The following is a 72,089-nucleotide window of genomic DNA, read 5'->3' on the forward strand; positions in this document are numbered from 1 at the left end:
TTTGCTTAGAAACAAATTTGGGCTGCAAGTTGTTGCTTAAAGATGTGAGGCATGTTCCCGACATTCGCCTCAATTTGATCTCTACTAAGAACCTAGATGATGAAGGCTACAACAACAAATTTGGTGATGGAATATGGAAGCTCACAAAGGGTTCCTTGGTAGTGGCTAAGTGTAAGAAGACTGATACACTTTATTCGATGCAAGGAAAAATTTGTAAAGGTGTTGTCAATGCACTTCAAGATGATACTTCTACCGAATTGTGGCACAAGCGGCTTGGCCATATGAGTGAAAAGGGGCTGCAAGTTTTGTTCAAGAAAGACCTTCTACCCGGTTTGAAAGGTACACATCTCAAAACTTGTGTTCATTGTTTGGCGGGTAAACAACATAGAGTTTCTTTTCATAAAAATGTTGCTTCTAGAAAAGAAAATGTTTTGGAGTTGATTCATTCAGATGTTTGTGGTCCTTTAAAAGTTAGAACACATAGTGGTGCACTTTATTTTGTTACTTTCATTGATGATTATTCAAGGAAAGTTTGGGCTTTTCTACTAAAAATTAAAGATCAAGTTCTATAAGTATTTAAGCATTTTCAGGCCATGGTTGAAAGAGAAACAGGGTAGAAATTGAAGTGCATCCGATCAGACAATGGTGGTGAATACATTGGGCCATTTGATGAGTATTGTCGCAGCCAAGGCATTCGGTACCAAAAGACAGTTAAGAAGACTCCTCAACAAAATGGAGTTGCCGAGAGGATGAACTGCACCATTGTAGAAAGAACAAGATGTTTGCTTTCACAAGCTAAATTGCCAAGATCCTTTTAGGGTGAGGCATTGAAGACAGCGGTTGACGTGATCAATTTGTCTCCTTCCTATCCTTTGAATGGTGATGTTCCAGAAAGAGTTTGGACCGGTAAAGATGTATCTTATGAGCACTTGAGAGTGTTTGGTTGCCGAGCTTTTGTTCACATTCCAAAAGATGAGAGGTCCAAGCTTGATAGTAAGTCAAGACAATGTATTTTTCTTGGCTATGGGCGTGATAAATTCGGGTATAGATTGTGGGATCCGGTCGACAAGAAAGTCATTCGAAGCCGTGATGTTGTGTTTCTTGAAGACCAAACAATTGAAGACTTTGGCAAAGGTGATCAACTAGAGCAAAAAACTAGTGATCTCATTGACATAGATCCATCTCCTTCATCTTCAGTTGATGATGAAAACGGGAGAGATGTGCAGCCACCTATTGAAGAAGTGGAGGATGATGCTAATCCTAATGAAGTTAAGCCAGAAATTGAGGAAGAGCATCCAACTCAAGAACCGCCACCACAACTTGAGTTAAGAAAATCTACAAGGGACCGACAATTTTCAAGAAAGTATCCTCCCAATGAATTTGTGTTGATTTCTGATCAAGGGGAGCTAGAGAGCTACCAAGAAGCAATTGAGCATGGAAAGAAAGATGATTGGAAAAAGGCAATGGAAGAGGAATTGAATTCCTTGCATGAAAATCACACTTATGATTTAGTGAAGTTGCCTAAGGGGAGGAAAATTTTGAAAAATAAGTGGGTCTTCAAATTGAAGAATGATAGCAAGAATCTGAGGAACAAAGCACGTCTTATTGTGAAAGGCTTTGGGCAAAAGAAAGGTATTGACTTTGATGAAATTTTCTTGCCAGTTGTAAAGATGTCTTCTATTTGGGTTGTACTTGGCATGGCTGCAAGTATGAACCTTGAAATTGAGCAACTTGATGTGAAGACCGCATTTTTTCATGGTGATCTTGAAGAAGAAATTTACATGGAGCAACCGGAAGGCTTTGTGGAAAAAGGGAAAGAGAAATTTGTTTGCAGATTGAAGAAAAGTTTGTATGGTCTTAAGCAAGCCCCGCGGCAATGGTACAAAAAATTTGACTCTTTCATGATGAATAATGGTTTTTCTAAAACCACTTTGGACCATTGTGTGTTTGTGAAAAAATTTTCGGATGGTAAATTTATTATTCTTTTGCTTTATGTTGATGACATGTTAATTGTGGGTCAAGATTCGACCATGATAAACAGGTTGAAATTGGAGTTGAGCAAGTCTTTTGCTATCAAAGATTTGGAACCGGCAAAGCAAATTCTTGGTATGAAAATTGTTCGTGATCGCAAAGAGGGGCTAATTTGGTTGTCTCAAGAAAGCTACATTGAGAAAGTTCTTGAGAGGTTCAACATGAATAAAGTAAAGCCGGTTGGTTGTCCACTTGCGGGTCACTTCAAACTTAGTTCGAATCAATGTCCTACAAGTGAGAAAGACAAAGAAGAGATGTTGAAAGTTCCTTATGCTTCAGCAGTTGGTTCTTTGATGTACGCCATGGTTTGTACAAGGCCGGATATTGCTCACGTCGTTGGTGTGGTGAGTCGGTTTCTCTCTAATCCGGGTAAAGAACATTGGGCAGCGGTAAAATAGATTCTAAGATATCTTCAAGGGACTTCGAAGGTGTGTTTGTGTTTTGGGGATGGTAAGCCGATGCTTGATGGGCTCACGGATTCTGACATGGCCGGTGATGTTGATTCTAGGAAATCTACTTCGGGGTATTTGATGACTTTTGCAGGGGGAGCTGTGGCATGGCAATCTAAATTACAAAAATGTGTTGCTCTCTCAACTACCGAAGCTGAATTTATTACTATTACGGAAGCTTGCAAAGAAGAGTTATGGCTGAAATTTTTTTTGCAAGAATTGGGTTTGAAGCAAGAAAGGTATGTACTTTATTGTGATAGTCAAAGTGCTATTCACTTGAGCAAAAATTCTACTTTTCATTCGAGATCGAAACACATTGATGTGAGATACCATTGGATTCGTGATGTGTTAGATTCGAAATTGTTGCAACTCGAAAAGGTTCACACGGATGATAATATTTCGGATATGTTAACTAAGACTTTGTTGAGGAACAAATATTTGAAGTGTCGAACTTTGGCGGGCATGGTTGATTTCTCCATCTAAGTCGGTCGGGGGAGAATTGGAGCCTAAAATTGAGGCATTTCCAATGTTATCCCCATATGTTAATGTAATTTGAATCTTCCTTATGTTTTTTGCGTTTGTACACAATTGGGTAATTCTTGAAGATCTCATCTTCGACTTTCACAAGAAAAACACAATATGTTCTGCTGTGTTTTGTTTTCAAAATTTATTTTCTGAAAAAAGAAAGAAAAAAGAAACTAGTTTAGTGAAAAATAAAGAAAAAAAATTACAATTCAGTGGTATCTTTTCAAAATAATTATTAAGACTTTAGTTATTAAAGTTTGTAATTTCAAAAGCTGGTCTGATATATATATATATATATATGTATTTTTTTAAAAACTAAAATTGAACTATAATCACCCAAAATATTTGGTTATTTTCAAAAGCTATTTTTGCACCCCAAGAAAAAAAATGAAAATGATATTTTTTAAATTATTTTTACACCAAACTATTTTTTAGTGTGTTTCAAAAAAACATATTTTGAAAATGAAACTAAACAAAATGTTTATTAAAGTTTAAACGACACATATAATTTGTGAGTAATTATAAGTATTCAAATTTTATTGATAAAATTTTAAAGGTGTCCACTATAGTTAGAGTTCTCACCATAATTTTTTTAAAGAAAAAGTTAGGTTGTCATCTTCATTGGTTTAGGTGTGAGTTTGGTCCATTTGTCCACTACTTAGATTGTTTTCATCAATGTATATTTGTTGTAAGATTTATATAAAATTGGTTGTTTAACATTTGAATAATATAACACATCTATTTATATTTGTAGTAGTTCATTCATTTCCTCCTGTGTCCACCTATTCCTCTCTCTACAGCTAGATAAAAGAATGACAAACTATTATGAGTTTGTTGGTTAGGTGCCCTAATATTGTAGAGAACAATGTATTATATATTAACTCTTGTGAATGTTTAAATATTTCTCAATGAGTCTAAAATATAGAAACTAAATACAAAATCAAATGCAAAATATAAATGGATGGATATGATTCTTGAGAAGTGGACTCCTATTGACACTATAAATAGTAATATTAATATTTCAAGATACGTGACACTTTCTTGATCAATCAGGAATTAAGAGAATTTACCAAGTTAGCGGTCTTGCATGGTGGAATATGAAAGACAAGGTGGAAGAAGTTAAAGCACATGTGAAGAATATGATGGACAAAGTGACTTAGTAGAAGACATGGAGGATATGTGGCATTGTGGAAATGAAGATGGAAGAGTGGGTAGTTTCAGGTGGTTATTGGGTAGTTATTGCTAGAAGTTTTTTTTTTTTTTAAATAGCCATTGATGGCTACATTTACAAGGGAATAGATCCAAACACCATTTTTTTATTTTATATTTTTTCATTCCAGTTCTTTATTGTTAGGTTTTATTCTTGGCAACTCCGTTTGACAAAACTCCTTTCAGTTGTATTTATTTTCGCACTTTTATTTTAGTGAGGCTATGAGTGTTTAGATGCGAATCCAACCCGAATTGTGCCTTTCAGAGAAGTTTGTGATGCTAATGCTTTCAAGATTTCCACTTCGCTGATTATGACGGGGATCGAGCTACCTGGTCAGCTCGCGGGGGTCCAGGGGGTAGCGCCACGGCGGGGTCGAGGGGCAGCGCCCCCGAAGCGAAATGCAAAAATGCATTCCAAGTTTCCTGTCCGCTCGAGCGGACATTACCCCGCTCGAGCGGAGAATCCCTGATTCCAGAAGTTTTGGTCGCCTGTAAAAGTACTGAGCTGTGTGATTTCGCACTCGAGCGGGTTCTCTAGCGCTCGAGCGGGCCTCTGTTTTGTCACACGCATATTTTGCTAAAGACGCTCGAGCGGGTTGTTGGGCGCTCGAGCGGAGATCGCGGGACAGATTCTATAAATTCGCGTGTTGGGTCAGATTTTAGGATTACTACTCCAGATCTTCTTTTTGGGTTCTAGGGTTTATATCTGGGGATATTTTGTGAGTTTTCTTTGATGTTTTGATTGAGTATTCAACTCATGTTTTAAAGAGTATACATCAAAGGTTTTGTTTGTTCTACAAAAGAGAGAGTTGTTCTTTGGTAGATTTTGAAGAATTCGAGCCTGAAGTTTTGGTGGATTCCGGGGTGGCTCATTGTAAAGACAATTCCGAGGTGAATACGGGTTGGAAGAGGAACATAGAGGTTGGTTCAATTAGGCATAGATTCGCTAGGTAATTGAGAGTATACCTGTGTAATTCCTTTAAATCTTCTTAGTGGATTGTTTTGTGGCTGTTGCCCGTGGTTTTTTAATTACAGTTGGAGGTCTCCAATTGTGGTTTTTTCCACGTTAAAATCGTTGTGTTGATTTGTCTTGACTGTTTGATTGGGATTGTTATATACTGCTTAAAATTGTTACATAATCACAAATCAATATCTAGGGGGAATTTCTAGATTTTTTAATTGGTATCAGAGCAGGTCGTTCTATTTTTTTTAAAAAAAAATCTTTTAGAACGAGATCTTGTTTGATTTGTGATAATGGATACAATTCGTGAAGGAAATTCTATGGTTCGACCACCCTTACTTGACGGATCCAATTATTCTTTTTGGAAAGCTCGGATGAGATCTTTTTTAAAATCTATTGATGAAAAAGTTTGGCAATCCGTCATGAATGAGTGGACCGAACCAACAATTATTATTGATGGAGTAACTTTCTCCAAACCAATTGATAAGTGGGACACAACTGATTACCAAAATAGTAGCTGGAATAGTAAAACTATCAATTCTCTCTTTTGCGCTGTCACACCTGAAGAGTTTAGTCGTATTTGCAATTGTGAAGTCGCAAAAGAGGCTTGGGATATCTTACAAACTATTCATGAGGGCACTCCTTCGGTTAAACACTCAAAACTTCAAAGGCTCACGTCTAGTTTCGAAAACTTTTCAATAAAAGATAATGAGACCTTTGATGAATTTTATGCGAAGTTGAGTGACATTGTAAATTCTAGCTTCAATTTAGGTGAAAAAATACTAGAATCCAAAGTTGTGGAAAAATTTTTGAGATCCTTGCCTGATCAGTTCCAACCAAAAGTTACGGCTATTGAGGAGGCTCAAGATGTTGACAACCTCAAGCTGGATCAATTGGTTGGAAATCTCCAAACTTATGAGGCACATAGGAATTTCAAAAAGAAACAAAAAGATATTGCTTTTAGTAGTGCTCATAGAGTTCGAAAGGATTCTGATGAGGATTGTGATATAGATTCCAAGATTACGGCTGCTTTTGTTAAACAATTTAAAAAATCTTTTTTAAAAAAGAATCCTAATCTTTTGGAATCTACTCATACTCATAAATCTAAAGGCAAAGGCAAACTCAAAATTAATTCTATAGCCAAGAAAGAGAAAGGAAAGATACAAGGGAACTCTGAAAGACTCCAATGCTATGAATGCCAAGGATTTGGCCACTTTGTTCAAGAATGCCCCACTCGGTTGAGGAAGAAGAAAGCCCTCGCTATCACTTGGGATGATGAATCAGAATCTGATAAAGATGAAAGTGACAATGAAGATCAAGGTGAAGAGGGACATAAACAATTTCTTGCTTTCATGGCGGTTTCCGAAGCTGAAGGACAAACAGATTCTTCGAAGAGGTCAGTTGAGAATATCATTGATGGTGAATCCTCAGAGAGTGATCATGAAGAGCTTGAGCAAGCTTATGAAAAGTTGTATAAGGAGTCTCTTAACTTATTCAAATTGAATGACAAACTCACAAAGAAACTCAAAGCATGTGAAAGTGAGAATGTCAAACTTAAGGAGGAGATTTTCGAGGCCAGGATTAATGCCATCAAGATTTCTAATGATCGACAAGCTCTTTGTGCAAAACTCTTGACTTGTGAGACAGAAAGGAATGAGCTGCTGCAAACCCATGCCATGCATGAAGAAAAGATTGAATCTCTCGAGATGTCACAAGTTGCTTTGGAAGAACTAATGATCAAGAAAGAGGAAGAGCTCAAGTATGCTATGGCTACCATTGGTCTTTGGAACAAAGGATCAAAGACTTTGGAGGATATCATTGGGTCTCAACAAATGAGTTGTGACAAGAGTGGCATTGGCTTTGGTGGTAAGAAAGAACAAAAACAGAGTGCTTCAACATCTCATGATACAAGAACTCAAGGAAAGGGAGAACAAAAAATTCAACATAAGGATGGACTTCTTAAACTTCCTAGAGTTAGTAAGGTAAAAGAAAAGAAGGTACACCCTGGACACCCTGTTTTTATTTGTCATCATTGTGGTATGCATGGTCATATTCGCCCTTACTGTTATAAGTTGCATGGGAGAGTGTCTCAAAAGGGTAGAAATTCGAATACTTTTTGGGTTAGGAAACTACCTTACATGTCCAGGCAGAATACCAAGATTCATGAGGGTGTTCACAATGCCACGACATTTACCAAGACCGCTAGACCTAATTTTGTTAAGATCAAAAAGATTTGGGTGAGAAAACTTGACTTGTGTTAATTTTTTTATTTGGTTTAGTTGTTGGGTTTCTGTGTGTTTTTTTTTAGAAAAAAAAAATGTGTGCATGTTCGGTTTTTGTCTTGCTTTGGTTAAGAAAAATAAATAAAAAAAGAAATAAATAAATATATGGTTTTGCAAGCTTGAAATTTTTGAGTGGTCCTTGGTGCATATTGGATTTGATGAGAATATCCATTACATGTTAATATATGTGTGCTTTCAGTGGTCATTACTCGTTTTGGAGTGTATGTTTTTTGATTAGTATGTCTCATTCTGTACACACTCTTGGATTAGCAAATTTTGGAGTCTTCCGCCTTAGTGATTATTTTTTTTCTATGAACTTCTGGCATTGTATCTTTTGCTTTTCTAGAGGAATTGACCTATACTAGCATATCTTGGGTAATGTTGAGTCTCTTAACCACCTACCATCCTTTTGCATCTCCATGGCTTTCCCCTTAATTCTTTTCAGTCTAGCCATGAGGAAAAGGCTACCTCAGAGTCACTAACTAAGCCATCCTTATTATATCCATGCTTCTCTAGTTCGGTTTCCATACTCTTGAGCATGTCAACCACCAATGATTGTGCAAAAGAAAAAGAAAAAGAAAAAGAAAGAAAAGAAGACAAAATATGCAAAAGAAAGAAAAAAATGTGCAAAAAAAGGAAAGAAAAAAAAAGGAAAAGATTCATTGATTGAGGGGGAGCCTTCGCCTTTACTCACCAAATACCCCTTGATTCCTAGTGGTTTGACTTTCCTTTGTCGTGCTTAGATTCTCTTGTCGGAGGTCCAACTTTCAGATCACTAGTAGGATTGAATTTAGTGTTTGTCGAACTCCAAGAGTCACACACACACTTTTATCATGGGATCTATGCTTTTCACAAAATGCATCACTTTCTTTCATAAGGAATTTTCTACAGACTGTGCACATTGTGTTTACTAGTAATTGTGCTTCTTAGATAATCTTGTGTGTTTTAAGGTACAAATCTGAAATTCCTTGCTTGCTCCACCATATTTTTTTGTCGTTTTCTTCTTGTTCACTGTTTTCAGTGTTTGTGGTTGCTTTTAGGGAGGGGGAGTTTGATTCATCTTGATTTGGGTTGCTAAGGGAGTTTGGTTTTTCATTGCAAGAGTTGTTTAGCATGAACACTTTGATATGTTTGGTAAGGGAGATTGGCTATATGTTTTGTATGTTGCTATGCACTATTTGCCCTTCTTTTATGTTTCTGGTATTTACATCGTCATATCATTGCTTGTGTGGTTTATGATCTTGCTTTTGTTGTTTAAGAGTTGTTTTTCATGAGTCTTAGTTTTCATCTATTCATGTTTTCCATCTCATGTTTCAAGATAATCGTGTCATATGTCTATTACTTTTTCATATACTCTTGTGGGACTAATAGTTGTTTTGGAGATTGTGGCACTAGTAACTGTTTTGCAGATCAAGACCTTGAGAAAGAAGTTGGCTTTTGTTAGCTGTAATGGGTTGGGGTGTTTAGGATTTTATTTGTTAGGTGTGTTTTGTCACGGTATTGCCAAAGGGGGAGATTGTTAGGTTTTATTCTTGGCAACCCCGTTTGACAAAACTCCTTTCAGTTGTATTTATTTTCGCACTTTTATTTCAGTGAGGCTATGAGTGTTTAGATGCGAATCCAACTCGAATTGTGCCTTTCAGAGAAGTTTGTGATGCTAATACTTTCAAGATTGCCACTTCGCTGATTATGATGGGGATCGAGCTACCCGGTCAGCTCGCGGGGGTCCAGGGGGCAGCACCACGGCGGGGTCGAGGGGTAGCGCCCCCGAAGCAAAATGCAAAAATGCATTCCAAGTTTCCTGTCCGCTCGAGCGGACATTACCTCGCTCGAGCGGAGAATCCCTGGTTCCAGAAGTTTTGGTCGCCTGTAAAAGTACTGAGCTGTGTGATTTCGCGCTTGAGTAAGTTCTCTAGCGCTCGAGCGGGCCTCTGTTTTGTCACACGCATATTTTGCTAAAGACGCTCGAGCGGGTTGTTGGGCGCTCGAGCGGAGATTGCAGGACAGATTCTATAAATTTGCGTGTTGGGTCAGATTTTAGGATTACTACACCAGATCTTCTTTTTGGGTTCTAGGGTTTATATCTGGGGATATTTTGTGAGTTTTCTTTGATATTTTGATTGAGTATTCAACTCATGTTTTAAAGAGTATACATCAAAGGTTTTGTTTGTTCTACAGAAGAGAGAGTTGTTTTTCGGTGGATTCTGAAGAATTCGAGCCTGAAGCTTTGGTGGATTCCGGGGTGGCTCATTGTAAAGACAATTCCGATGTGAAGATGGGTTGGAAGAGGCACATAGAGGTTGGTTCAATTAGGCATGGATTCGCTAGGTAATTGAGAGTATACCTGTGTAATTCCTTTAAATCTTCTTAGTGGATTGTTTTGTGGCTATTGCCCATGGTTTTTTAATTACAGTTGGAGGTCTCCAATTGTGGTTTTTTTCAAGTTAAAATCGTTGTGTTGATTTGTCTTGATTGTTTGATTGTGATTGTTATATACTGCTTAAAATTGTTACATAATCACAAATCAATATCTAGGGGGAATTTCTAGATTTTTCATTTATTTTCCCACACTGCATTTCAATTTCTTAGGAATAGTTCTAAGTTAGTCTGTTCGTTACTATAATCCCCTTCGAAACTGTGAAAGTGTGAAGGTACTATTGTAAATATTTGTTTACTTGATGCAATTTATGTTCTGATCTTTCCCTCCTCCTTTTACTTTTTGATTAATTCTTCTGAGTTATTTTTTCTCCTATAACAAGCCACTAGTAAAAGTCTTTTCCATTGAGGCTAAAAGAACTTCGAAGCAATTGTCTGACTAAATGGTTGGCATTTACTATTTCTGTAAGAACTTTAGTGATCCTTATTGGTACACTCTAATTACATTTCTAACTTTCGAAAGCTAAAAAAGCCAACAGCCCCACAAACAAGTTTTGTAAAATTTTGTCAATTCATATGTTTTCTGTATCCAACTTATATTTGATTTATGTGTTCTTAATATTACTGAATATTTTTTAATTGAATACATACCTGTGAGGAGAAATGCAATAAATTAACAAATCGGAAATAAGAAAATAAAGTTCTTAGAATTATTTTGCAAGGACAATGGTAAGGAAACAAATTTGGGAGTGTATTTAAAGGAAAGCAAGACACAAACAAGTTTTGTAAAATTTTGTCAATTCATATGTTTTCTGTATCCAACTTATTTTTGATTTATGTGTTCTTAATATTACTGAATATTTTTTAATTGAATACATACATGTGAGGAGAAATGCAATAAATTAACAAATCGGAAATAAGAAAATGAAGTTCTTAGAATTATTTTGCAAGGACAATGGTAAGGAAACAAATTTGGGAGTGTATTTAAAGGAAAGCAAGAAAAGGAGTTTGTTTAGAGCATAGGTTTAGCCAAATCCATACTCAACCCAAGGGGTTGTGGCATTGTGGTAAGGCCTTGGGGTTTAAGCCCCAAGGTCACAAGTTTAATTCCCCCCTTGGGCCAATCTCCTGAGCGAAGCACTGTTGATTAGGAGGTTAGACCTCAAGGATGCCTAATCAGCTACTTGGTGTGGGTTTAATGCTCTCCCGCTATGCGAGTCCTGACTTAATCGAAGCTTGCCTTGGGAGGTCGGGACAAGCTTCCAGGTTATAGTCTCTTACTCGGAACAGACAACAGGACACCCTGGTGATCTCCTCATGGGGCGCTCCCTTGGACCTGCGGGAGAGCAGGGAGGATTTCCCTGCAAAAAAAAAAAAAAAAAAAAAAAAAAATCCATACTCTTTAAGTTTTGTATTAGATGGAAAGTGCAACTAGTAATGCACACGTAGAGTCTTCACATGTCCACAAAACCCATTGGAGTTTTATCTTATTGTTTTTGTTGGTTTCATATTAATACAAGCAAAATGTCCAATATGCTTACAGTGAAAACACCGGAGAAAAATGAAAAAAAAAACAAAAGAAACCTAAGCAATAATCAACGACAAGAATAAATTCGTTTCCATTTTTTAATTAACAATAGTTTGATAAAATTTATTCCAAAAAATATATATGAAAACCATAATTTTTTTTAATTACTTTTTTTTCTCACCATACTAGTTTTCCACTGGAGAGAAATATAAAACATATTTTGAAAATGAAGCCAAACCACTAATTTTGCGAGAAAATTCCATTTTATAAACTCCCTATTTATTTTTTTTCTTCTTTTATGCGTGTGTGTCTCTGAAATACAATACCATGATAATTGTGTAAATGATATTCCAAGCTATACCTACTCCACTATATGTTTAATTATTATTAGCAAAATAAATTATGAGTCAAGCTAACGATTGTCACTGAGGTGGGAAAATTGTTTTTTTGTTTTCTTTTTAATTAAATGTGAATCCTTAAGTAATTTACACATTTCTGAAAACTTTTATATTTTTTAAAATATTTTATTTTTTATATTCCCATCTAATTTTCTCATAATGAGTTTGTCAATACTCATGACAGCTATCTGAATAGTTAATTTTCGAAACACTTTCAAAAACTTTAAAATATATTTTTTTAACTCATTACCCTACAATTTTCTCACAACGAGTCATCAATACTAATAGCAGCCCATTGGGCAACTAAATAAATTTCAGTTAAATAATTACAATAATAATATAATAATATGGGGTGTGTTTTGTAGAAGATTTTCAGAAATTAGGAATGAGAATATATTAATGTCAAATATGAAGGTTGTGTTTTAGGATTAGAACCAACAAGGGGGGCTGGTGAGCATAAATTAGAATAAAATATTAAAAGGTTTATGATAACTATAAATAAATCGAAATAAACAAATAAAATAAAAAAATAAAAATATGTGATGGTGGTAGTTTTTCGCATGCTAAAGTGGTATTCGAACGTGCCTAGGCAGAAAAATAAAATAAAATATAAACGTTATTTTCAAATCACGCTTCAAGGTAAACGTGTCTTAATAATTTAATTATGGTGTGGGTATATATTATTTTAGTTTGGATTTTTGTGAGGGAATCGGACGAATTGCGACGACCCAATCAAGGGTCAGGATGACTTCTCAGCCATGCCAACTAGGACCCGCTTTTTATTAAAAAATTATTGAGGATTTTGTTAATAAGCTTAGAAAATTATATAGAAATATAAAATTTTAAGGACACGTGACCATAAGTTTGAATTTAAAATTTTTGAATAACTATTTTAAATTTTATTATTTTTGTCTAAAAACACAACAACAATTTAAAAGATTATATTACTTTTATGTATTTATTTGTCCATTTACCTATTCATGTATCCATTTATATGCACTTTTATGACAAATTTTTTAACGATGAAATTTTTTCTATTGACTTAACTTTGTTCTTATAATCAAAACAAATCAATAATTCGATCATATATACCCATAGAACAGTTTTTTCACAAGTTTTTTAGTGCTTTAAGCTTGTCACACTTATGTAGAAATATAAATTTTAAGGACACTTGACCATAAATTTGAATTTAAAATTTTTGAATAACTATTTCAAATTTTATTATTTTTGTCTAAAAACACAACAACAATTTAAAAGATGATATTACTTTTATGTATTTATTTGTCCATTTACCTATTTATGTATCCATTTATGTGCACTTTTATGACAAATTTTTCAACGATGACAAATTTTTTAATGACTTAACTTTGTTCTTATAATCAAAACAAATCAATAATTAGATCATATATACCCATAAAACAGTTTTTTCACAAATTTTTTAATGCTTTAAGCTTGTCACACTTATATAGAAATATAAATTTTAAGGACACTTGACCATAAATTTGAATTTAAAATTTTGGAATAACTATTTCAAATTTTATTATTTTTGTCTAAAAACACAACAACAATTTAAAAGATGATATTACTTTTATGTATTTATTTGTCCATTTACCTATTTATGTATCCATTTATGTGCACTTTTATGACAAATTTTTTAATGACTTAACTTTGTTCTTATAATCAAAACAAATCAATAATTAGATCATAAATACCCATAAAACAGTTTTCTCACAAGTTTTTTAATGCTTTAAAGCTTGTCACACTTCAGTTAGACTCCATTATTATACTATAAAAGTATGATATGATATTATCTATGTGATATTTTTGGTTAATAAACAAAAAATATTAGTGTTGTTTGTAAAAATAAAAAATAAAAAATTCCAAATTAATGATAAAATTTATGAATTTTAATAATCAAAGTACTATATTTTAACATCAATTTTTAACTTTAAAAAAAAAATACCACTAAAATTGAGTATGTTAGACCTCTAATTTTTAGTAACTGGTTTTCTTCCGGTTCGTAATCGGATTTGAGGGTACTATTGGACTCATGAGAGTCTATCACGGATTTCGTTTTGATAATCTGAATTGTTCAATGTGTAGAACTTATCGAGTATTAATGCCTGAAAAAATACATTAATTAGATATCGATAGCTACGTGATTAAATCTGTTTTGTATAAAAAAAATTGACGGTGAAAAAATAAACGGTTAATAAAAATCTGATCTGATGAGATAACTATCGATATTCAATTAACTTAAATTTTTACAAATATATAATATCCAATAAATATTACACATCAAACAATTCAATTTATTAAAACGGAATCTATAATAGAACTCCCCCAGTCTAATAGTTCTCCCAGATCAAACCACGAAGAGAAAAAAAGTCCAGTCTAATTTTTAACTATCTAGTAATCGAGTATGTCAGACCTGTAAATTTTTTTCCCTGTGTAATTTGATTAGAAATATTAGGTAGATAATGTGCAATGGGAGTCCGAATGATTAAGCCTTTTATTTATATTATTTTATTATGCATTTGGAAGTATGTATTTGTTTGTGGGTGTAAGTTGTTTTCTTTTTTATTATTATTATTATATTTTATTAACATATTTTAATAAGTATATACGTGGATTAACTAAGGGTTGAGCTTAAGGCAGGTAGCTAACTAACTAGAGAGTAGAGTGGGCAAGAGTGCCGATTATTTGAAATATAACAGCCTCCACGACGCGAGTATTTGGTTCAATTTTGTGGCTGCGCTGTTTCTCGGAAGCTCGTTGAGTCCTCGTCCAGATTTTTTTGCATCAGCTTTTGTAAACTAAAGTGACGTATACTGGTAAAAGCTTGCGAGTAATGTCATGTAAATATTTATCTCTTAGAAAAGAAAATTTAAACATAAAATTTATGGCTGTATTAAATTAATATTTATTTATTTTGAAAAAAATAATTTAATTAATTTATTTTTAAATTTGTATATATTAAAATTGGGATATTTTTTTTAAGGTCCCTGATATTATGATTTTATAGTAGAAATGACATCAAATATTTTTATGATGTCTAAGGTCCCTCAACATCAATCCAGAGAAAATTGGTCAAGAGAAATTCTGGGACTTCCCTAAACTTCCCATTGTAAATTTCTCTGCCCTTTTTTTTTTTGAACATAAGAATTCTCCTATCTCAACTCACTTTCTTGCTTCTCAAAGGTGAGGAAGAAAGGCAACAGTACAATATTATATACATACTTTCCATTATCAAATCCTTGCTAAGGTTTCCTATGTCCTCAAACATTGATAGCCTGCTCTCAGCAACAAGTTACAAAATTCTCTGGTTTGGTTGGTCAAAATTTTCTTTGGGTTGTTGGACTAAATTTTCTCTGGGTTGAACCTAGAGAAATTTGAATTTTCTCTGGGTTGATGTGTATCTAAGAACCAGTTTGTGTGTATACTTTTAAAAAAAATCAAATTATTCATTTTATTTTTTCCTTTTGTTATTTATTTGTTTAGTTTATGATATGAAAATTTCCCTGATCTGTAACTCTTCTCAGCAATCTGGTTTTCATATTCCAAGTTTAGATGCAGTTTTGAAATTGGTGGAGGAGAAATATATTAAAACATATAGAATTAGTGAACCTAGTTTCTCTGTGGTGAAGCTGATGAAAGATGTCTGTGAATGCTTCTTGGCAGAAGGCACCAATTGTACTGATGATGGACAAGTAAGATCCACAAATTTAACATCATCTCTTGCTATATCTAAGAAATTAAATTCAGAGAAAATTGGTCCAGAGATATTTCTCTCAAGAGAAATTCTGGAAATTTCTCTAGACTTCGGAATTCTGGAAATTCAAATTTTTTTTGAAAATTCTGGAAACCCACATCAGTCTTCGGAAATGATTGTGCAGAAGATATTTGCAAGTCTGAATTCAGCTGCAACAACCGATTCTTGTAATAATAATCACAAAACTGCTCTGGGATTCCTAGACAAGTGTGAATGTGATATGCCCGGTAAAAGGGCGTAAGGTCAAACTTCAGAACAAAATCTTCATTAATTTCTTCAACATCTAAAGTATATGTAAAATCTTCAGACCCTGAATAACTTTGTTCCTCAATTTTCCTCTGATGAGCTAGCATGTCCTCATCCCTCTGACGCTGCAATGCAGCATATCCTATTGTTGTTTGTCCAATATCTTTTGCAGTGTTCCTAATGAGAACTAACCATTCATTAATGAAGCATGTGGCTCGTAAACCCTAGACGAAAGACAACAATGCAGGTGGGTGGGTTTATAGATCCATGAAATCAGGTTGAGAGATCTAGAAAGTACAGAGAAAAAAAAAAAAGGAAGAGAAAGAGATTGGGAGGTTCTGCTAGAGAGAGAAGAATCGGGCAATGAGGTTTTGAGGAAGAAGATCAAACCTAGTCAAATTTCTCTGATCTATGTTTAGGGACCTTAGACATCAAAAAATAATTTTGTGGATCTCTTTCATTACGAAAAGTGGGAGAGGGACCTTAAACCAATTTTCCCATTAAAATTTTGGATGAAATATTATAAACATCATATTTATCATTTATTATTATTTTTAAAACATAGTAAAACATATGGTGGCAATTATCAAATTAATTGATTTTTTTTTTGGGTGTAAATAATCTACACAAGAGTATATAAGATAATGAATAAATTAATCAAAGTGAGACCGTTTCACAAATTAAATAGTCTCAATTGATATTGTAAGATTGTATTTGGATTATAAATCTAAAAAAGAAAAAGAAAAAAAGGAGGGTGAACTGTAAGTTAAATGTAATTTTATTTTATTCACATTATGCCATTTTTATTTTTAAATTTTTTAATGCAAATACAATTTAAGCAGTTCAGTATAGTTGTTTTACAAGACTTGAAATCTTCTTGTAAAAAATATCTTAATAAATTTTATAAAATAAATTGAAATCAGTTTTCATATTATCATTGGTAAATTGGGAAAAAAAATAAAAATAAAATAGTAACAGTAGAGTAAATATTGCCCGGCCCACCAAATTCGGGTCGGGTACAACAACAGAATGGTCCTCAAGAACCCAAGCCCGAATTGAGCCATAAGTTTGGAAAAAAGCCCGGGGACTCGACCGACCAAAATAAGCTAAACCTGACTAACACGCTAAGGTGCGCCGGCTTTACAGACCCATCGGATTAAATCGGCGAGGCCTTCGTGGAACCCGCCAGCTTTGTCTTCTCTCTCTACACTCTCAGCCCACTAAAATTCAGCTCAAATGCATTCCAAATAAATCCCAAACGGAAATCAACTCCATATTGTAGTCTCCCACCCACCACCTCTCTCCTCCTCCTCAAATCCCTCTCATCTCCTCCGCCTCCAGCCCCCCTCCCTCTCTCTCTCTAAAACTTCCACTTTCTCTCTCCTCTCCTCCCACGTGTATTCACGGTTCCAAAAACACCACCACTACCCATTTCTCTCTCTCAATGACCGATTACCGGTTACCGACGATGAATCTCTGGACCGACGACAACGCTTCGATGATGGAGGCTTTTATGACTTCCGATCTGACGTCTTTTTGGCCTCCGCCGCCATCTTCCTCTGCCTCCACCTCGACGGTGGCGGCGAACCACCACCCACCACCACCGCCACCGCCACAACCACCATCGCCACCGCCGCAGATATTCAACCAGGAGAGCCTCCAGCAACGTCTCCATGCCCTGATCGAGGGGGCTCGAGAGAGCTGGACCTACGCGATCTTCTGGCAATCCTCCGTGGTCGATTACTCCGGCGGCTCCATGCTGGGTTGGGGCGACGGCTACTACAAAGGCGAAGAAGACAAAGGCAAGCGCAAGGCGGCGGCGCCGTCGTCCGTGGCGGAGCAACTGCACCGCAAAAAGGTTCTCCGGGAACTCAATTCCTTGATTTCCGGCGCCTCTCCCTCCGCCGACGACAGCGTCGATGAGGAAGTCACCGACACCGAGTGGTTCTTCCTCGTCTCCATGACTCAATCGTTCGTCAATGGAAGTGGACTCCCCGGCCAAGCCTTCTTCAATTCGTCTTCGATTTGGGTCGCCGGAGCTGAACGCCTTGCTGGTTCGGCCTGCGAGCGAGTCCGACAAGGTCAAGTGTTCGGATTACAGACCATGGTTTGTATTCCTTGCTCTAATGGCGTCGTCGAAGTGGGTTCTACGGAATTGATATTCCAGACCTCAGATCTGATGAATAAAGTCAGGTTTCTTTTCAATTTCAACAGTACTGAATTGGGTTCATGGTCGATTCCGGCAGAAAACGACCCGTCTGCGATGTATATAACCGATCCATCGTCGTCCGTGGTCGAACTCAGAGAGTCGACACCGATAATTCCTTCTCATAATCAACAGTACTCGAAGCAAAACGGTGTTGAAAACCCTAGTTCGAGTACTGTGACTGAAACCCCTAGTTCAATCCATGTTCACAATCACAGCTCTCACCATCAAAACCAGCCACCACACCAACTAACCCATGCCCAAACCCAGAGCTCCTTTACCAGGGAATTGAATTTCTCTGAATTTGGGTACGATGGAACTAGTGTTAGGAATGGGAATTCACAGTCCTGCAAGCCTGAATCGGGCGATATTTTGAATTTCGGTGAGAGCAAGAGGAGTTCATGTAGTGGAAATGGAAATCTGTTTTCCAATCATTCCCAATTTGGTGGTGTAGAGGAAAATAAGAAGAAGAGATCCCCAACTTCACGAGGTAGCAATGATGAAGGAATGCTTTCATTCACTTCTGGTGTGATTTTGCCCTCTTCAGGGATGGTGAAATCGAGCGGTTGTGGCGGAGATTCAGACCACTCTGACCTCGAAGCCTCGGTGGCTCGCGAGGTTGAGAGTAGCAGAGTGCCTGATCCAGAGAAAAGGCCTCGTAAACGAGGCAGAAAACCCGCAAATGGAAGAGAAGAGCCATTGAATCATGTGGAAGCAGAGAGGCAGAGGCGAGAGAAGCTCAACCAGAGGTTCTATGCACTTAGAGCTGTAGTCCCAAACGTGTCGAAAATGGACAAAGCTTCGCTTCTTGGTGACGCCATTTCTTACATCAACGAGCTCAAATCCAAGCTCCAAACTTCAGAGTCCGATAAAGAGGAGATGAGGAACCAAATTGAGTCCTTAAAAAGAGAATTGAGCTTGAAAGAATCCCGGTTTTCAGGTCCACCTCCGCCCGATCAAGATCTCAAAATGTCAAACAATGGAACAAAGTTGCAAGATATAGATATCGATGTGAAGATAATTGGTTGGGACGCGATGATTCGAATCCAGTGTAGTAAAAAGAACCACCCTGCAGCTAGGTTAATGTCAGCTTTAAAAGAGCTAGACCTCGATGTCCACCATGCCAGTGTCTCCGTGGTGAACGATTTGATGATCCAACAAGCCACGGTGAAGATGGGTAGTCGATTTTACACGCAAGAACAGCTTAGGATGGCCTTATCGTCCAAAATTGGCGATTCACGGTAGGTATTGTCGGATGAATGGAGCTCAAGGAGAGAGCTTATCATAGGACCGGAGTTAAATTTGTGGATTGTGCCATGGCTCTGGGACATTTTAAGGCTCCCGGTAGGTAGCGAGCTCTGTAACATAATTGGTTTCATATTAGTCTACATTAGCTTTATTTGAGGATTTTTGATGTGAAAAAAGCTGGATGAGTCTGGTTTTTTTCTTGTTATTTTTGTGTTGGATCTTTGTCTAGTTTCAATCGTTGTATATAAACCTAAAAAGTCCATGAATTTTCAGGCTGTTTGTTCATGTCAACTAGTCTGTTTTTGTGTTTGTAAGATCCGCATGACTCTATTTCTCTCTTTAGATTCAGATTGGCTAAAAAACCCAGTTGAGCAGTGACTTGAAATATGCATGTTTTGTGTTACAGGCTGTGCTGTCTCTCTGAGCTTGGTTTGGTCATTCTCACACCTTTGAGTGTTTGAATTAGAGTCCTATGCCTGTGTTTGGCAAGGGCTTTTTTAGGTTTTTTTGGCTATTTTAGCCACAAAAAACAAAATAGGCTATTTTAGCCATAACAAACAAAACATCACATCCAACCTATAATCATTACATTCTTCTCTCACAAAAAAAGGTCAAAAAAGTCAAAAAGCCAAAAAGTCCTTCCCAAATCAAGCTTTTTAGCCTAGGCTAAAATAGCCAAAAAAGTCAAAAAGTCAAAAAGCCAACCCACTTCCCAAACGGAGGCTATATAGTATATTATTTTGATGATATCGGGCTATTTTGGGAACTTGGCTAAAAGTCACTTTTTTTGGTTAGTAGTAAAAGCTAAAAGTTGGCTTTTTTGGCTTTTTTTTCATTTGGCAAGTTGGTTTTTAGCCAACGGTGAAATTACAATTTTACCCCTCATGGGTCACAATGTGTTACATAGGTTCAATTGTAAATATTTTAAATAAATGGGGGTAGTTTAGTCATTTTATTATGATTTGACATCATAAACAAATATTAATTAAAAAAGTCAAAAGTCACTTTTTATCAACTTCTCAGTCTAAAAAAGCCAAAAACTTGATTAAAAGCCAAAAAATCACTTTTTACCATCTTCCCAAATCAACCCATCATCAGTTGGGTTGAAATTGTGAATTTTATGTACTTTATTGCTGTGGCCTGTTTGGTTTGTGCTTTATTGTCACATGGTGCAGCCAGGTTAATGATATTTTGTCGCACTCATTTTAGTGGTTCACGAAATTAGCCTAATTGGTACAATTTATAGGGCTTTGTATGCCATTTTTTTTTTTTAATAATTTTGAAAGTCTGTCAGCTTGGTTGTTTGGTATGAAACAAAAATAATTTAAATATGTTAAAAAAAATTAATTATGGAAAGTTAGATGAGATACTTTTATGCATTTTGTTTATCAATTTTTAATTTGAGAAAATTACACCCAAAGAGACTCTTTATTTGCTTGGGATCACTGGCATAAAATTATCTGTTTTTAAATTTCTGTTCTTCTATTTTAATATATTAATGATCGTTAGTATATATTATGAAAATTTTATAATTAAAAAAAATCTTACGTGAGTTTATGATTATATTCTCACATAATTTTTTGACTAAAAATGCATAGAAATTCAGAATATTGTTTCTAAATCTCTTTATTACCTGTTTCAATGTTCTTACATTCTTTACATCATATCTTAAAATTCTACCAACAAGGGTTGGTTTAGATGGAAAGGTTTGTTCCCTTGGCCCATTTGGCTTAAGTTTGAGTCTTGCTGTTGGTAGTTCTTTGTTGATGGGGGATATTGTGTAACGCTTTCCTTGGCTCTAGAATGGGGTAACCTCCCCTCCTCCTAAACTTTTCTTAAATAAAAAAAAAAAAATCTTAAAATTCGCGTTTCAAAATTCATTGACACAAAAAAAGTTTAAAGTAGATTTTCAAGAAACCTTTATGGGAGTGGATACAAAGCTTTTTAACCCATTTGGATGGGTGGAGATGTCACCATCTTTTATTGTCTCTATATATGGTGAAACCATGGGATAAGTGTGAACAAAAGCGTGTATTCTGAAAACAAGCCAACATGTTTTATTCATTTCTTTCTTTAGCCCTCGTGACCTAATATTTTTTCTTTTGGGCCACTTGATGTGATAGAGGGTGCAAAAAGAGGTCTCTCTCTCTTGAAATCTAGACCACACATCCATGCAATCCCCTTAATGCAAACTTGGAACTAATTTTGTCCTAGTGGCCCTACCATTGAAACATTTTGGAAAGTCATAAATTATTTTGATAAAAATAAATACTAAAATAATATTTTTGAATTTTTATATCCGCCCCAGAAAAACATAAAAACTATATAAATATGATGAGTGTTTATAATTTATTTTTTTCCCCACTAAATTAATTTTTACTTTTTAAAATATTTTTTCAAAAATAAATTCTGAAAATTAAATGAAATAAATATGAATTTTGACTATATTCACATTGGAAAAGTATAACAACCTACATGCATGTCCATATGTATACATACTAGTGGTTGCCCCCCGCGCACGATGTGTGTGCGTGTTAAATAAATAAAAATAAATAAAATATTTAACATATATTAATTGTAATCTCAAGAAATTTGTGGTCTCGAGTTCAAGTCTTGGCTCATTATCTTCTCTAGGTGTTTTTTTTTTTTTTTTTTGGATAGATCATTGGACACTTGGCATGAGGAGAGACAAAGCTTCAAGAAATCAATCTAAGTGCTCACATATATATAATATAGATATAGATAGATAGATAGATTAATGATAGTAGATATGCTATTCTTGTGTAATTTTATATCTAAAAAAGTCAAAAAGTTACTATCTTATTTAAGTCACATCACCTCTCTACCACATCACTTCAAACCCAACTCATATCCAAACCATATTTCATAAAATTCATATTTCATAAAAAGTCAAAAAGTGCACTTATTTAGATCATTTCAAACCACCCCTAAATGTTTAGATGGTTTGAATAAAAAATATGAGATGGTTCTAAGGGCCCGTTTGTTTTGGGTTAAGTACATGGGAGGGGATTAAGATGGTGGAGGTGTTATTTAATGTTGCGTTTGTTTGTAGAGTTGGGAAGGAGATTAGGATGGTGGAGGTGATATAGATGGAGGTTGGAGAGATGGTATTAGAAAAATAGTGAGGGGATTAGAAATTTTTTTATTTATTTTTATTTGTTATATATTGAGAATTTTTTTATAAATATTAATGTTTAATTTTTTATATTTTTTATTTGTTTTATTATTTTATATAAAAATAATTTAACAATTCCTACACTAACAACTATCATCAAAATAAATACAATTTTACTTAATCCCCTCACTATTAATCTCCTTACTATGAATCCCCTCCATTCTACCTCTGAAAACAAACGGGGCCTAAAATTTGATTAGCAGTTATTGTTTTTCCATTTAGTTATTTTATAGGTATTTTTAGAAATCAAGATTGTAAGGAAACTTTTAAAAAATATGAGTTGTATATTTTACATAATATAATCGACAAGAAAGTTCGGATAAATAACTGGTGTAATATGAAAATCAACAAGTTGAGTTAAGGTTAGAGTTCAAATTAGGGAGAAGTGTATCATAGACAGACGGGATATAATAGACACTATTCTATTACTTTAAAATTGGGAAAAATTGGTCTAGGGTTCCTCTCCTACTTTTCGTAATGGAAGAAATTTACAAAATTATTTTTTGATGTCTAAGGTCCCTAAACATATATCAGAGAAATTTGACTCTTTGTCTCTACTCTACTCTACTCTACTCTCTCTCTCTCTCTCTCTCTTCTCCTCTTATCCACTGTCTTCCAGATCCAAGGCAACAAGCTCTGCTCATCCACCCTCCTTTCCACCCTCCTCTACGACCTCTTCCTCAACAAGCTCTGCTCTGGTCCTGTTGCCAGTGCTACGTATTCTGGTCTGCATTAACCGAAATACATCATCGCCCTTCCGACACTCTCTCTTCCGTTGCCGACACCATTTATGCCGGTCTCGTCTCCGCCGATCAGATTAAGGATGCCAATTCCATCTCCGACCCTTCTCTGCTCGATATCGATCAGACCTTTGTTGTTCCTCTTCCTTGTACTTGTTTCAATGGGACTGATAATTCATTGCCCGCCATTTATGTCTTTTGTTGTTCAATCCCTGGATATTATGGCTGGGATTGCCTCCAGGTATTCCACTACTATTACTGATCTTATGACTGTCAATTTGTTAGGGAGTGTAGCTATTGATGCTGGTGACATTCTCGCTATTCCATTATCTAGTAATTCACTTTCATCTTTTTATTACACCATTACTTTATTTTTTGAGATTTTGGATGTAAATGAAAAAACATAGTAGGAGTAGAGAGAGTTAAAGCACATTATGAAAACACATACGATAAATTCCAAAGTCAGAGAAATTTGGTTAAAACACATTCTGAAGTTAGAGAAATTCAAAATTTCTCTGGGTTGAGAATTTCTCTGGTAATTTAGCTCACAGAATATCTATTTCGATTATTTTTTTTTCATTTGAATTGAATTTTCTCTGGGTTGAGAATTTTCTCTGGGTTGAAAATTTCTCTGGAGAAAATTCATGACCTTAGATCACACTTTGGGGTTATTCCACAAGATCCAACTCTCTTTTGTGGGTCTGTGAGATTTAATCTAGACCCCTTATCAGAACACACTGATCAGGAAATATGGGAGGTAAGGTTTCTAGATCTAACTAGAGCTAAAAGACCAAATTTTGACTGCTCTACTAACACCAAAAAAAAAAAGAAAAAAAAAAGGGTCATAAAACTACTATTCTAAGTGGTTATACACGTTCTTGAATTGTTATACTAATTAGCTGTGGATCAAAAATACTAATCACTAATTGTGCAGTGTAAATGGCATGCAAAAATTAGAAAAGAGCCAAAGAAATTTGTGCAGTGAGAGAATTACTCACTCGACTTCATTTCCATGATTGCTTTGTCAATGTAATAATACCCTTTCTTCCTGTTCTATGCATTTGTCTTTGTGTGTTGCAAACATTTTTTTTTATGGTCATAAGAAGCTCAAATTTATGTAACTTATATATACGTCAATTCATGTATGACTAACTAACTGTCTTTGCATGCAGGGCTGCGATGGGTCCATTTTGCTAGACAATGCAGATGGAATAGAGAGTGAGAAAAATGCAACTATTAATTTGTCAATTAATGGATTTGCTGTTGTTGATGACATCAAGACTGCATTGGAGAATGTTTGTCCAGGTGTTGTCTCCTGTGCTGACATTTTGAAATAGCATGCATGCTTGGGAGCCATCTTTATGTACGAGCGTTCGAGGCTCATTTTCAAGTTAAATTACCCATTGAAGGTAATGCAATATTTGCTTTAGCACACTTCCGAAAAATAAAGATGCCCCGCAATTAAAGTTAAGCTTTGTAACTTGCTGCCGAGAGCAGGCTATCAATGTTTGAGGACATTGGAAACCTTAGCAGGGATTTGATAATGGAAAGTATGTATATAATATTATACTGTTGCCTTTCTTCCTCACCTTTGAGAAGCAAGGAAGTGAGTTGAGATAGGAGAATTCTTATGTTCAAAAAAAAAAAAAAGGGCAGAAAAATTTACAGTGGGAAGTTTAGGGAAATCCAGAGAAATTCTGGCCCAGAATTTCTCTAGACCAATTTTCTCTGACTTGAATTTTCTCTGAACCAATTTTCTCTGGATTGATGTTGAGGGACCTTGGACATCATGAAAATATTTGATGTTCTTGATACTATAAAATCATAATATCAGGGACCTTAAAAAAAATACCCCTTAAAATTATCCTTTCTTTCATTGGGTATCTTTTTTTTTTTTTTTGAAAATGACAACTCATAAATTTTTTGTTTCATAAACCCATCTAAAGGTCCATACGTGATGAAGGATACAAAAATATTTTTTTGTTGAATTTATTTTGAAACAATCTTACCCTTCCATAGGTAAGAGATTTGAGTGAATGCCACAAGAACGCACTAGTCAAATGGAAGATGTTCATAAATCATTGATGGAGATAAATACACATTTTCGATACATATGTTTCTTGGCACTTTTGTATTTACCGAATTCAATTTACGTGAAGAAGAGCAAGTTCAGTGTTAAAATTCAATCTCTCTCTCTCTCAAATCGCCCTGACTCTGAATCACTTTCTTAATAGACTAAAATTGAAATTGGTTGAAATGTGTGAGAGAAAAAGAAGAAGAAAAAAAAACACTGCTAATAGTATTGATCAATTTCAGAGATTCATTCTATCGCTATCCAAGTTTGTGGAGTTTTTTTCAAATATGTTGAATTTGTTACGAGTGTTTTTTTTGATAAATTTGTTGATTATTGATTGTTGTTTGTAGAGTTTCCTTCAGATATGATGAATTGTTGTTGATTTTGTAGCGAAGGAACTCGTAGGCTTTGTTTGGTAGAGTTTTTAAACGTTAGTTATAGGCTTTAATTTGCACTCCATATTTGTTTACGGTTTTTAAAATTTAATTTCACACTCACTTTTGAAAACTCTATCCAAGGCAGGAAAATTTTGGCTAACCAGTCGTCCGGCCGGTCGACCGGAATAGTGCATAATTTTTTTTTGACACATGATAATTTTTTTATATTTAATAAAAAATATTATCCGAATTTTTAATTTTTTTTTTATAAGTTCTGAATAGAATTTTGAGTTGTGTGTGGTTATGAATTGTAAATTTTTATATCAAATATCATATGTCACATCAAAATTTTTTCATTTAATTCAAAACTCTTTTCAAAACTCATTCACCAAATAAATTTTCTACACTCAAATCATAATTCCAAAACTCACAAACTCAAAATATAACTCTATTCTCAAATCATATTATGTTCACACTCCGTTTTTGGGTAAAATACAAATACACTCTCTGAGATTTAATTAAAATACGAATCGCCCCTGTGGTTTTGAAAATTACATTCCACCCCTTGAGATTTCTAATTTCATAACAAATTGTCCCTTTTATTAATAAATTATCAAGTTAATTAACAGTTTTTAATAATGTTAAAAATATGTTTCAATTAATAACTTAGGTAATTTTATTATTGAATAGGAGAGCAATTATGAATTTTATTTTTTTAGTTAATTCTGTTAAATAAAAAATTCAAATAAGGAGATATTTATAATTTTGCAAACCACAATGGACAATCTATATTTTAAGCAAATCTCAGGAGGTGTATTTGTAATTTACCTTTTATTTTTTTGTTACTAATGCATTGTTCAAGAAAATAGTAAAGTGTTACTCTGGTAATTAGTAATATGTTACTGTGAAACACAATAATATGTTATTGTTTACGTCAATTTCGACGATAATTTTTTTTTTGTTAATAAAAAAGTTCATACCCAATATGAATTTTGTTTGATATATTTTGATGAGAGAATTCTAAAAATACAACTTGTTTAGTTTTGGTTTTCAAAAAATTATACTTTTTTATTTTCCGTATTTTAATGTTTTCAATGAATTTTTTAATATATTTTAAGTAATTTTTTTTTTTAATTTTTAGACACACCTAACATAAATACACTTAAAAAGTATAATATTTGTAAAAAAAACTTTAAACAATACACTAAATACCAAAAAATAAAAAAAATACAAATATTCAATACATTTTTTGCATTTTTACTATTTAGATACATTTAAGTAAGGTGTATCTATAAAAGTAAAAAATTGCTTAAAATTTAAAAAATATTCACTAAAAACAAAAAAAAAACACGAAAAACAAAATATCCAATTTTCAGAAAACTAAATTCAGAAAACTGATAATTTTATTAAAAATCAATATTTGGATAAAAAGTTATATTATTTTAAAGTTTAAAATATTAAATTATTCACGAAAGATATTTTAGTAATAGTGATATTTGCTGAATTTTTCTAGAAAAAACTTTTTGAATTTATCGTTAATGCATTAAAGTTTTATTATAAGTGGGTTTTGACCAAATTTTCCTAAACTAATATATGTTTAAAACTAGTGAATTATGGCCTCTTTTGGTAAGATAGTAAAAAGTCATTTTTTGATTTTTAATCTATTTTGAGTCAAATTAGCTTGCTTGTTTTTGTTTTTTCAAAAACACTTTTTAAAAAATTTTACTTTCTTGTTTTTGGTTTTTTTTAATTGATTTTTTTTAATATTTTAAGTAATTTTTTAAATTTTTATTCACACCTAACATAAATACATATAAAAAGTATAATTTTTGTGAAAAAAAACTTTTAAAAATTCACTAAATACCAAAAATATAAAAAATGAGAATTCAATATATTTTTCGTATTTTTATAAATATATTAATTTTTTAAAATATTTTTTCACAATTTTTTTTACTTTTTAGATACATATAAGTAAGGTGCATTTAAAAAAGTAAAAAAAATATTTAAAATTTTAAAAATATTCACTAAAAATAAAAAAAAAAACACGAAAAACAAAAAATTTAATTTTCAAAAAATATAATCCAAAAAATTAAAACTAAACACACACTTTATCTCTCTATGTTTTATACATTTTTTCAATAAAAAAATAAAAAAATTAACTTTTAAGCAACTTTCTAAAACAACCCATATCTCTAGCTACTATAATTTTAACATAAATTACGTATTCTAATTGAACTTTTTTTTATCACCCCCCGTTCAACTTTCCGCTCATTTTTTCTGAAGAAAAAGCGAGGGCTTTCTACCTTAAAACTTTTTCTTTTGTGATTACTAGGCTTTTTTTTTTCATTTCTTTCTTTTTCTCTCCATATAATTAAGGATGTGAATTTGATTTTGCTGATCGACGCATGCCTTATGAACGACTGGAGGAGACTTGTTTCTCTTAATATAGTAATGATGATTATCCTCCAATTCATGGGCAAAAAAATACTATCAAAGTTTAATGGAAAACAACGGGACCTCCAGCACCCTCAATTTTTTTTCATTGGTCAAAGTATATATATATATTTTTAATCACCCATAGTTACATGGGGGTGGGGGTCATTGGGGTCATGGGGGCTGAGGGTCTGCCGCATTTTTGTAATGGTAATGGAAATAACACCACAAACAAAGATTTTAAAAAAAAGTTTTCCTTCCTTGTGCAATTATTTATTAAGTAATTGAAAAATTTAGTTTGATTACAGATTCACCTTTTTAAAAATATTTTACACCATCTACTCATAAAAGTAGGATGTATTCCCATTAGCACTCAAAAGCTTTTATTTTTTTTTTAAAGCAAATTATAATTTGTGCCTATTGATTTGTATTGAAATTAGAACAAAAAGTGATGGAAACAAGTGATCTCTTGGTTTTTTTTTTTCTTCCTACCTCATGGCATGTCTTCAATTTTTATTTTTTTAAAGAAAGAAAACTCACGTAAAAGTCGAGGTAGAAACTAATATAGCACAAATTATTTTGGAAATTAAGAAGAGTGGTTTAAACAAGATTCATTAGAAACTGTTAAAATAAGGGCAAATTACACTAATAGTCTCTATAGTTTGGGGTTCGTGTCATTTTAGTCACTGACTTTTCAATTGTGATACATTTGATCCTGAATTTTGAATCTTGTTTCAAATAAGGACAATTGGACATACCATTGCTTAATTTCAAGGGTAAAATCATCAATTTGATAAATTATAAAGTAATTTGACAAAAATAAATGTTAAAAAAATATTTTAAAATTTTTGAAAATTGTTTCTACCCGCTAAAGATAAAATTATGTAAAATTGATAAAAATTAATAAAAATTACATGATTAATTTTTAAAAATTAATTTTACATGATCATCATTCAAATACATAATAAAAATTAATTTGGTAAAAAAAATAAATGTCTAAAAGATTTATCAATTTTATATAATTTTTTCTTTAGTAGGTAGAAATAATTTAAAAAAATTTAAAAATATTTTTTTGATATTTATTTTTGTCAAATTAATTTATATTTTATCAAATTGATGAATTTGCCCTTAAAAAATTCAATAATATCTTCAATTGTCTTTATTTAAAATAAGATTCAAAATTCATGATCAAATATGTTACAATTAAAAATTCAAAAATTAAAGTGACACAAATCCCAAACTATAAGCACCGTTAAGCTAACTCACCCTTCAAAACAAAGTGTGGAGGATCTAACAACAATTGATTGTGACCAAAGTAGATGTGTATGGTGTCATGTTAGTATCTTTTTGCGTTTAAGTATTGACTAAAATCACCCCCAGTTAACAGTTATGCCTAAATACATTGCATCTTTTTATTATTAATGCTCTAACTTTTTCATGGGTATTCTTCTTCTTAACGGTCACATTTGCCTTCTTTTTCTTGCTTTGCATTCACACTCTGCTAATTGTCAAATGTTTCCTCAACAAATTATATATATATATATATATATATTTTTCTTCATAATAATGAAAATTCAAATAATCAAATATTATGCATTTGAGAGTAGACTTGCAAACAGTTTGGCTGTAAATATCATCAAAATTTAAAATTAGTTGTCATAAGGTATCATACCAATTTTTTAGTTTTAAAATCTCCCTTAATCATTTTGGGTTTAAAATAACAAAAATCCAATGCACACAAAAAAGGTTGAGAATTAGAAAATGTGTTGATCAAATTCGTTATGGATATAACTCAATTCCTAAATTCAAATTTTGAGCAGATTCTTTCACAAATTAGTTTTAAAATTGAAATCTCCATTTTTTAGAGAAGAAAAAAAAATTGAAGAGGAGCAGCATCTCAAAATAGCTTACATCTCAAAGAAGTTGCCACATTGAGTGGACATATGGGGTTTATTTTTTTGTGATTTTTTTAAATTTTTTTTATTTATAAAAAAAGCTAATGTATTTGAAAAGTTATTATTTTTGAGTAAAAAAATTAATCAGTGCGTTTGGTTTTAATTTTCTAAATTCAACTTTCTGAAAATTGAGTTTTTTGTTTTTCCTTTTTTTTTTGTTTTTAGTGAATATTTTTTAAAATTTTAAGTAAATTTTTTTTTAAAACTTTTTTAAATGCACCTTACTTAGATGTATCTAAATAATAAAATATTTGTGAAAAAATATTTTTATAAATTAATAAATACACAAAAATAAAAAAAATGTATTGAATTTTTTTTTTTTTTTTTGGTATTTAGTGTATTTTTTAAATATTTTTTTCACAAATATTATACTTTTTAAGTGTATTTATGTTAGGAGTGTCTAAATTTTTTTTTAAAAAAAAAATTGCTTAAAATATTAAAAAAATTCATTAAAACATTAATATACGAAAAATAAAAAAGTAAAATTTTTTGAAAACTGTTTTCTGAAAATTAGAACCAAACAAGATGAATATGATTTTTAACCTTTTTAACGGATGACAAACAGTTAAGTCACTTTTTAATTTTGACTTTTTTAATAAAAAATAAATACTTTTTTAAGGTCCTCAAACGACCTTTGAATTATGTATTATCGTGACAATCATCTAAATGAAGAATTTATGGATAACGTTTTGGAGCAAAAAGGTGGTGGCTTCTATGCCAAAATGCATGAATCTCAAGCTTAATTAGTCACCAATGCAATTATACCAAATTACCAATCATGAGGAAAAGGACATGCCATTTCTTTTAATGGTTTGCTAATTTTTAATGATTCATTAATAGTTATAAGTATTTTGAAAGAAAAAAAAAAAGAAAAAAGGAAAAAAAGAAAAAGAAAGAGACAAATACGAAAATTTGAAAGTCATATTATCGTGCAATTACAAAAGCAGGACATATATTATCTCTTTTGTTAAACTTCAGGACATATATTTCTTAATTGGTGTCAACTTGTAACACAAAAGCAGTGTTGAGCGATATTTAATGTGTTTGGTTTCAATTTTTGATTTTTGTATTTTTTTTTATTTTTAGTGAATATTTTTTAAATTCTAAGTAATTTTCTTACTGTTTTAGGTGTACCTTACTTAGATATATCTAAAAAGTAAAATATTTATAAAAAATTAATAAATACACAAGAATACGAAAAATATACTGAATTCTCATTATATATATATATATATATATATATTTGATATTTAGTGAATTCTCTAAAGACTTTTTAAACAAATATTATACTTTTTACATGTATTTATGTTAAGTGTATCTAAAAATTAAAAAAATTGCTTAGAATGTTAACAGAATTCAGTAAAAAAAAAATACAAAAAATAAAAAAATTTAATTTTCTAAAAAAGTAAATCCTGAAAATTTAAACCACATAAGCTGATTAGCATTCATATCAAATCCAATATAACAAAAAAAGAAAGAAAGAAAGAATATATATATATATATAGGGCCGGCTCTAGATAATTTGTAACCTAAAGCAATAATTAAAAATGAGACCTTTTATATAACATTTTTTTTTTCAATAAAAATTTTATTGAAAATTCAATTTTCTAGCTTTTTAAGATACAAAATATTAATTAAATCTTTATATTCAAATTTTGCTAACAAATCCTTTTCAATTGATAATATAGCTAATCCACTTCATCTTTCTTGTAATATAGTTGATCTAAGATACAATTTTATCAATGTTAATTTTGAAAAACTTCTTTCTGCAAAAGTAATTGTTACAGGTATGGTTAATAATATTTTATAAAAACATGCATACATTTGGAAAAGAATCTAACCGTTTTATATAATTTAGTAAATTAATTGGATTACTTTCTTGATCAGTTTGAAAATTTGCTTTTAAAACTATCAATCCTGAAAATAAATATAAACCATCAATATCAGAAAAGTTGTTATGTGTGGGGATATATTTTCTGAGTACAAACACGTGGCAATGTGATGCCGATGTGTCAGCCGAGATGCCACGTGTCCTGGTCATTATGCCGAGGTTATCTCGGTGTTGCCGAGGTTATCTCCGAAGATATCGGAATCCGAGATAAACGGATAAGGGACAAGAGTCCTAGAATGAAGCGTAGACTTAGTCAAGATGAGGATAAAGCTCTTAGGGAGTTTATCTTTATTTTTGAGGAGTCCAAAGTAAGTATTGAATTGGAGTCCATAGAAGTCAGGCTTCTAATGGGTCTAGGATTGAGTTAACTATAAAAGAGAGGTACCCCTGTGGGTCAAAGATACGCAATTTATGCTTTGAGCAGTGAGTTTAGCAGTTGATTATCTTTGAGAGATATACTGACTTGATCGTCGGAGTGCCCCCGGGTGGAAGAGCCACCGCCGGAGCCTTCTCTTTCTGTTACAGGTTAACTGAAGCCATCTATTCTTGCCGGTGCTCTCTAGCTGATTACTAAACGGGCAGTGTGATCAGAAAATCACTCACACAATTTGGCACCGTCTGTGGGAACTTAGAAGAATAGATGGCCAGTAACGGACAGAAGGAAAAGATTGGAGACGGCACTCCTGCTGGGAGAGTGGCAGACCACTCGACCTTGATATTGAAGGAGACAACCACAATGCAGAAACCCATGACCAGGGCCACGGAGAGAAAGACGTCGGCTAGGAAGGCGACACTTCGAAGAAGACAGATCAAAGCAAGTACTATAACGAAGATAACCTCCAGGTATGGAGGGATAGGTGCCTGCGGAGGGATGAAAAAGTAAAAGAATTGGCAAACAAGTTGGCAGACCTGCAGTCAGTCGTCAACTTCATGATGCAAAACAATGTCATGCAGCCACCGTACCCGCTGCACGACACGCCGATTCTAGTAACTAATACCCAGAAGGGAGGAAGGAAAACAATCCCTGAAGCCCCTCAGCACACCCGGAGCGGAAGGCACTCTCATCGACCGTCCAGGGAAGTCGGATGAGAGGAGCCGGGATGAGAGGAGTCCCGAAGGACGTATCACACGAAGGACCCAGAGCCCAAAGAACATCGGCATGTTCAAGGGCAGGCGCTTTGCTTTGACACAACCCATGGAGAAAGATCAAAACGGGCCCACCACGAGGCCGAAAGTAGTGTGCCGAAAAGATTGAAGTCTAAAGATAGCCGAGCTCCAGGGAGGAGTAAAGAAGACTTGAGAGATTACCTCAAGAGGAAATAACAGAATGCCGAAGCCGAGGTAACCTCCCCGGTTAAGCCGAGGACACCATTCTCGGTGGAACTGGACAAATTTGAAGCACCAAAGAGATTCAGTATGCCGAGGTTCCAAATATATGATGGTAAGTCGGATCCCAACTTTTGCGTTGGACTATACCTGAATTCAATGGCATTATATAGTGGGAACGAGCCGTTACTCTGTAAAGTATTCCCCTCATCCTTCGGGGAGATTGCATCAGATTGGTTTCATAAACTACCGAAGGGAAGCGTAAAGACTTGGGAAGGCCTGGCCGAGATGTTTGTGGCCAGGTTTGTGACGAACAAACTACAGCCCTTGAGGGTCGACGCACTGATGGCTTTAAAAATCACAAAGGATGAAGGCCTTAGGGCCTATGTAAAAAGGTACTACGAGGTGTTTAATCGAATACCCGAATGCAACCAAGAGGTGGCGGTCGTGTCTTTCAAGAACGGCCTGAAAGATGACTGCCCACTACGGAAGTCTTTGGCAAAGACATTGCCAAAAAACATGGAAGAACTCATGGCGAGAATCGAGAAGTATGCCAGAGCCGAGGAGGATACGTCGAGAAACAAAGAGACAAAGCAAGAAAAAGGAAACGGCTCGCCGAAGCGAAACCGAGGTAACAATGGATCAATCAAATAAGAAACAGAATTGAGGGCTAAACAGGCAGTGACAACTGTGTTTCGAATCCCGGTCCACAAAGTCCTGGATCAAATACGAAACCAACCCTATTTCAGAGCATCGACAAGAACACCAGGGGAATTTATGGGAAGAAACGTTGGTAGGCGTTGTGCTTACCACAATGAAGAAGGGCACCCAACTCAGGGTTGCAGAGCCCTAAAAGCACACTTACAAGACTTGGTGAGGCAAGGCCATCTGAGGGACCTTGTCGATGAGGCCAGGACAAGGGAAGAACAGGCAAGATTGCCTCAAGCACCAGCAGCTCCGCCTCCCCCAGTACAGCAACCACATGCAGGAGGACCACGGGTGGTTAATGTAATTCACTCAAAGGTGAACGAAAACGACATACGAGGGGAGACCCAGAAGGTAAAACACCTACAGCACGTAAACCAGGTCGGACATAAAAAACCTCGGCATGAAGAATGCCAGGGACCGACGATAGCCTTTACTGAAGCCGACCTAGAGATGGTCTAGCATACACATAATGATGCCTTGGTAGTATCCCTCCAGGTTGGGGAGTGCCAAGTGAAACGCATCCTGATTGATCAAGGCAGCTCTTGCGACATCATGTATGTTAGATGTTACAAGGAGCTGGGCCTTCATCCTGATGACTTGGAACAGTCCAATGGCCCGATGGTCAGCTTCAATGGAACGCCGACGTGGCCATTGGACGCAACAAGCTTGGAGGTGCACGCTGGCACCAGAAAAATCAAGACAGAATTCACTATCATCGACACACCCTCCCCTTATAACATCATCTTGGGAAGGCCATGGTTGCATGCAATGGGAGAAGTTCCCTCAACATTACATTAACTATTACGATTCCCAACAGAGCATGGGATAGAGGAAGTTAGAGGCGATCAGCTACAGGCGAAGAATTGCTCCATGGCAGCAATGAAATCTACCTGCAGCGTGCGAGAGCCAGAGAAGGCAGAAATTGAAGATGAGGACGTAGAAGTCCTAGAAGACGTCGGCAAAGAACTAGCTGAGAAGAGCGAAGAGGCACTAAAGAAAATCCTCATCCAGGATGGGGATAAAGAACGCTTTTTTCTTCTCGGCTCGGGCTTAGCCGAAGAAGAGAAAAAAGAGTTGGAAACTTTTTTGAGAGTAAATATTGAGGTGTTCACTTGGACACCTTACAAAATACCTAGCATTGATTTCGAGGTCACTTGCCACAAACTGAATGTTGACAGGTCGGCTAAACCTGTAATTCAGCAAGCCAGAAGACTGACGTTGATACACGTCGAAGTAGTAGAAGAAGAAGTAGACAGACTTCTGGAGGCCAGGGCTATTAGAGAAGTACATTACCCAACATGGCTATCCAATACAGTGGTGGTAAAGAAGAAGAACGGTAAATAGAGGGTCTGCGTAGACTTTACCAGCCTCAACAAAGCCTGTCCTAAAGACAGCTTTCCCCTGCCCAAAATTGACTAGCTAGTAGATGCCACTTCAGGGCATGGAAGAATGAGTTTTCTAGACGCCTACAGGGGATGCCACCAGATCGCCATGTACCCCCCAGACGAAGAAAAAACCGCATTCATTACCCCAAAAGTCTTGTACTGTTACAGAGTAATGCCTTTCGGGTTGAAAAACGCAGGAGCAACTTACCAAAGGCTGGTAACCAAAATGTTCAAACACCTGATTGGCCGAACAGTAGAAGTCTACATCGATGACATGGTCGTTAAGACCAAAGAGCCTGAGGGTCATCTCGCCGATCTAAAAGCAGTCTTTGAAATCCTTAAAACATATCGGCTCCGACTCAATGCATCAAAGTGTGCATTTGAAGTTGGATCTGGTAAATTTTTAGGATACCTGGTAACTAGAAGGGGCATCGAGGCCAGCCCAGATTAGATCAAGGCCATCCTAGAGTTGAAGAGCCCGACGTCGGCAAAATAGGTGCAGATGCTAACTAGAAGGGCCGCAGCCCTAAACAGATTCATCAACAGAAGCTCAGACAAATGTAAACCTTTCTTCAACCTGGTGAAGAAGGCCACAGACTTCCAATGGACTGAGGAATGTGAGGCCGCTTTGGCCGACCTAAAGAAGTATCTGACCACGGCTCTAGTCCTCTCAACACCTGAACCTGGGAAGAACTGTTTTTGTATTTGGCAGTTTCAGAACACGCAGTAAGTGCAGGGCTAATCCGAGAGGAAAAAGGGGAGCAAAAGGCTGTTTATTATGTAAGCAAAACCTTGGCCGATGCAGAAACAAGGTACCTACTACTAGAGAAATTAATGCTGGCCTTAGTAATGGCTTCAAAGAAGCTGAACCATTACTTTCAAGCGCACAAGATTATAGTGCTAACAGAGCACCCACTGAAGTCCTTGTTACAACAAGGAGACTTAACTGGAAGAATAGCAAGATGGGCAGTAGCCTTGGGCCAGTACGACCTGGAGTTCAGGCCGAGAACAGCAATTAAGGGCCAAGTTTTGGCCAACTTCGTGGCTGAATTCACACAAGAATCCATCGAACATCGGGCTCCGTTGAGCCAAGATGAACGATGTCCAAGCAAACAAGGAGAAGCCTAGCCAAAGGCAAAAGAACAAAGAAAGGAAAAACTTAGACCCTACAGCATTTACATCGGCGACTCCTTTCGCCTGTTTGTTAATGGGAGCTCAAACCGGCAAGGAGCGGGGGCGGGAGTAGTGTTAATATCTCCTGATGAGGAGATATTAGAACAGTCCATTCGATTAGGGTTCAAGGCCTCAAACAATGAGGCAGAATATGAAGCATTGATTGCAGGACTAAAGCTGGCAGTGGTAGCAGAAGCAGATGAGGTAATAATTTTTTGTGATTCACAACTTATAGTGAATCAGACAACAGGAGAGTTTGCAACCCGAGATGAGAGAATATCAGCATACGCAAAGGAAGTTATCAGGCTGGCAGCCTCGTTTCGCAACTGTCGACTTCTTCAAATTAGCCGAGATGATAACAGCCACGCCGACGCATTGGCCAACTTGGCAAGTTCAATACAAACTGGAAAAACAAGGACTAGGGGTGAGCAGCGGATATACCGATCCGCCAAAACCGACCGAACCGAACCGATCCGTCGCATTTTGGACGGATGCGTGATGACGAGCGGACGGTTGCGGATTGATTTTCTCAAATTCGCCAATTTGGCGGACGGATGGCGGATTTGAGATTTTTTGGCCGCAACCGAACCGCCAAACCGCCAAATCGCGAGCACCCCTAGTAATTTATAAGACTTTGTATTTTCAATTTGTTTAAATATTATGTTTGTGTTTTCAATTGAAAAAGAGTTTAAATATTCTGTTGAAAAAAAAATTTCAACTAGAATATATCTTTTGAATTGAAAAAAATAAACGTATTATTCATATATATTTTTTAGTTTTTAAATGTAACTCTAAAAATAATAAATAGAAAATATGATATATGCTGGTTGGTTTTTGTTTTCAAAAACATATGTAGATGTAACAATACAGAGACATTCAATCTCTACTACTGCTCTGTTTATCGTTTTGATGGTTTGAATTGTTATTATATTTTAAGAATCACAGATTGTAATATTTTATGGGGATGAATCATGCTGTGATTGTAATATATGGATGAGGCATGCAGTGATCGTGATATTCTAAAGTTTCAAACTTTTTTCTTTAGATAAGGCATACAGTGATTGTAATACTTTTTTAAGTCATTGACTGTACTACTTTCTTTTTCTTTTTTTTCTTTTTTTTTTTTGTTTGAGGAAGTGCACAAGTTGAATTATGTTGAAAATTTATATAATTTTAAACCGCCAAACCGATTCGCATCCATCCGCCAAACCGCCAATCCGCTCAATCCACATCGGCCGGATTGGCGGACGGATGCGGATTGATTTTCTTCAATCCGCCAATCTGGCGGACGGATGGCGGATTGGAGGTTCTGTGGCCGCAACCGACCCGCGCCCACCCCTAACAAGGACAATAATGATTGACTATTTGTCAGGCCCGAACATAGAACCACCGATCATAGAACAAGAAGCAATGTGTGTGGACTTGGGACCAAGCTGGATGGATGCAATTGCTGCATTCCTAAAAGAGGGAAAGCTACTAGAAGACCATAAGGAAGCACACAAGGTCAGATTGAAGTCGGCAAGATTCAATCTGATAGCGGACGGACATCTCTACAGAAGGTCCTTCACTGGACCATTTTTAAGGTGCGTACACCCTTTGCAGGTTGAAGATTTTCTATATGAAATTCATGAAGGGATTTGTGGAAGTCACGCTGGAGGCAGATCACTAGCTCACAGGGCCATTATCTAGGGGTATTGGTGGCCCTACATGCAAAAAGATGTAGAAGCCTACGTGAAGAAGTGTGAACAATGCCAAAGGTTCGTACCTTTAATACACCAGCCAACTGCTGACCTGAACCCTGTATCCAGTCCATGGCCATTTGTCCAATGGGGCATGGATCTCATTGGGCAGTTGCCCCATGCAACTGGGCAAAGGAAGTACTTGCTGGTAGCAACAGATTACTTCACGAAGTGGATAGAAGCAGAACCTCTTGCCAAAATCCAAGATGTGGACGTCAAGAACTTCATATGGAGAAACATCATCACCAGATTTGGCATTCCAAGAGCAATAGTTGCCGACAACGGAACGCAGTTTGACAGCAAACTCATCAAGAACTTCTGTGCGAAATTCAAGATAAAGAATTACTTTTCAACACCAAGTTTTCCCCAAAGCAATGGGCAAGCAGAAGCATCTAACAAAGTAATTTTGGATGAGATAAAGAAGAGACTGCAGGTAGCAAAAGGAAAGTGGGTAGACGAGTTGCCTAATGTATTCTGGACATATCGGACTACGCTGAGAAAATCAACAGGGGAAACCCCATTTTCCATGGCTTACGGCACAGAAGTAGTCATCCCACTGGAGATCGGCATCCCAGGGATCAGAACTCAGGGAGTAGAGAATGAGACTAATGACATATTTCTAGCCCGAGATCTAGATCTCTTAGAAGAAAGAAGAGAGAAAGCTGCAATTCAGCTCGCAGCATACCAGCAGCAGCTTGCTAGAGCTTACAATAAGAAGGTCAATCCAAGGGATTTTCAGGTTGGCGACCTAGTCCTAAGAAAAGTTGTTGGCAACAAGAAGGATCCCAGAGAGGGCAAGCTTGGCCCAAACTGGGAAGGACCCTACAAAATTACTTTGGTATTGGGCAATGGAGCATACCGGCTTGAAGATAATGAGGGCAAAGCACTGCCAAGACCCTGGAACACTTGTAATTTAAAATTTTTCTATCATTAGATATTCCTTGTTATTTTTTGCCGACGTCATGAATAAAATCTTAGCAAAACTTTCCAAGACTTGTGAATTGATAAAAGAAACATAATGTTGTTTCTGAATAATGAGAACCCAAGTGGAACTTAGGTTCACATTGGGGGCAGAGAGAAGACACAAATGTTTAACACTTGTTGAAATTTGTAGCAATTTACGAGTTGAAGTTAAATCGAAGTAATGCTTAATGCTTGTTGAAATTTGTAGCAATTTACAAGTTGAAATTAAACCGAAGTAGTGCTTAACGCTTGTTGAAATTTATAGCAATTTACAAGTTGAAATTAAACCGAAGTAATGCTTAACGCTTGTTGAAATTTGTAGCAATTTACAAGTTGAAGTTAAGCCGAGATTATTGTTTATCTTCAGTTGTTGAAATTTGTAGCAATTTACAAGTTGAAGTTAAACTGAAGTAATGCTTAACGCTTGTTGAAATTTGTAGCAATTTACAAGTTGAAGTTAAGTCGAGATTATTGTTTATCTTCACTTGTTAGAATTTGTAGCAATTTACAAATAGAAGTTAAATCGAAGTAATGCTTAACGCTTGTTGAAATTTGTAGCAATTTACAAGTTGAAGTTAAACCGAAGTAATGCTTAACGCTTGTTGAAATTTGTAGCAATTTACAAGTTGAAGCTAAACCAAAATCATTGTTTGGCACTTGTTATAATTTAAGAAAAGTTTGCAAAATAGAAATTAAAACAGTATATGTTAATCCTTATTGGAATTTGTAAGCAATTTATAGGACAAGTACTTGCCGAGGTAAATCGTCAGGTGGCATAACCGAGGTGTGTTACCCCGAGAAGATTGCAAAAAGAAGGAAGAGTACATAAGACATGCAAAATATTCTAAGTATAAAATCATGCAGAAGCAATAAAGAGAAGACAAGAGTGCAAGCACTTAGAAAAAGAAAAGTTGCATTAGCATTCACCAAGAAAGGGGCACATCGGCCATACAAGGGCTTTCATTGTTCCAAAAAGATAAAGAAGAAACAAAAAAACAAGTAAGCAAAAGAAAAACATGAAGCTAAGACTCCTCTCCACCAGATGGTTGAATTCGAAGATCAGATGTTTGTTGAGACGATACCTCGGCCGCCTTTTCCTCCGCGATCTCGGCATCAATTTAGGCAAGGGTCTCATCAATACTCTTGTCAGCAGGAAGTGAATCCAATGATACCTTTGGAGGAATCACATCCTTGGGAACCTCCTCAACCTCCTCGTCTTGAGTTAAGTCTAGGACTTGCTCATTTTGAGGAGGGGACATGGACGCAGTGGCCTCCTTTGCTTTTCTCACCAAGGCATTATCCTCCTCCTCATCTCCAGATTCTGAATCTTCATCGGACTGAGCTGGTGGAGGAGGTGGAGGGAATGGAAGAGGAATATCATCGGCATTTCTTAGAGGTGAATCATCAGGGACATTGAGTTTCTTCAGAAGAGACATCCAACCAAGGGTGAAACCCTTGTTGCATGCCTGCTTCATTTGAAGTTCGTAAGCCTCAGTAACGTCGGCCATGCCTTGAGTGTACGCCTTTTCATTAGCTTCTTTGATTTCGGCGTCTTTGGTGGCCAGGGCCTCCTGAAGCTCTTTTTCGGCCTGAGCCATTTTTCTTTAGCTTCTCTCTTCTGAGACTCAGCCAATTTCCTGATGGCTTTAGCAGCCTCAGCCTTCTCTTCGGCATTGGTCTGAGCTTTGATAGCAGACTCAGCCTGATCCTCCAACTTTTTCATTTTTGATTGAAGGTTTTTATTGGCCTTTTGAAGGGCAGAAAACTCCCTCTTCATGTCGACCAATTTCTTCCGATTCTTAAAAGATTGCATTGAGAAAGAGTGGGCATGCTGGATGGCCTGAAAGAAAACAAGGGTATTAGAGAATGTTCAAAGTACGAAATAAAGAGAAAGAAATAAGAGAATTACCAAACAGAAGACATCTACCTGAACGGAGTGCTGAAGCATTAGAGCGTAATTCTCATACTCACTGTACTGGGCGTTTCGCTCCAAATCGCCTGGTAACAGCAGAGTAGTGCTGAGCGCAACGCCGGCATTAATATCCTCGCCATTGTCACTTGCCATAATAGGCTTGTCTTCCAGAGTAATTGAGGGGGCCCAGGGGGCATCAGGTTTTTTTGATCCCGAGGTTGTTGCAGAAGAAGACCTCGGCTTTTTTGGGATTCTGGTGGTTGAGACTCAGAGCGCCTCTTCCCAGCAGAAAGCTGAGATTTATCACTCTCAGCCAACTTTGAGATCGGTAAAGTGTCTTCAGATTCAACCTGAGCTATCTTAGCCTTTGGTTGAGCCTTATTTACTTTTTTCGGCTTCGGTGGAGGCTGGGTTTGTGCTGGTTGATCATGAACAGATGATGGAATGCTGGCTAAGAGGTCTTTTGCAACTGGTTTTGGGCGGCCCATTTCGGCAGTAAGGACGAGTCGTCGCCGACGTTTTCGTTCAGATATTGGGACCAGGTATGGAGCCGAAGTTGATGGCTGATCAGCTGGATCAGATGTTAATCCTTGATCTGTTCGTGATGTGGATGTAGTCAACGGAGTTGTAGCAGAGGGTGGAGAAAGGCTTTTCTTCTTCCTTTTGGGAATGTCGGGCAAAGTTGACTTACATGATGAAATAAAATTAAGAAGCATAGGCGCTTTCCTTTTATGGACTGGCAAGTCCAGAAGTTTCTTCAAATCCTTGCTGGGAACAAAGGTTTGGCGAAAATTTTTTGGTGGCTTACGAACAGCTGCAAAAAGAACAGACGTCAGAAACAGACAAAGTATTTAAGACTTTGAAAGAAAACAGACAAAGCTGAATACTGGGCTCTTACCCTTGCCTTCTAAAACTGATCGAGGAAGAGGGTAGAGATGGATGTCCTCGTTTGGAGCAAACTCTCAATTTCCCGAGGTAATGAGATAGTCATCTCCAGCCCCTTTGTTGGAGTCTGAGAGGTTGGCTACGATTTTGAATTCTGTAGACCTCAACTTAAGGTAATAAATGTAGCCTTTTTCTTTCAAATTAAGGGCACATATGGTATAGCAATACTGGATATTGCCTAGGGTGATCCTAGCATTTTACTGTTTAGCTAAGGCTATGATGCCATTGATCACTCGGTAGGAATTGATTGCCAGTTGCATGGGGTTCAACTTATAATAGTGAAGAATCTCACGAAAAAGGATGTTGAGTGGGAGCCGGAGTACGCACTCAGTGAAAGCTACAATGGGAAAGGGCATCGAATCATCTGTGGGCATGATAGAGTCGTTATCTCCAGCCAGTCTCAGATGGACATCGGCAGGGATAGAAAACTCTTGCCTAAAGTACTCAAGTTTGGTTGGAGTATCTACCCTATGTCTCCACATACCCATGATATCGGCCTGAATTAGAGGGGTTGGATTTCAGAGAAAAAATGTCTTGAGAGGGTTAATAAGACCTCGACAAAAATCTAGGTAAAGTACTAGTTTCAGTTTTTTCCTAAATTATGGGTTCTACACAACAAATCCCAAACCTAGATCTATGAAAGCAAGGGTTGAAGGCACGGATCTGGAAGACAGAAAGGCAAAGACGTGCTTTAGAAATCAAGAACAGGGATGGGCTATCAAGAGCATAAAGAATATGAGACATAAAGGGTCAAGAACAGTAACAAGAGTACAAGAAAGTGGTGAGTAGTATGTATTCAAGATATAGGCAAGATCAAAATCATTTGAATAAATATGTTCAGATATGTGATTCGCAAGATTTGAAACAAAAATGGCAAATGAAGAATATCAACAGAATTGAAAACGAAAGGAACAGTGGCTTACTAGAAAACCGGTATGAAGATTGCCGAAGTCAGACGATAGTTACAGATGTAACGAGAACGACGAAAGCTTCACAGGAAGGGAGAACGGAAGGCAGTTGCAGAGCTTGAAGACTGGAACAATGGCGTATTCAGGAGCTAGAGAGAGAAAAAGTGAAGAGAAATCGAATGCAAACGTGAAAAATGAAGAAAGGGGGAAAGGTTTTGTCAAAAATTTGAAACGGCGGCAAAACGGAGCATTGAATGCGCCTGGAACAACGCATACGTAAGACGGCGCACACAGACGTAAGACGGCTTGCAAGCGCGTCATGGGCACGGTCCAATAAGGTAGAGACGCGCGAATAAAACGATTGAGTAAATGATACGTGACAGCTCACACACGTGAAAGAATTCACTGGAATTCTTGTTCTCTGAAGAAAACATATTGGCCTGAAATGAATGATCTCGGCTAAGGAGTTCTTGAGCCGATGTACAAGAGGAAGTACCGATATAGGTTCCATCACCTCAAAATGCCGAGGTAATAGAACCTAGGGGGTAGTTGTGGGGATATATTTTCTGAGTACCAACACGTGGCAAGGTGACGCCGATGTGTCAGCCGAGGTGCCACGTGTCCTGGTCATTATGCCGAGGTTATCTCGGCGTTGTCGAGGTTATCTCCGAAGATATCGGAATCCGGGATAAACGGATAAGATGAGAATAAAACTCTTAGGGAGTTTATCTTTATCTTTTGAGGAGTCCAAAATAAGTACTGAATTGGAGTCCATTGAAGTCAGGTTTCTAGTGGGTCTAGGATTGAGTTAACTATAAAAGAGAGGCACCCTCGTAGGTCTAAGGTATGCAATTTATGCTTTGAGCAATGAGTTTAGCAGTTGATTATCTTTGAGAGATATACTGACTTGATCGTCGGAGTGCCCCCGGGTGTAAGAGCCACCGCTGGAGCCTTCTCTTTCTGTTACAGGTTAATGAAAGCCATCTATTCTTGCCGGTGCTCTCTCGCTGATTACTAAACGGGCAGTGTAATCAGAAAATCACTCACACATTATGTTTTAACATATTTAAAATTTTCAAAATTAAATAAAAAAATCAAAAGCATTTTCATATAATTGAAATTGTTCAAACCTATTTGAAGCAAAGAAATAGCTTGATTTACTATGTATATAAAATAATTATTCTACGAGATTCTTCAGGAGATTGTATTGTCTTATCGTTAACATAGTTTGGGCCCTTTTGTTTTATTTTGGGGCCATTTATTTTGTTTTGTTTTGTTTGGTGTATTTTTATTCAAAAAATAAATAACGAATCTCATGGGCTTATTGTATTATGTCAAAAAAAAAATTTTGTTAAACGAATCTCATGGACTTATTGTATTAGGACTTATTCTATTGTATTAGGTCTTTTCAAATATGGGGGCTTAAGGTCTGAGCTTGGTTGACCTTATGGTAAGGCTGGCGTTGTGTGTATATACATATATAATTTTTTGTTAATTGATAAAAAATGAATTACATATTTAAGAAACATGACATCAAATTGAATAATTAAATTTCAATAATAATTAGAAAGTTAATAATCACTACAAGAAATATCTTACATTTAAATAAAAATAAATAAATACATATAATCTCCAGAATTAAGGAGGAAAAAAAAAAACAGCACAAAGGTATCAAATGCCTGGTCCGACCCATGGTCCCAATGTGCAGAGTGTCAAACTCAACTGGTCCGATCCGAAATAAAATGGGTTGAAGAAGTTTTTTCACACCATTCATGGGTCCAATTAGGACCAAAGATGTCATATATCAAAGCTTGCCTGAACCATTCATTGGATATTATGTCTGCTATGTTCAATTACTACTGACCTTCCTAAAATTAAGTAATTCTTTGTATACACATAATACAGGTTAATTATTCAGTAGTCCTAAAATAAAAAAATGTCTCAATATGTATTGCGATTTCTTATTTATCGAGAGTAACTCGTAAATAATGTCACATAGTATTCTAAAAGTATTTAGTAATTTTCCAATAATAGGTTCTTTTGCTAATAGTAGAAAATTTCACAACAATGTTAGGGATTTAGAAAAATGTATAGAATTTGAAATATGTAAATTAGATTAATATTGGGTGTGATCCACAACATGTCAAACTTAAAAATTTACACTACACAATCAAACTCGAGGCATTTTTTAAGGGTTTTTTTTGTCACTATATAAAATTTTATGCACTTGTTATGCTTTCCACCATAATAAGACTCATACAGAGTTTAACAGTTCGATATATAAAATTTAAATAAAATGACTTGTTTGTTTTTTCAGAATCACACATTCTAAAATAATGCCATTTAAAGTAAATAAACATCCATGATAGATGATCCTAATCCAACAAGATGATATTGGTGCATGCCCAAATTAGCCTTGGACCAGCTGTTTTTTGTTTTTTTGGTGGATATTCTTAAACACAAAGAAACATCCTAATTATAGGCCAACTATGTACCCCAACAATAGAGTATCACCATGAACAACCAAATCCCTTTCACCACCACCTAGAACAACTCTATCCATCTCCAACCTATCTCATTCCTCTCATCCCCCCACCCCTTTATCATGTAAATACTTCAACCCTACTAATGGAGAAATAACACCTCTCTCTCTCTCTCTCTCTCTCTCTCCACGCCCTTCAATCTTTTTCTCTCTTTTCATTATCATGAGTCTCAATTGCTTGACATGTCAGAGCCTGCCAAGAGTAGACTCAGAGAAAGAACTCACCGAGAGTTCTGACAAGCCCCTTTTTACGCTGCGTCGTTTTAAAAATGTAGATAGAACATGGTCAGGGAACCTAGCACCACCCAGGCCTTATGAGAAAATAAGAAACCATAATGAGTCTGCCATGGCCAGAAAGGCGGCCAAGAACAACCACCACCGGCTCCATGGTAGCGGACCTATCGGTTATGATAACGGACCCAAGCTGGTGAGGAGCAGTGGGATGAGAAGGGATTGGAGCTTTGAGGACCTGAAACAAAGAAGGGAAGTGCAAGGACATTGAAACATTGAACTATTGCTATAACGTAATAATTCCCTTATTTTCTTTTATTAGTATATATGATTTTTATTTATTTATTTATTTTTCTTCCATGGGTTGAGCCAAAGAAGATCATAGATGTTTTGTGTTGAAGCTTGATTGATGGTGGATGGTTATGCTTATAAATAAAGTGTACCAAAATTACCGAGAACTCTATCCGGTTGAATATTTGTCAAGATGGTTATTTGAATTCACATGCATTTGTTTGATAGTTTTCATTATTGATTCAGACTTTTCAAAGTTTTTTTTGGTAATAATCAAATCAATATTTCACATGATGGTCAAACAAAACAACAAAATTGTAGAGAAAATCAATACATGATTGAGCATTTATGTGAATTTTGATTTCAATTTTCTAAATTTAATTTTTTGAAAATTAATTTTTTTTATGGTTTATTTATTGATTTATTTATTTTTAGTATTTTTTTTTAAAACATTTTAATTTTTTTTTTTTTTACTTTTTAGATACACCTAACTTAGATGTACCTAAAAAAATATTTGTAAGAAATATTTTAAAAAATCAATAAATACACAAAAATACAAAAGTATACTTAATTTTCATTTTTTTTTGGTATTTTGGTTATTTAATGAATTTTTTTTAAAAAAATTACAAATATTATACTTTTTTGTTATATTTATATTAAATGTATTTAAAAAGTAAAAAAATTGTTTAAAATATTTAAAAAATTATTAAAAACAAAAAAATATCAAAAATAAAAAAAAACTTAATTTTCAAAAAATTAAATTCAAATAATTAGATCCAAACAAGATGATTTTTTAGACATGATTTTAATGATCAACCCACAACAATCACATCAGCAGGCTAAACATTTAGGCCTTATTTATTCCTTTTTTTTTTTTTAAAAGGAAAACAAAATTTATTTGATATATTATTGTTTTGTTTTTTAAAAAATAAAATGAATTACAAAATTTTTGAAAATGAAAAAAAAAAAAAAAAATCACTTCCCTCCCCCATCACCTGTGGTGTTCCCACATTACCTCCGGCCAGTGACCACCAGCAGCAGCAGCAGCAGCCACAATGAACCACCATTGGTCACCGATGACTTGGCTGACAATCAGACGGTCATCTCCTGTAAACCCCGTGACCCTCTAATCTCTGACAACACACCACCAGCTACCTCCAGCCACCCCCACTGCCAGCTACTGTTTGGCCACTATCTCTAGTGCATCACCAAACATGTATCTTTAGTTTTATTTTCAAAACATTAATGAACACCAAACAACTTTTTTTTATATAAAATATATATATATATATATAGTGTGTTTGGTTTGAGATTTTTGAATTAAGTTTTTTAAAAACTGAGGTTTTTGATTTTTGTATTTTTTTATTTTTTAGTGAATATTTATAAAATTTTAAACAATTTTTTTATTTTTTTAAATGAAAATGCACCTTACTTAGATGTATCTAAAAAGTAAAAGATTTGTGAAAAAATATTTTTAAAAATTAATAAATACATAAAAATATAAAAAATGTACTGAATTCTCATTTTTTTTTTTTGTATTTTTGATATTTAGTGAATTTTTAAAAGGTTTTTTTCAATTTTTTTTTACTTTTTAGGTATATGTATGTTAGGTATGTTTAAAAATTAAAAAAATTGCTCAAAATATTAAAAAAATCAATAAAAACAAAAAAACACGAAAAATAAAAAAATAAAATTTTTTGAAAAGTGTTTTTGAAAAATGATAACCAAGTATAGTTGTTTCTTGTTTTCATAAGCTGAAAACAGAAAACTAACAACATTATTAAACGACACCTTAGGTTATGTTTTGATAATAACTTTGCGGGAAGAATTAAAGAAAAAAGAAAGGGGAAAAGATAAGAAGAAAATAGAGACCATAAATATGATCCATCTTAAACTCATCAACTGTTGAAATAGAAATCTAATCCTCTTTTTCTAGATTTAAACCTCTCATACCTTGTCCTTAACATATCATATCACTACTTCAGAATCCCTGTCAATGTTTTGGTCCTTGACATTATTGTCAATGGAAGCCCACAATCCATCTCTATAAGCCTTTCCTTCTCCCACTTATAGGGCTCAGTCAAGCCGAGTAATAAGTTGGTATAACATACAGAAATGCAAATCTGTAGCCAAGGACAGATCTAGACCGCACTCCCAAAAATTGTAAAAACTATGTATATTATACTAGTAATTAGTAAGATAATTTCAAAAAAAGAAAATTTACCTATGTATTTGCCCTCCCAAAGTTCGAATCTTGGATCCATCCTTGTAGCTACGGATTGAATAAGTATGGTCAAGCATAAGACACAGAGAACAAACGTTTTTGAGCAAGAAAGTATAGGCAATGCTTATATTGCTAATGTTCTCATGATTTTAATTCAAGGTGGTACCATGAAAAACACTATAAAAATTTTGCCACAAACTTTTAACAAGCAAGCACGGCAGTTGGTCATGATGCAATTTATTGATTGAAGATTTAATTTTCAACAAAATTTATACACATACAAACATACCAGTAGAATCAGTTTGCAATATGCAAGAAAGATGCATATAAAGACAAATCCTCCTATTTGCATCATGGTGTTATATTAACATATCACCACTGACCTGACTTCTCTAATCACTTGCCAGTCACTGAAATTATCCTCCGGTTCCTTGCTATGCAAAAATAAACAACAGGCCTATGGTCCATCACCTCTAAATACCTGGAATCACAAAAGATGAAAAAATGTTAAAGAATACTACTTTAATAACCCTTACTTGAAGGACATACAACTTATGTTACATGGACTCACAGGTATGTGTATGTGGTCAGATTCATTTAATTTCCATGTCTAAGGACATGGGAACATCTCGAAATATTCATTGTGTATTAATATTTTTCTTTTGGGGAAAATGTCCAACTATACATGTCAGACACATATCTCATACCTTTACTCGTGTGTTGAGTGTCTGGCACAGATACTTCACACATTTTTCCATGTAATATAGGCCACATCATCATGAGTTACGTGGCCATTTCTATTTAGACATCTTCCTACTGAACTTGGTTAATATATTAAAAATTGATCTCACCCATGTAAAGCAACTTGGCAGCAACCACTTCAGTTTTTCTTATTTCTTGCATCGGCTTTCCAATGTCTTCGGCCAGGCGTAGCTCTTATTTCACTGTTGTCATAGACAGGAGAATTCTTTGAATGAAGTTCACTTTCTGTTGGTGGCTTCGCCTCAGCTCCAGAGGGCAACAAGGTTGCTCGACTTTCATTGGCTAAGGTCAAACCGGCAATAACTGGGCCATTTGACATTACTTCTTGTTCCTTGACTGCATGTGCCCTTCTCGCATCTTTTTTCCAATCTCGTCGACAATGAATACTAGTCGAACAATTACTGGGAACCTCATTCACTTGCATCTCTATTTGCAGTGGAGTTGAGTAGTTTATGGTACATGCCTTTTTCATATCAGCTTCGAGACGCTTTCGAGCCCTGTATCTACGTTGGCGTTCTCGGTTCTTTAAACGACGGTTCATAATGTCACTATTGCTTTTAGCATGGTCTCTTTCATCGAGAGGATTCATTACAAAATTCTTTTCTTTTCCCAAAGCATTCATATTCTGCCCATTTTCCATTTCAAATATCGGTTGCAGCTACTGCACGAATAAGTTTCAATAAAGCGGGGCTATAATCGACAATTCCAACTAAAAATATGTTTTATGTAAGTAGATAATAATGCTTCTTACTACTGAAAGTTAGCTTCTGTACACAGATAACATCCTGCTAGAGTTAAACTCCATCAATCCTATGTCTCAACCATCAATTTGGAGGAAAGGTCCATCACTTGCATTTGCTATACCCCCTGACACAACGACATTTTGATTGTTGAATTGACAAAACTAAATTGGATGATAAAAAGTTAAAAGATAAGTCCATTTTTTTTGCTTGTAAATGTACATAACAAAGCTAATCATGAAGTTTTCAGAGAACATGCAAACTTAACAAAGAGAAAAGAAAAAGAAAAGAAAAAGCTTTCTATCGACATTAAATATCGTTGATTTACGAAAACCTAGGTTAAAATGGTAAATTAAAAATTAAAGAAGGGTAGGAGGGCCTGTGGACTAAGCAAAATTGATGGGCTTACCTAGTGTTAACTGTGAACAAGTAACACAAATCCTCACTAACGTCCTTCATTCCCCTCAAGAAGACTGCCATCCCATGCATGAGAGCATTGATCCCATTGAGGCCCACACTAAATTGTCTTGTATAAACCAAATAAATCCTGTTGAGCATGCAAGCTTGGACTATAATCGTTGAAGAGAAACCCGTAATATAACAAAAGCAGATAAAATTATGTTATTTGGGTAACATTTATCAGATGAGATATAGTTGCATTTGGTGAGGAATATGAGTCTTGCTATTGATTGCCAGAATCCTTAATATTCCTTAGACATCATAGCTACATGCATAAAACAAATCAGAGAAAATATTGGTTCTTACAATCAATTGAGGTTGGCTAAACATATAGTCATAAGCAAGCAAATAATCAAAAGAGGATAGAAGTTCTATACTATACAGACCATGAACATGAACTGTTACAGACAACAAAGTTAATGGAACCAATGTTTCAGAAAAAACCTAATATGCAACCTCTTCTTACCTTTGAAAATAAATAAATAAAGGGGGAAGCGGGGAAGTCTTATCCCCATAAATGACATCATATATCATAAATCATACAATTTCTACCCCAAATCAATTACGATGATAGGCCTTGTTTCACGCAGCTTTTCACCAGCTGAAAAACTGATTTTTTAGCACAAAGGTGCTTTTCTTTTTTATTTTAGGTCTCCCACGGTATCCCTAGGTTTTTTTGGACCCAGGACTAATCCGCCGAGAAAGCTGCCGGGCGCAAATGTGGGGTCCTCTCCCAAGGGGGTTTGCTACATCCACAAAGGCTCGAACTCGAGACCTTTGCTTAAGCGACCCAAGTCCCTTTCCACTTGGACCAACCCCCATTGGTACAAAGGTGCTTTTCAACATGTATTCTAAGTGCACAAAGGCGTTTGGTGCTAAAAAATCATTCTTTCTATATAGAAGTGGTTACAATAATGCTGGACATAGAAATGAAGAAATAGGACAAAACAAAGGTCATGACATGTGTAGAAGTGACTATTTTGCTTATCTTCGATAGATCATAAATAGAAGAGACATCACTGAAAAGCAAGTGATAAAATTTTTTGAGGTGGACAGTGAAATTCCAACAAGAGGAAGACAAAAAACATGTCGATTGAGGTGGTGAAGAAAGACATGATGCTTATCAATTAACAGAGAATATGTCCTCTAAGGATCACAATTCATGACTAAAATAGCATTCATGTAGTCGGACCAAAGGTTGGTGGAACTTGTGCATTTGTTTAGTTCTAAACGCAAAAAATGTTAGACAACAGACCTGCATGTCTTCTCTTTTTTTATTTTTCTTTTTTCGTTTTTGTTTCCTTTCTAATATTTATCTTATTATTATTATTATTGGCGGGTGCACAAATTTTGTCAAATGGGTACTCAAGAATTTCATTGATGAATAAAAAATCATTCACAATGTTGACAGCATAGTTTGATTATGCACAAAGTAATCAACTTTCAACTTTTTAAAAATGAATTAGATTGGTAAACTTTTTATAAAGAAATCAAAAGAATTTCACCATAATGACAAACATCAAACAGTAGTTAATTTACTCCAAAAAAATCTTAAACCTTACAATATTTTCAAAGCTTCAAACCATTTTTCACCCCATACAAGTTACAATAATATTAGTCCAAAATTCAATTATCACCATTTCACCAATCCCACACCAGTATGGCTATTATACCCAAATCACATGATACAGTGGGGTTAAAGGGGAGGACAGGGAATGAGCAATATGTGTGAATTGGGCACTATATACGCGTATGCTGTATAACACATATCTCTATCTCATTAACCCATTGCTCAAATGCTAAATCACATCAAATGGGCAATGGGAGTGAATTCCATTTTAGGCATCAATCATCAAGATCGGCATAAGTTTGAATGCTGCCATCTATAATCTATATCTCATTAACCCATTGCTCAAATGCAAAATCACATCAAATGAGTAACGGCAATGAAGCCTATTTTAGGCATCAATCATCAAGATGAGCATAAGTTTTAATGTGTTGTTAATTTCTCATCTATAATCTCCATCTCATTATCCCATTTCTCAAATGATAAATCACATCAAATGGGAAGCCCATTTTAGGAATCAATCATCAATGTCAACTTAAGTCAGATCACAACTTGGCACAGAGAGGAAAGACACACTACTCCTTGATACTATTTGAAGAAACATAAACACGTAGTACCCACATACTGAAATTGATCAATAAAAATCACTTGTAACAATCCCATTCAAAAGAAAATAAATCAAATCAGACACATATATATAAGTATCTGTGTATATAATAATCATAGCAATAAAGCCAACATGTATAGAGAACAGTACCTTTGGGTAAGGGTTTGAATAAATATGTGTTGAAACTGCTGAGAGAAGATCTGATTGAGTGATTGAGTTTTCAGAGAAGAAGAAGAAGAAGAAGAAAAGGAGCAAACCCAATGGCTGATGTGAGCCCTCCTTTGTTGTTTGGAGAGAGAGAAGGAGAGAGAAAGGTGTGGAGAAAATTGGGGCCGATAGAAACGAGAGGACAAGACCAGAACAAAAGCAACGCTTTGTTTCAGTTGTTGACCGACAAGATTTGCTCTCCTCGTACTTGCAACATTGCTGTGCAAATTATCGCCTAATTTATTAAAATTGTAGTGATTTAAATCAATTTATTTTATATCATTTTATTTGTTAATTATGATTTAAATTTTAAAATTTAATAATACAGATTGCCTTATGTTATTTAGAAAATTATAAATATCTTATTGTTAGAATTTTTTATTTAACAGAATTAACTAAAAAAGTAAAATTTATAATTGTTCTTCAATACAATAATAAAATTATTTAAATTATTAATTAAAATATATTTCTAACCTCATTAAAAACTGTTAATTGATTTAATTATTTATTAAAATTGGGATCAAAAGCTAGAGAAAAAGGGGATTGCTATGAATTGATTTAATTATTAATTAATTTGTTATGAAATTATAAATCTCAAGAAGTGAAATATAATTTCTAAAATTACAGGGCACGATTCATATTTTAATCAAACCTCATGAGGATTATTTGTAATTTATCCTAAAATTTATAATTCGCCTTCAAAATCGTTACATTCTGCTATAGTTATATATATATATATATATATGTATTTTTTTAACTTATAATAAAATATCAAAATAAAAATAAATGTGAACAAAAATTTAATATGTGAAATTTATTATAAATTAATAGTTATATATATGAAAAATAATAGAATAAATTATAAATATACCTCCTAAGATTTGATTAAAATGCAAATTGTCCCTATAGTTCTAGAAATTACATTTCACCCCCTGAAGTTTATAATTTCATAATAAATTGTTAATTTTATTAATAAATCATCAAGTCAATTAATAATTTTTAATGATATTAGAAATATGTTTCAATTAATAATTTAGATAATTTTATTATTGTATAGGAGAGTAATTATGAATTTCATTTTTTAGTTAATTTTGTTAAATAAAAAATTCTAATAAGAAATATTTGTAATTTTTCAAACCATAGTGGACAATCCGTGCTTAAAGTAAGCCGTAGGAGTTGTATTTGTAATTTACTGTAAAATTAGTTTGTATTATATATTATATAAAAGTTTTATAATTGATTAGAATATTTTTCAATTCGTTAATCTGTAATCCGTTATTCAATTTATAATTTTATTTTCAAATCGTCCAAACTACAGTGTCCTACTTGCTGCCTCTGATCAACACGTGTCCTTCCCTAGAACTTTGCTATGTCAATAAATATTTTATTTTATTTTCCGAAGATTTGGAGTATCTTGGGGTGGTGGCGCAGTTGGCTAGCGCGTAGGTCTCATAGCTAGTCTGAGTTATCCTGAGGTCGAGAGTTCGAGCCTCTCTCACCCCAAAACACTTACTTTTAATAAAAAAATAAATTCGCTTTAGGCTTTATGAGTTGAACCGACAATTGTTTTTTTAGTAATTTTTATTTAACTAATGTTATGTGCATAAATTAGTGTACTAATTAGTATATCGATGGATAATGTAACATAATTTAAAATATTTTTAATATTTATAATTTGTATAATGAGTGGGGTCAATAATAATATCATAATTAGTGTTGATATACTAGTTAGTACAATAATTGATGCATATAATATCATTTTTTTATTTTTAATAAAAAAAATTGTTTGAAAAGTTTAGTGGATCCTTAAATTTTATTTATTTATTTAATTTTCAATTGTTAACCTTTTTTTATAGCGAAAAATGACTTTTTAGTCTAAACCAAACAAAATCGCCTTTGTTAAATGAGTTCGCCAAATATTTGAATTAGCGTTGAAAACTATTATATAAGGGCATCTCTATCAAGTTAGACCATCTCCAACGCTGAACCAAAATTGATATCAGATTTAAATTTTGATGAAAAATGTACTTTTCCATGCTCCAACCGTTGCATCAAATGAACATCAAAATGAGAAATCAGCAAAAAAAGTATCAAACTGAGTGCAGACGAAGCATTTCACCAAAGCACTGTTCCTAACCGTTGGGATGAGACGAACGGGTCGACCATCCGGTTGACCAACCGGTCGCCCCGGAGAAAGTTCAGACCGTTCACAAAAAGGTTCAAACCAGTCAAAAAAAAAAAAAAAAAAATTTTTGCCTAGGTGGTCGACCACCCGGTCGACCGACCGGCCGGTCGACCACCAAAAGTTCAAAAAATTCAAAAAAAAAGAAAGGTTCAAACAGGTAAAAAAAAAAAAAAAAAAAAATTTTTTTTTGCCGTTACCAACTAACCGGTTGCCCAGCGCAAATTTGATGAAACGGATTTGATGTTGAACCGTTGGAGCGCGAAGTATCAAATTAAGGAAATGACCCCTTTTCGACTCAGATTTGGTGAAACATTTGGTACACCGTTGGAGATGCTCTTAGTTATCCCTTTTTAGTTAAAATAGTAAATAAATCATTAAATCTAAAAAACTTAGCTATTAAGTTAGCTATTCCTCTTTTGGAAAGTGCCAATATGCAATTTATTGGTTTATTGACTTATTGAATTATATCATCTCTTTACTTTTTACACGTCTTTTTTGTAATAAGCAAAAAAGTTAATTTTTTTGACACTTTCCAAAATAACCCTTAGTTTTGGTGAATTTGTCTCATCAAATGTAGCTAATAGTTTGGACTTCTCAAATAATAAAAAATATTACTTTTGATATTTTGAAATCAGTTGTATAAAGTTTATAAAAAGAAAAATAATAAAAACTAAAGTTTATAAAAAGAAAAATAATAAAAACTTATATTTAAATAGTATGGAGAAATGATACAGAGTTTGTTGGAAAGTATATATTTAAAAAGTGTATAACCAAATTTAAAAAAAAAAAAAAAAAAAAAGTAGTAACTTTTAAACTAAAATATAACAAAAAAAAAAAATTAACTAGTTTGGTGAGGATCTTCTAAATAATAATAAATAAATAAATAAAGACAAAATTGTTGAAAAGTACAATCTAACAATTCTGTATTAGGTCCAGTGGATATTTTTTGTCGGTGAGAGGTTCACCGTTTATGAAATAATTTGGTGAGAAGTCTCGTGGTTATTTCGGAGGATATTTTGTTTTCAATTTTATCCCTTAGCTATATGTTGAATTTTTTTAACTATTAGTTTAATTTTTTTGACCATCTATTCAAATATTTTTTTTTATCTATTTAATTTTTTGACTATTTGTTCAATTTTTCCCTTATTTATTCAAATATCTGTCCAAATTTTATTATCTATTCAATTTTTTCTCTTATCTGTTCAAATATGTGCAAATTTTATTATTTATTCAATTTTTTTACTTATCTATTTAAATCTATCTGTCCAAATTTTATTATCTGTTCAATTTTTTTCCTTAAATTATATTTGTTAATTTTTTATCTATTCAAATCTTTGTTATTGAAATAAACAAGACGCTATATGTTAAAAAAAAAAGAAAAAGATCAACCATTCATGATCTGTTGAAATTTTTTCTCTCTTTTACACAAATATACAATGCAATCTTGAATGTAAGAACAAATATATAGAAATACATACATTCACATATACACATACGCACACAGAGATTACACTCCTTTAGCCATTCGATCTAACAATAAACAAACAGTCATAAAAAATAAAAACAAAAATAGAAAAGTAGAGAGAGAGAGAGAGAGAGAATAATAGATTACAACAACAATTAATCTCTTCAAAAAATGCTTGTAAAAAAATTGATCCCACTCTACAGATTCGAACTCAGATAAAATGTTTGCAAAAAAAATTGATCCCACTCTACAGATTCAAACTCAGATAAAATGTTTGCAAAAAAATTGGTCAATATATTTTCAAAAAAAAAAAAAAAACACAGATCTATTCAAAGCTTCGGACGTAGTCGATTTGAACTTTTTCAGTTCGAAGTCGAGTGTGATGATGGATTTGGTGAAACCCTTGCTTCAAAGGCTTGGTGACGGCTCTTGCTCTAAGGTTTTGGAAACCTTTGAGTCCAATACGGTATCCTGTGAGGCGACGGTGTGATGGTAGTGTTGGGACGATGGTAGTGGTGTTAGAGATGAAGAGAGAGAGAAGAGAGAGAGAGAGAATGGTGGTCTTGGGACGGTGGTGGTAGTAGTGGTGGTGCTGGAGATGAAAAGAGAAAGAATAGAGAGAGAGAGAGAGAGAGAGAGAGAGAACGGTGATATTGGAACGGAAAGAGAAGAGAGAGCGAGGATTTGATTTGGTTTCCACCGTATAACATATATATATATATATACTAGCGGTCGGGCACACATGATACGTGTTCAAACTCGTTTAGATTTATAATATGAATTTCATATTATTTTTTCTAATAATATACATATAAATCATATGAATAATTATGTACAATGTAACATTTGATATTAACGTATTTGATAAATAAAATATACGTACATTAAAAGATGTACAAATCTTTAAAAAAATACAATATTCACTAATCTTAGCTAAAAAAAATGTACAACAAAAATTCATATAAAATCTGAATTTGGTAATTGAGGCTGAAGATCTTGCAATTCCAGCAAAAAATATATAAGATATATGTAAAAATTAGTTTGCTAATAATGTTTATTGATTAAATTACAATTTTACGTTCTTAAAGTGAGCCAAAATTGTTCACATGTGTACTTTAACTAATAGTGTACACTCATAACTTTGGTTTTTCTAATTGGCTTATTATGTATAAAGACATAAAATGTAAATATTGTGAAATTTTTTTTATAAACGAAATTCAAAAATTCAAAACTTACATTTTGACATGGATTGACATAGTCCAAATCAAAGGTCATGTTCAACAATCTCTTCAAATTGTTTTGATAGAATTTTTGACATACATCTATGACAACATCAAACTACAAAAATAAGATGGAATTGACAAAAAATGAAGTACGTAACTTTTGTTATACATACAAACCTATAAGTAGATTACCTTGTAACAATGTTGCACATATCTTTGTAAGCTTTCAATTTTTGTATCATTCGTTGCCTATAAAATCGGGGAAAAATATTTCACTTCCTTGTAAGTTGATTGTTTAACAAATTTATAAAATCTAAAATTAATTTATAAATTTACAAATATGAATATATGGGACATAGTAGTTAACTTCATAATACTTGATTTTTTACCACATATATGTCCATATTGTCTTTGCTACCTATACTTGCTTTATCAGATATGATGGGATTTCTATAAAAAAAATTATAGTAATTATTAGCAAATGTAACATATTGAAATCATTCATATAAAATGATGTAAACATGTTATCATACTGATGTTGTCATTGCCTCAAAAGCTCTCGCACAATTAATTTTCCTAATTGTTTTTTTATCAACTTTAATACAAACCTTTTGTCCAAGACTGTATATGGAGAACTGTTTGACCTACATTAATTTAAAATGTATAGTCAAACTCAGAATATATGCGAATGCTGTCAGATAAATAGCAAAAATTTTACAAACATTATGTTTTGAACATAAGTGAAGCCAATACTTGATTTTTAACTTTCTTATCTGCAGCCATATCTGCCTCCTCCTGATAATTCTCCCAAAGCTGAAGTAGTTTTATTTTTTCAAGTATTCCTACAATCAATAGTTAGATGAAGATATATTATAAGTATATTAATTGTAGAAGTGATTTTAAAAAAATGACATAATATAAAAAAATAAGAACTTGTTCAGTACATACCTCATGTATCAATAACTTGATAACAAGACATCTTTGTATACTACATTGCATGTATACATCCTTATTCATTATTAACTGAACCCTTTTTAACCAAGACTTTCGTTGTCTAATCTGACACCCCTCGAGATAAAGCAACATGTAATTGCCCATGACTAAATACATGATCTGGAAGGTAAATTCCCACATGTGGAATTGTTTGACCTTGTGATTTATTTATTGTCAAAGCAAAATTATGGTGAGCGAAAAATTGTGTGCGAGTCATTTCAAATGGAAGTTTTAAGTTTTCCGAAGCCTTTAATGGAATGCGATGCAGGAAAACTCTTATGCCTTTAAAATGTCAAAATCTTTGAATCTATGAAATTATCGTTCAAAGCTTAACACAGTAGCCTTGTGCCATTGCACAAACCAGAAGGGTCAAGATTCCTCAAAAGCATAATTGGGGCTGGGCTCCAACTTTCAAATGCAATGCATGTGGGGACATTCCTCTTGGTGAAATGGAATTTAAAAACTCTTGTTGATACAAATTTTGGAAATCATTTTCAACTGTATCAAATGAGTGGTACACTCTTGATTCTCCTGAAAATCTCTGGATGATTTTCTCATGGACCTTGTCGACATCTTCATTGCGAGGAGTTATTATGTCTATACTAACCATATACCCTACGTCAAAAGAATGGTTTATGATATCAAGATAAATTCTTCTAATAGTTGAACTATTGATTCTTCGCCATTCCATGGTATTGCCATCGATGTTGGTACTTTGATCATTTCATCTATAATGGTAGGTTGTACACCATCTCCAACACGTAAAAGAAATTCACCAAACTGTTGGTCATTTTTAGAGCGCATATTTTGCTTTAAATGAAGTATTTGAATGTGAGTCCAAAGAGGTGATTTGACTATCGATGCATAAATAGTTTTAGCTTTTGTACCTTTAGGAACAGCCGGAAGTACTTGTCTCAAATCACCACAAAACACCATAATTTTGGCACCAAATTGAAAATCAACACCAATGATGTCTATGAATGTTCGATTCAAAACTTGAAAAGCATAACGATTCGTCATTGTAGCTTCATCCCAAATGATGATTGTTGCATGTCTAATCAGTTCTGCCAAATTTGATTGTTTAGTAATAGAGCACACGGACAAAGCCTCTGGATTTAATGGGATCTTGAATCTTGAATGGGCTGTTTTTGCACCAGGTAAAGGTGTAGTTGCAATTCCAGAAGTTGTTGTTACAATGGCAATTCGACCTTGACTTCTTATTGAGACCAACAGTGCATGATATAAATATGTCTTTCCAGTTCCTTCTAGGCCATCCACAAAGAAGATTGCACCAGTATTGCATTCCATAGTCTCCATGATTGAATTAAATGCTAAACATTGATCACCATTTAATGTAACAATAGAATTTAAGTTTTCTTGAGGAGTTACAATGGAAAGCTCATTTTATATGACCTTTGGAACTGTTGAATTATCATCCAAATTCATTGTCATCTCAGGCAAATAGTATTATGATATGTTCTTATTATGCTGTAGCAGGAGACGAATTATATCTTACAGGGTTTTGTTAAAGATATACATATTATTCATATTTTTTGAAGGTATGGAACCTCCAATCAAGTAAGGATAAATTTCATGCCACAAACTTCGCACCCCTATTGGCACATAGTAAACCAAAATTGTAATGAACAATCTCCTTAAAGCTGATGGCATGTGCATGGTTGCAACTTCTAACAAACATTGTCACATGTTATCATCACACTCCAACAAACCATGATGTTCAGCTGCTTGTTTAAAAGTTGGATACGCAATTCCATTAATTATTAACAAATGGTCGAATGATTTTGGTCCTCTGATATGATTGAGTAAAATTCTCAAGTAAAATCTCCTCAATTCTGATGGCGAAACTGTGTAAATTCTACCAATTACTCTTTGACAGTTCAATCTCAACTGCCAAATCTTTTCGCTATTGCACTATTTATAGTGTTGAGGGACTCTCGATATAAGTACCGATTTGCAGTTTCATCATCAACATATAATTGAAAGAATTGGGTAAGCATTGTTCTGGAATAATACTTATCTCCTAAAACATTTGTGATGTCCTAGAATGTATAAAACCCCACTTGCAGCTTATTAGGTAAGTGTATTTGGAGGCGTTCTATGCTAGGGGTCATTCTGGTCATTGAGAATTTGAATATTTTCCATAATGCTTCTGGAGCACAAACCCATCTTCCATCTATGAACTGTTGTACCTCATTATAATTAGGACCTTGACTAACTTCTAGTGCGACTCGGTCAGGCCTTTTATAAACGTATTTGTATAAATACTTCACAATTATAACATTACTACAAATTTCAAGATTGATATGACAATCATATTTCAAGAACAACCATGGGTTATACGGAATGACCCAACAATTATCCACCAAGACGCTTTGATTACTTTCTAATGGAACTGACTCCCCTTCTCTTATTTGATAAACAGGATATGAATCGTTTCCAAGTGTAGTAATTGGAGAAATGGCTTTAGAAAATGTCTTTTGCACCGATCATTTGTCATGTATCATGTGTTTTAAAACTGCACTATATAATCTAGGCTCTAATCTCTTGTTTGGAATTTCAGCTCTGACAATGTTATCATAATTGTCAAGAGTGCGTAACTTATCATTTTCATCCAAAATAATGACCATGTAGGCTTGTGGTAAGCCTCTTTTTTGGTACTCAATAATATATGCATATGCTAGAATTTTCCCGAGTATATGTTTTGTCAGAATGTTGGTCTTCATCTTATCAAATTTTGAATGAAATATTCTTGTTAGCAAATCAGGACGATCATGTGGTGATTGTCCAGGATGCAACTCAGCTTTAATTTTAGGCCAATTTGGATTGTAGGTCATTATAAGGAAAAAAAAATCAGTTTTTTCACACTTTTGGACCAGAGCCATTGCATCTTGATATCGCTAATACATGTCTTGTGGGCTACCAACAAATGACGATGGTAATATTGTTCTACGACTAACATTACCTAAACAAATTTGGATTTCACAAAAAAAAATATATGTATGAATATAAACAAACATGCATACATATAGTTATAATACCATATGGGTCAATTTGTACCTCCATAATTTTCACCAGCATGTACCGCATCTAGAAGACCTTGACAAAAATATGCTCGAATGTGATTCTGATGAGTACGTATCCATCTTAATTTGTTGGACTCAATCTTCACACAATTATCTACAACATATTGCTGTAAGAGGCGATTGTAGACACCCCATTTTTGACCGTCCTCAAAACTTGGATGTCATCGTTTGAACACTCGATGATCATCCATGTTCGTGTTCGTTTTGAGTTCCCGAAGGTCTCGGTTGCGCGCCTTGCCTTAGGATCTCTTAACTTGTCTATTTTGTGCTTGGTTATGGACCAAGGACTTGCGGTTTTGCTTTTGAGGGAAGAGGGTGGCTTGTTGGCCATCCCCACACCCCATCGGCTTTGGCATGATGCCATCGGCCATAAATGTTGGCTGGTCGGCACTTTTGTTGGTCGGTCGGAACTTATTTTGGTTGATCGGCCATATTTTCTAGCCGAGGCCTTTTCTTTGCCTTTTTCAAGCATTGTGCATGCCAGCTGTGCCAGCTGGTGAGCACAGACCCTCCCCTCCATATACGTGTATGGAGGGATTTGAACCAAAGCTTAGCTTCTCTAAGAAGCTTTGAATTTGATTTTCTATAAGAGGGGAACCTCCCCTCCCTTTCCAGAGGTTTAGCAAAATAGATATGGAGTTCATATATCCCCCCCTCTCTCTCTCTCTATATATATATTTGTGTGTGTGTTGGTGCCTTAAAAGTGTATTTTGTTCATACTTTTGCACTATAGCACCTAGTAGAACACCTTCCTTTGGTTGCTGAGGCACTAGGAAGTTGGTTTCAGAGTTCTTGGGCTGGTTTTGATCCAAGGGAGTGGCTGGAGTTGTGTTCTTGAAGGTGTTCTTCAAGGGTGAGCAACTAACCTTTTGATTCCCCTTTTTGGCTTAAGCTTTTAACCTATTTGCATATTGTTTTAAGCTTAACTATAAACTGAAAAAAATTCTATTTTTGTGTGCTTAAGATGATTGTTTAGGTCACTTTTTGGTTGGGGGTTGTCTACCCCCTCTTAGGCCTTGTTTGGCCTTGTTTTGAGCCACCTCTTTTGGCCCTTGTTCTTGCCTTTGCATGACCTTTTTACCACTGAAATCCAGAGGATTTTCAGTGGTGGAAAGGTAGTTTTAGAGTCTTGTATAGGAGAGGGACACCCTTCTCTCCTTGTGTCTCATTTGCTTGTGTTAATGGCTTGTAATGGTAGCATGTTTGCTTAGCATGTTTTGGCTTCATTTCAGCAAGTATTTGGTGTCATTTGGTCATGATATACCTCTGTTCTAGGTTGGTTTAATGGCTTCTTGCATGCACCATATACTTGCCTTGTAATCCTCTTTATTGCCTTAACATGCTTTGTGTTTTAAGCTATGGTTTTAGCATGATTTTGACTCGACCCAAAGGAGCTTTTGTTCATATTTCAGCATGTTAAAGCTCTGTTTCATGTTGTTTTGATCATATATGCATTACTTTGCATGGCTACCATACATTCTAGTTTGTTAGCTTTGAGGGTCCAAGTCATTAGCATGCACTACTTGGATCTTTTTCATGATTTGGCATCATCTCATATGTTATTTCAGTCCATGTTTCATGCTCATATACTTGCATTTGCTATCATTTCAAAGCTTTGAAGAGTTAGTGTCTTATGCCTTAAGGTTGGGTCATTGTGCATGCCTCCATGATTAGGTCTTCGGGATGCCATCTAAGTGGGTTTTTGGGCCTATTTTGACATGCCATATCTCTGTTTTTCATTGGTTAAGTCATGCCATGCTTGGTTATAATGGGTGTAGTGTAATCCCCTTTGTTGACCTTACTTGCATCTTGCCTTCGGCCCTTCATTTTGGCTTGTTTTAGCTTTGGCCTTTGCATGTTTTAGACTCCCTTTAGCATGATCTAGGACTATTTTGGTTGTCCTTGGCTCTTTGGAGTTTGTTTCATGTGGCCTTAGTACAAGCTCCTTGGCTAGCCTTAAGCCTTGAGCTTTCTTGCATGTCATACTTGCTTCGATTGGTTGATTTGGCATCACTCCTCACATCATTTCAGAGCATGTAGTATGGTCATACATCCTTACTTGTCACTCTTTAGGTGTGCTTAAGAGTTGCATCTTTATGCTTTAGTCCTTGGGCCAATTGGCATGCATGTTTGCCATGCCTTTCTCATGTTTCATTTCCATCATTTCCTGGCATTTTGGCCATTGATTTTGGGCATGGCTGAGGTCTGTCCGTCTTTAGTTTAAGTCCATTTGCCATGTTGTTCAAAGTTGCTACTTTACATCATGCTTGCATGTTTGTCCATCTTTGCATGCCATGCATGTTCGTAGGATTATGGTTGCATTTTGCATGCTTGCTAGCTTGCATTTTGTCACATGTTTGTTTAGGTCGCATTGCATTTGGCATGCTTGTTACCTTAGCCTTGTGTACATGTTTGAGTCATATTGCATTTGGCATGCTTGTGATGCATTACATAGCTTTTCCATTGTTGCATGCATTGCATTATGTTTGGTTTGGGGTATCAAACCAAACACGAGGACCGAGGGACGTTCGTACTTGAAGTGACGAAATGTGCCTCAATCCTCGGTCGCCGACGCTCTTGATCCAACATGATAGAGTTCTAGGGATTCATGTGTTTTTGTGCATTCATTCCATATTGAATTGCACACTTGGCTCCTTTGGCCATCATGCATCGGCATGCGTGATTGATGGCCCGAGGGTCGAGCACTACACTCCCTTGAGCTCATGACATGATAGGGAGGGTGTTTGTGCACACATTACCTTGAAAATGCATTGCCATGCTCTGTTTGTCCTCTGCTACAGCAAAACAGCATTCTGCAGGAAGATATGGCCGGCCGGCCGGCCATCTTCAGTGCCGATCGGCTAAACATTGTTGGCCGAGATCCTCACAAATGGTCGATGACCAATTCCACATGGCCGATGTTCCTATATTTTGGCCGGTGACATCCCACAGTGCTCAGGGAGTGGTTCGGAAGCATCCTTGGGACTTGTGTAGTTTTCAGAGGTGCAAAATAGTGCAAACAGAGGCAACATGTGGCATGACAACGGGTTTTCGAGCGAGGCGATCGAGCATGCATCATTCAATCATTCCGAGGCGAAGCTATGGCAGCCTCTTTAGTTTTCATACTTAGTCTATTTTGTAATTTAATTGATTTGCTTAGTTAGTTAAGAGTTATGTAATAATTAATTAGCTAGGGTAGTTAATTAATTAGTTGATTTGCATTATTTATTCGGACTCTCCGTTGAGAGGGTGAATTTTGTAATAAGTGTGCGTGAGTGTGTGAATGTCTTTCAACCCCACGTCTTTATCCCTTTTACTTACCTGCTTTCAATGGTTAGTTTTAGGTCATGTTTCAATTAGCATCCTTATGCTCGCATGTTTGCAACATTCATCTGTATTGCATGCACCGGGCTCGGTGCATCATACTAACTGCATAATATTTCAATTCCGACTTGAATACGTGTATCGAGTTGTCACATTTCACATGCCATTCTTAGATAGCCGAGCCTATTTCTAGTTGCATTTTGCATGTGTTGCATTAGGCATCTTAACATAGCTAGGATCATGCATTGATTACTAACTAGCTATTGTTTTGGCTCGGAGTACTAGGTAAGCTTTTATGCTTTAGCATCTTGCATGTGTGTGAGTGTTAACATGATCGCATGCTTACCATGAGGCTAACTGCTTATATGATTAACTGTCTAAATGCTTGTGGGTGAAGGTTAGATTATTTGAATTGGAACAATTCATTGAAATGCGAGTTTTAAGCCCACTTGATTGTGGCAAAATCATGTTTTCTAAGCCCACTCGAGGGTGGCAAAATTCACGTCTTAGCCTACTTGCGATGTGATATCCTTGTTCTGTAATATGTTAATTGGTCCTTAAACTGAGTATGATTATGTGTTTAATATGATTTTGTGTGCAAGTATGTGAAAATATGTGGTTTTGAATTTCTATCTGTTTACCGTAGGAATATCTATTTGATTATCTGCTTTCGAAATTAAATTGAAGGCCTTATCAGCCACCGAAACCAAAATTGATTGCGCCATTGTGATTGGCATAATTTTTAGAGCCTACGGTAAAATTTAATTGAAAATTGATTCAGATCAGATTAAACTGATTTAATTAAGGAATTTGTGCCCAATTACTTTAATATTATTATAATGGAAATAGTGGAAATTGTTGTATAAGGGCACTACACCCTCATTTCTCCTCCTTTGTTGCATTTTGGCTAATCATAAACTCAAAGAAAGAAGAGAGGGTCGGCTTAGAGAGAGAGAGTGTAGGAGAATGAGGTTTTGGTCTAGAGGTTTGGAGATTTTGGAAGATTACTCAAGAATTTGCTATAGATTGGAAGAATTGAGCCTCTAGGTAAGTGAATCCATGAGTTTAGTGTGTAATTTTGTGTATTCAAAGTTGATTAATGGTCAAGAACAAGAATTGAAATGAAATTGAGTTGATCATGTTGAATTGAAGGTCAATGTTGCATGCATGTATGTAGTTGCTTTGAATTTGCGTATTTGAGCACCAAATGCATGATCTATGTGAGTTTTTAGTTGAAGATTATGTTCTTGACCACCTCTTCATCATATAAGTTGAGAATGAGAATAATATACCACATGCATGTGCAAATTACAAGGGTGTAAGTGTTGAATGCATGAAATTGTTATATTGGTAATGAGTTTGGTGGAAAATGAGCCATGCATGTGTTTGAGTCATGAAATTGAGCTCCATGTTGATGTGTTTTAGTGTTTGTACCATGTTAATATAAGTATATGTGAAATTGCAGCCGTAATATGCAAGGAATGTGGTTGGAATGTCGAATTTGAGCTCAAGAACACATTCTGGAAAACCCAGAAATTTGATGTAAGCTCGAACCGCCGCTCGAGTGTGAATTTCGTGCTCCCAGTATTTTCTATAGACCATGATATCCGCTCGAGCGGGGAAGTCCACGCTCGAGCGGGGAGCTATCTAAGATGGACTTTCGCTCGAGCGTCCAAGTTCCATGCTCGAGCGTAAAAATGACATAACCAGTACTTTTGCAGACCTCATGGGTCCGCTCGAGCGGGTAAGTTCACGCTCGAGCGGGGACCTTGTTTCTGAAAATTTTGTGTGATTGTTCTGTGTTTCGTTTTCCGTTCTCTTTCACTTGCAAGCACTCTTAGGCATGCATTAAGCATTGTAATTGAGTTAAAGAGATAAGAATGAAGCCTAAAGAGGAATATGTGAATTAAAGAACGGATTGAATCGTTTGTGACCTATATGTGCTATATGATGTGTAAGGTCAAGCTCTAGGGCAAATCCACGAGCCGATCACTGTGAGTAATATCTTAACAAAGATATCTGAATTATGTTGTTGTCCAAATTGCTTACTTCTATGTAAGTCTTATAAGTTCATTGATTCGTTTGGTGGACAATGGTTGTAAGAATAAATGAATGGACCAGTGGCCATTTTGATAAGAATAAATGAATGGGCCAGAGGCCATTTTGATAAGAATGAATGAATGGGCCGAAGGCCATTTTGACATGAATGAATGGGCCAAAGGCCGTTTTGACAAGAATAAATGATTGGGCCGAAGGCCGATTGACCTGAATGATTGGGCCGAAGGCCGATTGACATAAATGGTTGGGCCAAAGGCCGTTCTGACACAAATGAAAGTTAGACATGCATGGATGGGCCAGAGGCCAATTTGACATGCATGAATGGGCCAGAGGCCAGTTTAACATGCATGAATGGGCCAGAGGCCAGATTGACATGATTGAAAGTTTGAAAGGCCTAAAGGCCAGTTTGAAATGAAAGTTTGAAAGGCCTAAAGGCCAGTTTGAAATGAAAGTTTAAAAGGCCTAAAGGCCAGTTTGATATGGAAGTTTGAAAAGGCCAAAGGCTAGTTTGACACGAATAACAATTTGACACTAATGAATTGGGCCCAAGGCCGTATGATGTGTTTGGAACCGCAGTTACTTAACTTATATATGTCTATGTATGTATGTATTAGTGGAAATATAAATTAGGCCCAAGGCCATTTGGTGTATATTGTTCCAATGTGTATTCTTTATTTGACATTATTCACTGGGCTTTCGCTCACGTTCATTCATGTGTTTGTAGGTGAGCCAAGAGAATTCCAAACCCAGCCCCAGTGAAGTCTGTATGGAACAACTAAGGTTTTGAAGAGTCAACCCTTGCGTCTCACGCACGAGACACGTCTTCGCCCTTCTGCCATTCTATGTTATTTTGTCATATTGGCGAGGACTTTGGTATACGTCTGTATATAGCTTTGTTTTGGCTAACTTAGATTTGAATGATCCTGTCTGTATAGAACTTTATGTTACTATACTTTCTGTTGTGAGTTATTAACATACGTATGTATGAAATGTTATGATGTGCATATAAGCACGGTTCTATGGACAAAGTTTTAAATTTGCTTTCGTTTGGCCCCTTTACTCTGATGAGTTTTGTCTCATTTGGTTTGAGGCCGTAGGTAATCTCGTGATTACTGGCCGGTTGTGGCCTTAACCCATAGGGGCGGGTTTGGGTCGTGACATGTGAGTACCACCTTCAAACCATTTTCAAATAAACAAACATGAGATGATTTGTTCCAACATTAGGCGATCTAGTCTATACTTGTGTGTTGCGTGCATCGCATTGTAATTCTAGGCTAATAACTAGAATAAGAAAGCATGTGTTTACAAAAACAAAATATCATGTTAGTAAAGGCCGATCTTTGATCGGGCGAGCAGGGGTGCTCATTGCATGACCTTCCCCTCTCGTACCCAAGTTCCCGAGCCGAGGTAACTTTGGTGATGATGGACACGTGGCCTTAGGCACGAGTCAGGGTTTCCTAAATTTTCCCAAAATAAAAATATTTAGGTGGCGACTTTGTATCTGGCAAAGCAGTCCATGTTTGGCACTTCTTTACAAAAATCAGTTTTCCAAAATGATTTGTCAGATTTGGACTCTTTGGTGATTTATCAATCTCACATTGCATATTATGAGATCAGATTAAGAAACCGTGACATTTGGGTCCGAACTGTAGCACGACATAAAGCCCTTCGGGGCGCGTCTACAGCGATCTCGTCGAACAAAAAGAGATTGATCACCAACGTGAATTGGAATTGATTGTATTTGAATACTTTTAAATAATTAAAAGTAAAGTTTTTTTGTGAAATAATTATAGATTAAATAACTTTGATGAAGTAATTTTTTGATATTATGTGTATGTCGTTACCTGTAGCATATAAGAATAGAAGTCACAACATGTTACTTTTTTGCCATCATTATTTTTGCTATTTGCATTCCATCCATATGAACCATAGGGTAACAACAGAGGATACTGTAATGGATCATAGTATCCGACAATATCAGGAATATTTAGGAGGTGACCACTGTTTGATTGGACAATGACATCTCTTGGTCTTAAATTTCTAGCTTCTTCTCCACCTACTAAAACTACAACAACTTCAGGAGCAGTCAGAAGGTTGTATTGGGGCCTATTACGTGGTTGCTCTTTGATCTGAAGTCTGCATTCATGTATATTTGGACGCTAAGCCAACTGGTGAAATGTGTGTACAAATGGATTATGTGCATTCAAAATATTCTTTATCTTGTCAAGTAAATCCAAGTGTAATTCTTCATTTTCAGACATTCGGTTCTCATTCTCATGGTTAGTGTCACAAACATATAGTTGTAAATATCTTGGTCTGTCACTAGAATTTGGTAAGAGACTCTCAATCTTATGATATATAGCTCATTGTGCACAAAATGTGTACACACCTCAAGTTCTTATTGCTAAGTTTTTATCAACATGAACACCCATTGAAGTGAATGTGAAAACATGATTGTAGGCTCGAATATTTTGTTTGAAATGATGACCCTCCATTGTTTGGTTAGAGAAAATATCAATTATCTCATTTGGAGCTGTTACTAGTGGTAAAACAATTGTTCCATTATTACAACACATGGTAGATGTTTCATGATGGAACAATCTTGTGTTGCAGTGTCTATATGCAGTTGGAGCAGGAAACTAAATTCTTAAGAACCTTTCACTTTCATGAAATTTCTTGCACAATTGTGATACCTCCTATGGATAAATGATCGATTATCTAGAATATCTTCATTACTCAAAACACCCTGATTATGGTTGACACGAGGGATATTTCCTATGACAATACATGTATGATGTATTGGTTTATTATTAACACAATAGTATTTATTTGGAAGTGTTTGAGTTGCATGTTCAATATTAAATGTAATTGTACTGCATATCATATTTGCATGGTCATTTTTTTGGCATTTATTGTAAATGTTGTTTGTTTTGTAAAAGTACCTGAACTAAATAATTTATTTTTACCTTTCATCTGAACATCTCGAAGATGATCTTGTCTGCTGCCACTTGTGCTTCCATGCTCATAAGTCGAATGAGTAGGTACATATCGCGCTAAGTCGATACGTGAGAGTAGAGTCATTCTACTTTCCCGACTAAAAACATAAGTCGTAACTAAATTGCCTTCTTCGTGAATGGTTGGCAAAACTGTTGCTCGTAACTCGCGCCATTCTATTCGATTTCTTCTTGGGATTGCATTGAAAAATTTTAACGTGCATCCTAACAATTAAAATTATAAATAATAAATTAAATGAATATTAATGTCAAAAGTGTAAAAGCTTAAAAAAATAATAACGTTTATAAAATTTGAATACTTACTACTTGTTTGTGCATTTGTCATGTTATGTGCTTGATCTGGATGAGTCATTTGTTCGATATTTTTAGACATATGCCTTTTTTGTCGATAATTTGTTCGTCGCCTTGCTAGTTGTTGTTCGTGCTTGTAGACACCCAATTTTTTACCGCCCTTAAGACTTGGACGCTTCATTCTGAAACACTCGATGATGAAATATTATACTGTGTAATCGTGCAAATCTTTGGCAAAAGAGTTCAGTTTGAGCTTCAAACCCAAACCTTGCACCCCATTTGGACCAAAACCTGTTTTTTTAGCCTGATCACTTAAAAAGCAGCAAGACCAAAAAATGACTAGCAGGCCACATTATTTTGGCCGGCCAGCCGGCCATGTTTAGCGTACTAGATATTTTGCAATAACAGGCTGCTCCCATGCACGGCATTTGGCTATATGTTCTCTTTTGGAGATATTTATGTTGAAAGGCGGTTGAAAATCTATAAAAACATCACCTCACCTTAGAGTTTAGGGTTAGAACAAATTCCCAAAGGCTTAGAGGATTACCAAAAGCTTTTTTCTACCCTCTTGACTATAGATACACAATACATACACCATTAAAACTCAAAATTGAAGCTTTTTGCTGAATCTTTGAACATAATTTTAGATATTTAAGAGTGTTTAAATTGAGGTTTGTGAATCAAGAAGGTCTTCTTCTTTTCAAAAGGTTGGATTTTGAACCTTTTTCACACCTTTTCTCTTTTTTTTTTTCTTTTTTTTTTTTCTTGTCCTTACATATTGATTTTCAGAGTATTTTAGGCTTTAAAATGTGATTTCAACCTTGTTGAAGGTGGAAGAGTTAGCCACCCTTCCATAAACTTATTCCTTAGTATTGCTCTCTTATCGTTCTTCATGTTCTTGCTTCTTTTCTTTCAATTTTAGCACTAGTTTAGGTAGCTTTTGATTGAATATGAATTGTATATATGTGTTTAAAGCTTAAATAGATAGTTTAATTCTTGTCCTATGTTTCTCTTCTTTGAAGATGTTGTAAAGCTCTCTTCTAGTTCCATCTTTGTAGCATGGTTTTAGATGTTTGATCCATGATCCATGAGTAAGAAGATGAGCTTACAACTATCTCTTCATAGCTTTTATTTCTTGCTTTTACTTAGTCTTGTTTTAACTTTGCTTTGAGGCTACATGAGAGCCCTTTCATTAGAATCATTAGGGACTCTCTTCTAGTTCCTTTTGTAGCATGGAAATGGATTTTAATCCATGTTCCATGAATAGGAAGAAGAGTCTCTTTGTTCTCCTCAATGATGAAATTTTTTGTGCATGAGCTTTGTCTTAAAAAATGGCTTCTTCTAAACCTATTCTCTCTAAAACTTGAGTACTCACTTGCTCTTGTTTTCCATGAGATTCAGTAGGTTTTTAGCCATCTCTTTGATTGCTTGTTTCATAATTAGCCTTAGTTAGTTTTGTATCCGTTGATTTCCGTCCCGTTGCTTCACTAATCATCATCTAAATACCCTTCAGATGTTTTATGATTTGTGAAGTAAACCTACTCTCTCCTTGAAAATCTTCATGACAAGAGAGAGCAGGAAGGATGAACATCCTTGGAAAACCTTCTGTTTTGCTCTGTTCCAGTTTTGTTGCAGTAGGACTTTCTCCAGAATACTTGGCCAGCTGGCTATCATCTTGTATGGCCGACCACTTAATCAGGCTAGCCGACCACCTCTTATGTACGACAGTGGTAGTATTTCAGATAAATAGAGCAGCTTCTGGCAGTGAACAGAGGGGGTTTCTGGAGGATGTTCTTGCCCGTGCGCACGTGATTCCCTACCTTTCATTTATATCCTTTAGATTAGC

The 72,089-nt window shown here is 35.1% G+C and overlaps 2 protein-coding genes, 1 long non-coding RNA gene and 1 other non-coding gene across 5 annotated transcripts; 3 read left to right on the forward strand and 1 right to left on the reverse strand.

The window, feature by feature from the left end:
- Positions 1–16,848: 16,848 nt before the first annotated feature.
- On the forward strand, positions 16,849–19,522 carry LOC114266177 (transcription factor MYC2). The gene has a single exon (XM_028207058.2). It carries the CDS (start codon positions 17,222–17,224, stop codon positions 19,226–19,228), a length of 2,007 nt encoding a protein of 668 aa, XP_028062859.2. The 5' UTR covers positions 16,849–17,221; the 3' UTR covers positions 19,229–19,522.
- A 25,766-nt stretch (positions 19,523–45,288) lies between these two features.
- On the forward strand, positions 45,289–46,000 carry LOC114266174 (uncharacterized). The gene has a single exon (XM_028207057.2). The coding sequence runs from the start codon at positions 45,662–45,664 to the stop codon at positions 45,998–46,000; it is 339 nt and encodes a 112-aa protein (XP_028062858.1). The 5' UTR covers positions 45,289–45,661.
- Positions 46,001–46,869: 869 nt separating this feature from the next.
- Positions 46,870–52,819, reverse strand: LOC114266175 (uncharacterized). 2 transcript variants are annotated; one of them, XR_014344827.1, is made up of 7 exons: positions 52,530–52,819; positions 50,156–50,293; positions 49,758–49,873; positions 49,096–49,667; positions 48,628–48,725; positions 48,245–48,292; positions 46,870–47,217 (listed from the first exon to the last, which is right to left on the reverse strand). It is a non-coding gene; the product is annotated as an uncharacterized LOC114266175 (long non-coding RNA). The 2 variants fall into 2 exon arrangements; XR_014344826.1 differs by lacking the exons at positions 46,870–47,217; positions 48,245–48,292 and having other exon boundaries at positions 48,444–48,725.
- Positions 52,820–54,002: 1,183 nt separating this feature from the next.
- On the forward strand, positions 54,003–54,089 carry TRNAM-CAU (transfer RNA methionine (anticodon CAU)). Its single transcript is given in 2 exon segments — positions 54,003–54,040; positions 54,054–54,089. It is a non-coding gene; the product is annotated as a tRNA-Met (tRNA).
- Positions 54,090–72,089: the final 18,000 nt, after the last annotated feature.

Source organism: Camellia sinensis, chromosome 11 (genome assembly GCF_055761805.1).
Source record: "Camellia sinensis isolate YWXY chromosome 11, ASM5576180v1, whole genome shotgun sequence".
In the NCBI taxonomy this organism is placed as follows: Eukaryota; Viridiplantae; Streptophyta; class Magnoliopsida; order Ericales; family Theaceae; genus Camellia; species Camellia sinensis.

Excerpts from the sequence above, each read along its gene's own strand:
- LOC114266177 (XM_028207058.2), top strand. The coding sequence starts at position 17,222 with ATGACCGATTACCGGTTACCGACGATGAATCTCTGGACCGACGACAAC.
- LOC114266174 (XM_028207057.2), top strand. The coding sequence starts at position 45,662 with ATGAGTCTCAATTGCTTGACATGTCAGAGCCTGCCAAGAGTAGACTCA.